Genomic DNA, 70324 nt, shown 5'->3' with positions numbered 1-70324 from the left:
TGTCTCTGCCTCTCTCTCTCTCTGTGTGTGACTATCATAAGTAAATGAAAACAAAACAAAACAAAACAAAGGAACACAAGAGACTTGAGGGGTGCTGAGTATGTCTGTTACCTGGAATGTGGTGATGATGCTGTGGGTGTTTGCCCAAGTCTAAACTCATCAGTAAACACAGTACTTTGTACAGCCGTTGTACCTCAACAAAGCTGTTCTTCCAAAAATCTAACTCACTGGGCGCCTGAAATGGCCCATTTGGTTAAGTGTCTGCCTTCAGCTCAGGTCATGATCCCAGGGTCCTGGGATGGAGCCCCACATCGAGCTCCCTGCTGAGCAAGGAGCCTGCTTCTCCTTCTCCCTTTCTCCTCCCCCTGCTTGTGCTCTTTCTCTCTCTCTCTCTCTGTCAAATAAATAAACAAAATATTTTTTTAAAAAAATAAGAATCCAACTCAGGTTGGCTTAATGACAGCATAGGAGTAGATAGTTGGAAGTGCAGAAACAGGATGGGCTTTCAGATATGTGTGACTCGGTGGCTCTGTGTTATCCTGATGTGGTTTCTCTGTCTTCCCATCCTGCCTTCTGTGCTTCAGGGTCAATCCCGCTTTTTGCTCCTCCTTATGGTGGCAGGGTGACAGAACATCTCCTGGGGCTTTGGGTTTCTTTTTAAGGAAGACATACTGAGGAATGCATATCTATCTAGAGACGTGCTTCCAGGAACTGTCTCAAAAGACTGAAGAAACACACTCATGGAGTCTTAAAGTATCTTCACACAAGACACTTCTCAATTACAGAGGGACAAAAGCAATATTGCCATGGAGACTCCTGGCCAACATCACCTTAGCCGGGCAATTAAAGTTCACATCACCAGGGGCAGGATGAACTGATATGCTGAGCTCCTGTGGTGGAACATACTACCAAGAAGGACGTAATTTATACCAACACCACTCTGATCACTTCTGTGGCTTCCCTGTCCAACATGCATAATCCAGATCTAATCATGAGAAAGTGTCAGACAAACCCAAATTGAGAAGCATTCCACAAAACAGCTCACAAAAATGTCAAGAAAAACGTCAAGGTCATGAAAGATAAGTCAAGACCATCTTCTAGTTGTAAAGAGAACTAAAGAGACATGGAGTGGAGGTGTTTTTCTTTTTCTTCTTTTTTTTTTCTTTTTCCTATAAAAGGCATTATTGGGACAATTAGTGAAATTTTAAGAAGGTCACCTTAGATATTTATACAATGCCAATGTTCATCTTACAACTTTGATAATCTTGCGGTGGTCATGTTAGAGAACATCTTTGCATTTAGGAAGCTGCGTGGAAGAATTTAAGGGTGAGAGGTCATAATGTTGGACAGGAAACTGCAGTGTCCACCCCAAGAAAGGGTCTTCATTTCCACTTTTCCAAATGACTTTTCCAAATGAGAGACACAGGCCCAAGAAAGACAATGGGCCCAGTTACAGAAATGTGAAGAAAGGGACGACTGGGTGGCTCAGTGATTGGGTGTCTGCCTTCTGCTCAGGGCCTGATCAAGAGATCCTGGAATTGAGTCCTGCATCAGGATCCCCACAGGGAGCCTGCTTCTCCCTCCACCTATGTCTCTGCCTCTCTCTGTGTCTCTCATGAATAAATATATTTTAAAAATCTAAAAAAAAATAAAAAAAGAAATGTGAAGGAAGTAGCATTTCTTGCATACCTTAATTTTTGTTTGTTTGTTTTCGTTTGTTGGTTTTGTTTTTGCATGACATTGGGTTCCCTTCATTTATTTTTCCAGAACTGGTTAAATGGGGAAGCAAGATCTTGTGATTCTCTTTCCTCTGACTCTCTATCGGTCTCCAGGTAACCACCTCTGGGCTTCCAGCATTGTCTGTCCTCCATTCCTCTGCCCAGGGAGCACCACCCCTCCTCCTTCATCCTCTTTCCCAGCAAAGCCATTTACACCTTCCTGTCATTTTCTACTCCTCCTCCAGAGGAGAAATGATGATGACTGGAAATGAAGATGAGAGCAAACAAGGGTCTTTGTGGTCCTGTTTCTTGCTCTCACTCTGCCCCCATCCCAGGGCCTTTGTTTTATAATTGAGATGAGATGGCTCCCTTCCGCAGGGGTGGGTTAGAGACGTGCAGATGGAACAAAGGTATGGATGAGCCACAGGCTCTGCAGGGTAGAGATGGGGACACAGTGTCAGATGCAGACACCATGTTGGATGAAGATGCCATGTCCAATGGGGACGCCATGTCCAATGGGGATACAATGTTGGAAGAGGATGCCATGTCCAATGGGGCTCCATGTCAGATAAGGAAGCTGTGTTGGATGGTGACAGCATATAGGCTGAGGATGCTGTGTCCGATAGGGACACTATGTTGGAAGGGGATGCTGTGTCCAATGAGGACGTCTTGTCTGATGAGGACCAGGACTTTTAGGAAGCAAAGGGCAACACCAGATGTACATGCCCTTCCTTGATACCAGAGTTCCTTCCTCTGGAAAATTGTTGATGGAGCTTCCAGAGGAAGGGCCAAGATGGAAAGAAACAAAGACACAGATAAATAAAAAAACAGAAACAGAGAGGGAGATCACCCACACAGAAAGCTTTTCTTCATCCAACTAATAGTGATTCACACTGTCTTAGGTACCACTGCAAAGTTTCTCAGCCTTGGTGCTACTGATGTCTGGGGTTAGGTCATTCTCTGCTGTTGGGCCATCCTGTGTGCTGCAAGATGTGGAGCAGCATCCCTGGCCTCTTCTCCCTGGATGCCAGAAGCACCCCCAAGTTATGATGAGCAAAAATGTCTCCGGGTGGGGCACCTGGGTGGCTCAGCAGTTGAGCGTTGGCCTTAGGCTCAGGGCATGATCCCGGGGTCCTGGATGGTGTCCCACATCGGGCTCTCCACAGGGAGCCTGCTTCTCCCTCTGCTTATGTCTCTGCCTCTCTGTGAGTCTCTCATGAATAAATAAATAAAATCTTTTTTAAAAGGTCTCTGGGCGTGGCCAAATGTCCCCCAAGGAACAAAACCATCATGGTTCTGTGGTTGAGCACCTCTGGGCTCTAGGCATTTTGAGGAGCAAGAAGCATTGCTGCCCCTTGCTGAGCCTCTTTTCCAGGGAGGGGGAGATACTCCACAAACAGGAGCAGATGTATCATGCAGAACAGCAGCAAGGGACACAGTGCAGAAGTGGAGAGACTAGAGAGAACCCAGCGCTGCAGGGACAGAGAGAAAGGGGGTGTGGATAGAAATGGGGTACGCGGGGCCCCAGACACTCGCAGACCCAGGCTGGGGGATCCTTAACTAAACGCAGAGCCTGGAACACATAAAGAGGCACAGAAAGGGAGGAGGAGGGGCGGCGCACATTTCAGATCAGAGCTCCTGTAGGGGGAAATCCAGGTGAAGTAGAGAAACCCTTCCCTGCGGGGAGCGGGAGCGGGGAGCGGGAGCGGGGAGCGTCCTGGTTCTGACCTCACAGGCCAGGTCATGAAAGCCCTCCAGTGAGCCAGCGATTACTCCCACCTCCATCCTCTCTCCCATCTTCCCCCTAATTGCTGACCACGGCCTCTCCCCCTACTCTTTCTGCCTCCTTTATCCTCTGGAGGCATAAAAGCTGCAGTGGAGGAGCTGGACCCCCAGAGAGCTGGAGAGAGCTGCCAACTCCGGAGAGGTGAGAGGATGGATGAGGTGGGAGGGCGAGTGAGGGTTGGGAGGACCAGGAGAAACGGGGCATGCTGGTGGGGACGGCAGAACCGGCACCGGGCACCGGGGCCGGGAGGATGGAGAGGGGTTAATGTCTCTGTGATTCTTGACACTTGCTCACTCAAGGCTGGGGTTTTGAGGGGCCCTATTTTACCTATCTGGTATCCTATCGCTCACCTACTTCCTTTGGGGCTTTCCTCAACCAACTCTCGTCTTACAGAAATAAATATGTTCCAAAATGGAGCTCCCCAAAATCGGCAATAAACTCAGAAGAGTTCACTTTATTGTTTATTGTCTGTCATATATTTGAGGCGGAAAGACACGAAGTTAACCTTTGTTCCATAGTACAGATTGGGGACTTTACAGTTTAAGAGGCAGTGTACGATCTCACGTTTGTGTGGAATGTGGAGGGAAAGAGATCAGGTGGGTGGGGCACCAGAGGCAGGGCACCTGGTAGGAGCACTCAGGTGTAAGGCGAGGAAGTACTGGGGATGCGAGGACGGCACCGAGACTGGGACCACTGGGACCGTAGCTGCCCCTGCCCTGTGGTATCTTTGAGATGCCGAGAGAGAGAGAGAGAGAGAGAGAGAGAGAGAGAGAGAGAGAGAGAAGATCCCAAAAGCTCTCAACACAAAGAGAAAGTAGTTTTTTGTGTAACCATACGAGGTGACAGAGGTTAATGAAGCTTACTGAGGAGATCCTTTTTCCAATATACACGTTAAGTTATGCTGCACACCTTGACTTACATGGTGCTAGATGTCCACTGTATCTCCATAAAACTAGAAGAAAAAATATGTCAGGAGGACTGATCTGATGTTCACAAAACGAAAAATTGCAAGGAAATATTTGAAGGTGATGGATACGCCAACTGTCCTGATGACAGTGGTAGAATCTTGGGTGTATGCATGTGTCCAAATTCATCCAGAGGTGTATGTTCAATGCATGCAAAGAATAACAATTATACTTAATGACCCTATAAATAAATAAATGCACTCGCTGCCCTCTCTTGGCAGTGTCCTCTAGCTCCAAGCGCCCACCCTTCTGGCCACCAGATGGCTCCCGCCGTCCCACTGGTCCTGCTTCTAGCCCTCTTGCTCAGCCTGGCGGAGACTCCTGCCTCAGTACCTGTCCACCAGGTGAGACTTCCCTGCAGCCCTCCCCACCCCTGGCATCCCCAGTCACTGCCCTCCTAGAAGAGCTTTCCTTTCCTTTCCTTTCCTTTCCTTTCCTTTCCTTTCCTTTCCTTTCCTTTCCTTTCCTTTCCTTTCCTTTCCTTTCCTTCCCTTCCCTTCCCTTCCCTTCCCTTCCCTTCCCTTTCTTTTTTTTTTCTTTTAAGATTTTATTTATTTATTTGAGAGAGAGAGACAGCAGACTCCCCCCACTGAGCAGGGAGCTGGACACGGGGCTTGATCCCAGGGCCCTGAGATCATGACTTGAGCCAGAGGCATATGCCCAACCTACTGAATCATGCAGGTGCCCCTAGAAGAGCTTTCTAATTCTCCTGGCTGAGTCAGGAGCCAGGAACCATGGGCTGTGAGTTCCTTGGCCCCGGGAAGGCGCAGGCATGGAGTAGCCACAGGACATGAAAGTCAGGAAGCAAAAACTTGCTAAGGATTAGCATTGCCCAGAGGGTACAACAAGATGCCTTCAATGAGTTCTTGGTCATTCATTCTAAGTTGCTTGGTCACCAAGGGGTGGCCCTGCCCCAAGGGTTTCTGTGGAGGCCAGCTGATGCTCCTGACCCCAGGGTCATATTCAGAGAGTCTCTGATTGGGAGCACGGGCTGTGGAGGCCGCTGAGTTTGGAATCCCGGTTCTGTCCCTTTTTAGCTGCGTGACTCCCGGCAAGTTGCCTAATTAATGTCTCTGGCCCTCCAAGTTCTTTAAAAATTCACAGCACTGTGAGGGTTAACTGAGTTCCTCCATGCCAGGTTAATTAGCTGGCGAATTCCCCAATCCAGAGGACCCAGGCTTGGCACTCTGCCACCCTGGGTTTTGGTGCTAGCTACCTACCATGCCGCCAGGGTCCTCTGCAGGCCAGTTAAGTTTCTCTGAGCCTGCCAGAACCTGGAGCCGGAGCTGGGCTTTGGATGCGCAGCCCTGCACGGACTCTGGGATCGCACACCTAGAAGGCACCTGTGCTGGGTTTTGTGCTCCACTGTTGCCATCTTGAAACCTTTAATCATGTTTGAGCATGGGGCCCCATATTTTCATTTTGCTCTGGGCCCCCTAAATTAGGTTGCCAGTCCTGCTTAGGACACATGCTGGCATGTAGTAAACCCACAGTGAATATTAGCTGCTGCGATCATCAAAGGAACACAGCAGCTTGCCTAAAGTCATCCAGCCATGTACCCGTGCGTGTGTGTGTGTGTGTGTGTGTGTGTGTGAGAGAGAGAGAGAGAGAGAGAGAGAGAGAGATTTGTGATGATATGTAAAAGGCTTGTAGGAGTGGTATTTTAAAGCCTTCTTGGGGTACCTGGGTGGCTCAGTGGTTGAGCATCTGCCTTTGCCTTGGGCTCAGGTCGTGATCCCGGGATCCAGGGATCAAGTCCCACATCAGGCTCCCCGTGCGGAGTGGGGAGCTTGTTTCTCCCTCTGCCTGTGTCTCTGCCTGTCTCTATGTCTCTTATGAATAAATAAATAAAATCTTTAAAAATAGGAAGCCCTGGTGGCTCAGCGGTTTAACACTGCCTTCAGCCCAGGGCGTGATCCTGGAGACCCAGGATTGAGTCCCACGTCAGGCTCCCAGCATGGAGCCTGCTTCTCCCTTTGCCTGTGTCTCTGCCTCGCTCTCTCTCTCATGAATAAATAAATAAAATCTTTTTTTAAAAATCTTTAAAAAAAACAAAATAAAGCCCTCTCTTCATTCCAAGCTGCTATATTTTAGGAAGCCTTCTGTTTCCTCACTGGTGAAATATGGATTAAGTGAACCCACTTACCAGGCTCATGAGAAGGTGGCAGCTGGCACACATGACCCCGGGCCTGTGGGATGACTGCCACCCTTTCTGCCTGTCTGAGTCTGATCTCTTGGTCTCTGTCCAGGGGCGAGGAGGCTGGACCCTCAACAGCGTGGGCTATCTGCTAGGTCCGGGTGAGTGTGCCTGCTCTAGTGTTGTCGCTGGCGGTGGGAGCCTGTAGAGACCCTCAGATTCCTCAAGGTCCATGGGTTTTAATTCCAGAGCCATCTTGAGAGTTAGTCTCTCAGAGTGACAGGCGAGTGAGGTCCTGGGGCCACAGCCTTGTGTTCAGATCCCAGCTCTGCCACCTACTTGGTGTCCACGCCCTATTTCCCTCATCCGTGAAGATGGGTACAGTGATGGCCCTGCCTAATGCAGGGTGAGTTAGAGTAATACCTGGGCATCTTCATGGTACACTTGTGTATGTGGCAAATAAAGCTGTACATGTCTGTGATGCTCAAGGCAGGGACGACTCATCAATTCAGGAAAGCCTGGGCTCCTGGGAATATGTGGCAGCAAGGACTTGAGGTTTGGATCCAGATGTGGGTGATTTCAGGCTCCAGTGCTGCCACTTAGCCATGGGGTAACTTGGGGTGAATGACTTGACTTCTCAGAGCCATAGCCTCCTCACTTGGCTGGAAGGATGCTCGGAAGGCCCACTGTCCCATGGACTTGGTCACAGTGCTCCGTGTAGTGAATAGTGTCACAGGATTGCTGGATTCCCTGTTACTGTTGCCACCTCACAGACCATGGTCCTGTTGTCCCCCCCTCTCCTCAGTGCTCCACCTTCCCCAGAGTGCAGACCACAGCGGGAAGAAGACAGTCCTGGATGTCCTAGACCTGTGGAAGGCCATTGGTGAGTGAGTGGGAGTGAGCAAGTAGGAGTCATCTCCATCACCCTCCTCCTCCATCCACTGCCTGGCAGATGTGGGGTCCATCCCTCACTCTGTCACTTGCTGGTCGGGGGAGGTTGCACAAGACAGTTCCTGGCCCCATAACAGGTCTGAGATCCCCCTTCCTTCCCATCCACATCTCAAGGGAAAGAATCGCAGGGCACGCAGGGTTCAGACTCTGGGGTAGGCACATGGTGAATGCAGCATGTGACCTGAACCGAATCTACCTGCTGCTGTTGCCTCCCAGGCAATCCAGTGTATCTGAGGCTGATGTCTCACCCTTGCACTGTCATCACTTGGTGCCCAGAACTCTGTGTTGTGTGTGCAGGATGTTTAGCTGCATCCCTGGCCCCCACACCCTAAGAGGCTGCACGTTACCAAATATCCCCAGGTGACGGAGGGGAGGTGAGGGGCAAAATGACCCAGGATGAGAACTGCTTTGCACCACGAATGCCAAGGAAATATGGGAACTACAGCCATGCACTGAACCAAATGGCCTGGAGGGTCATTGGTTTTTGGGTTTTGTTCCCAGATGGGCTCCCCTATCCCCAGCCTCAGCAGGCCTCCCAGAGGAGCCCGAGGGAGCCCTTTGCCAAAGCAGAGACTGCAGGTAAGCACGGGAAACATGGAGGAAACAGATCCGAGAGGAGATCGGGACAGGAGAAACAGTGGGGTAGTTAGGGTCACCTGTGAACTCCCATGCCTGCTGTGTGGGCTCACTTCCGCTCCCCTCCTTCACATCACAGCCCAACACAAATTTCCCATCCCATCCCAGATATTTCCTCACAACCCTCCTGCCCCCGATTGAACTACATTTACTATGCTGGCCTTCCACATGATCCAGAGCACTGGATCCAGATCCAGAAAGAACACTTTCTACCTCACCCATTCTCCCCTAAAGAGGTTGGATACGCTAACCTCTGCTATTTGACATCAAGGTTTCTTTGACAAGGTGGCACTGCACTGCAGGGATAACCTCGCTCCCAAACCTTGATCTCCCTTATATCAGCCCACCCCCAGGCTTTAGCTACAACACTGACTTCAAGCCCTCACTTTCAAGTCAGACCCCTGTACTTAAATGCCCCCTGGACCCTGTGCTCACCTCTACTCATGCTCGAGCATCTTCTACTCCCACTGAATTCTGGTTTTCTTAGAACATGGGGTCCCTTTTACTGGAGGGAGGATCTTGGCACCAGTAGATACCTCAGTCTGGAATGTTCTCTTTCTAGAGCTTTGCATGTCGAGATCCTTCATGTCATCCAGAGGTCATTTCATCCAGATCCCCCACCTTGGAGTCTCCCCCTGACCATTTATCTGACATAAATCTACTTTTCCTCTATTCTTGCCATCCTGTCTAATTTTCGTAGTGATATTTGTCAGTATGTGCATCTTCTTTACATGGTGCAATTATTTCCTTGTTCTCTGTCTTCTACCAATAAAATCCAAGCTCCACGTTATAGGGACCTTTCTGTCTTGCTCACTGCCTATGCACAATGGATGACGCATAGTAGGTGCCTGGAAAATATTTGCTAAAGGCATGATTTAAACTCTCCAAGTACCATCTTCCCACCCAACCGTGACCTAAGTCAGCGGTCAAGCCCCAGCTACATCTTTCCTCCAGCTGGGTCTTGACTCGAACTCTTTCAACCCTAACTCCGTTTTTGGAAATGAGCACCATGCTTCATTCCAGCTCTACTAATCCATCTGAAAAACACTGATTGGACATCTATCGGTTGTTGGATGTAACACATCTCCTGAGTTCACTGATCCCCATGCCTACCTTGGCTTCCCTCTGGCTCTTGAAAACGCCCACCACTACCATGTGCCATTGAAATGGGGTAGAAAAGAGAGATGTGTGGGTAAATGCAAGAAAGGAAGGTAGAGCAAGAAGGAAAGAGGGAGAGAGAACAGGGAAGGCAATTGCATATGGGATGAGCCAAAGCCATCTTTGTCACTGGTTTCATTCCCAGCCTGGACTGGTTTGGGTGGTGGCAGTGAGCAGAACCATTCAAAATTCACCTCTTTCCCTCCTACAGATCCTGGCAAGCGCAGCAAGAAAGCCTTCAAGGGGGGAGAAGCCCTGTGGTCCTAGACATCTCCAAACCTCTGCTCCACATCCTTCTCTCCATCTCCTTCTGAACCCATGTCTAGCTTCCTCCACTGAGACTAAGATCCTGAAATTAAGTCCCCAAATTCCATGCAGAAACTTTGTAGTATTGCCATACTGTCTTGGGTTTCACTGATTTATCCTTGGAATAAGTATAAAGTGTTAACAAATTCAAGAATAATTCTGGAGCATTTAGAAGATTCGGGGAAGTAAGGGAATATTTCAGCCTGTGTAAAGTAATTATATTCTTTTGGAATCATCCCAATTATAGCATGAGCTATTGACTAACAGCATATGAATATCCCATTTGCCTCTGAGAGTCTATGATGTTTTGACTCAAATAGATTGTGCAAAGTAGCGGGCTCGCCTTCCCTCATTCCCCCACCTCAGCTGAGCCTCTCCAGCTGGGAAGGGGCAGAGGTTCTCCAGAGCAGAGTGGAGAGAATAAAACATTTCAAATAATCCATGATTTCTCGTGTTATTTGGCATGAGAATTCTTGGTGGCGGCAAGTTCAAAGCTGAGAGTGTCAGGTGTGGGGTTGGGGGAATATATCCTGTTGGAGGCAGTGGATCTCGGATGACCTCATGAGAAGGCCCAGTTACAATTCCAGTTCCACCAGCTGTCCATATCTGGATACCTGACCTACTCTCTGTTCATTAGTTCATTCATTTTAAAACATTTACATATTTTGAAGCTTTTTTTTTTACATTTTATTTATTTATGAGAGACACACAGAGAGAGGCACAGACACAGGCAGAGGGAGAATAAGGTACATCGGAAGGAGCCTGATGGGGGACTTGATCCCAGGACCCTGAGATCAAGACCTGAGCCAAAGGCAGACATTCAACCACTGAGCCACCCAGGTCCTCCCAAAGGCTTTTCTTTGGAAGAATTGAGTGTGCCCCCTCCCTTAGCCGCCCCTTCCCCGGCCTCCTTTCTCACGGAGGTGGTGAGACATCCCCTTGGACCTAGAGAGGAAATTTCATGGCTGAAGACAGCAGAGCCATCCTGCCAGCCCCAGACTGCCTTCTTCTGGACCATTCTGTGAACGCAGAATAAATATGTATCTTGTTTGTGTTACTGCATTTGGGGAGCTCTTTGTTATGGCAGCTTGGCTTGATGAATGTCCCAGATAATAAGGCAAAGCCCTGACTACCATGGAGACACTCAGTCAACTGTCCCAACTGAACCCAGCCTCCTACCCACAGTCATTGAGGTACCAGAAACGTGACCCTCTAGATAGGTCCAAAAGCAAAAGGCATTGACAAGAATAAAGGGAGGCATCATAAAATGATAAAAAAGACTCCTCCAGAAACTTATAAAACTTATAAATTTATATGATGATTAAACATAGCTGGGGCACCCAGGTGGCTCAGCGGTTGAGCATCTGCTTTTGGCTCAGGGTATGATCCCAGGGTCCTGAGATCGAGTCCTACAACGAACTCCCCACAGGGAGCCTGCTACTCCTTCTACCTATGTCTCTGCCTCTTTCTGTGTCTCTCATGAATAAATAAATAAAATCTTTTTTAAAATTTAATTTTAAAAACTTTAAGTTGTGGCAAATACATGTAACATGAAATTTACCATCTTTTTTTTTTTTAAGATTTTTTTATTTATTCATGAGAGACACACAGAGAGAAGCAGAGACACTGGCAGAGGGAGAAGCAGGCTCCATGCAGGGAGCCTGATGTGGGACTCGATCCCTGGACTACAGGATCACGCCCTGAGCCAAAGGCAGATACTCAATGCTGAGCCACCTAGGCATCCCTCTTTTTTTGTTTTTTAAGATTTATTTATTTATTTGAGAGAGAGACAGCACACGAGCAAGGGGAGGGGCAGAGAGAGAGAAGCAGACTCCCCCAGTGAGTGCAGAACCAGATGGGTAGCTCAGTCCCAGGACCCTGAGATCAGGATCTGAGCTAAGAGTCAGACACTTAACCGACTGAGCCACCCAGATGCCCCTGAAATTTACCACCTAAACTGTGTTTAAGTGGCCAGTTCACTGGCATAAAGGACATTGACATTGACGCTTGTACAACCATCACCACCATCTGCAGAGCCCTTTTTGTCTTGCAAAACCGAAACTCTGCCCCCAATAAAGGACCACTCCCGGGAATCCTGGCCTTGCCCCTGGCACCACTGTGCTTTCTATCTTAAATCATACCATCTGTCCTTTTGTGTCTGGATTATCTCACTTAGCATAGTGTCCTCAAGCTTCATCTCTGTTGTGCGGTGTGATAGGATTTTCTTCCTTGTAATGCTGAATAATATTCCATATCTCTTGGGTGCTTAAAAAAAATCCTGTTTAAGCCCCACCCTAAAGTAAATCAGACCAAATGAATCAAGGGTGGGGCAAAGCCACGGGTCATCCTGTTTATCCTGTATGTTCCTGGTGAACTCTGGCGGAGAACCTCAGGTGAAGGAATGCTTCCTTCCACTGCTGGTTTTCATGGGGCAGGGGGTAAATATGAGGCCCCAATCTATCTGGGGTTTTACTTGGTAGGATTATCCTAAAGGGAGCGTTAACTGTGGATTAATCTGTCACTGAGGGCATTGGAGCTGGGGACTGGTTAGTCTCTGGCTTTCTGGACTCTGTCAGGTTTATCAGCTAAAGTCAATAACCCTGTTCCAGGACTTCTCAGCCTTGGTACTTACTGAATTTTGGTTAGGATCATTCTTCTTGTGGGGCCGTCCTGTGCATCATAGGTTGTTGAACAGCGTAGTGGTCTCTACATACAAGACAGTAGTGGCATTTCCAGACATTATTGGATGTTCACCTGGGGCAAAGCCAACCTGAACTGAGAAATTATCCTATCCTAAAGGATACTGATTCATGGGGCCAAATAAGGACACAGCTAAGAATATAAAAGCTGGATTGCTGATACTTTCAGAAATGGGGTATTAGAATTGTCATCCAAGAAATATAAGTAAACATAAGAAACATAAAAAAAAAGTCAGCAACATGAAATAAGAATGAAGATATTTTTTTAGGGGCACCGGGGTGGCTCAATGGTTAAGTGTCTACCTTCTGGCTCAAGTCGTGATCCTGGGGTCTTGGGATTGAGTCCTGCATGGGGATCCCTACTCTGCAGGGGAGTCTGCTTCTCTCTCTGCCCCTCCCCACCTCTTGTGCTCTCTTCTCGCTTGTTCTATCTCAAATAAATTTTTAAAAAATATTTTTAAAAATGCAGTGAATATTAATTAGGAAAAAAATACACAATAGCTGAAAGAACACACCAGGTGGAACATATGGCAGGATGGACACAACACAGAAACAAATTAGAGAAGATGAACAAAACATTGGAGACTCTCCCAGCAGTGAGAAGGTATAAAGAATCCAGGACCAACTGAGGTGAACATGAGGAGGAAATATTTGTAAGAAATGGTAAAGATAAATTTCATATGTTAAAGATGAAAGAACTCTCAGACCGGTAGTGTTCTTAAGGCTGAAGAAGAAAAATCTACACCTGGTCACGAAAGATTGAATTCCAAAAATGCCTGAAAGAAAGAAAAATCCAAACCATTTCCATGGGAAGGCTTAAATGGCTTTCCGGTGGCAGCCCTGGGTGTGGATGACAGTGAGGCAAATGCTTTTCAGGAGATGAAGGAAAACAATGTAAATCTATAATTTTCTATTCAAGCAAATATTCGTCTCAGTGGATGATGTATGAAAAGTAGATTCTCAACTATATGTGGTCATTTATAGCCACTTAAAAAATTAGAAGATCTTTTTCTTTTTTTTAAAGACTTTATTTATTCATGAGAGAGGCAGATACATAGGCAGAGGGAGAAGCAGGCTCCCTGAGGGGAGCCCGATGTGGAACTCGATCCCAGCATCCTGGGATCATGACCTGAGCCGAAGGCAGATGCTCAACCACTGAGCCACCCAGGCATCCCAAGATTAGAAGATCTTAAGAAACAGCACAGAACCATGGTTGTGTCACCTGTGTGTATATGTATGTATATATCTACCTATATTCCTAACTATGTTCTATCCAATCTATTTATCAGTATTTATATCTGGAGCATCTACTGTGCAAACTCTGCTCTGCGTCCCAAGCATGGTCCTAAGCACTGACAGAGTAAATGGAAATAGCACCAATCTTACCGAGCTTGAAGTGAATACTAGAAGGATACCAGCAATAAGGAAATAAGCAAGTAAATGCATAATATGCATAACGGTAGTAAATAATATGTACAAAAATAAACCAGGCCCTGGGCACCTGGGTGGCTCAGTCGGTTAAGTTTACAACTCAACCCTTCATCTCAGCTCAGGTCTTGATCTCAGGGTCATGAATTCAGGCCCCACATTGGGCTCCCTGCTGGGCATGCCTACTTGAAAAAAATAAAAATAAAATAAGCCCGGCTTATGAAGTTTATCAACTAGGGCAATGTGCCCCCCAGGGGACAATTGGGCACTGTGTGAAGACATTTCTGGTTGTCAGAACCAGGGGTTGCTGCTGGCATCTGATGGACAGAGCACAGGGCTACTGCAGCTCAGCATCCTGCAAGGCACAGTTCAAACCCCACAACAGAGGATCATCTGGCCCAAAGAGAGGCTGAGAAGCGCTACTGTGGCATCAAAGCTCTGTGGGTGGTTGATTCAGCACAGGCAGGGCAGGCTTCTCTGAAGAACGGAGAACAGAGGATTGTGTTGAGATGGGAACCGAGTGTGGGGGTCAGCCATGCCTGCCCCAGGCAAAGCATCCAGACAACGGGAGTGTGGAGCGAAACTGTGTGAACGAAGTCCTAGAAGTATACCATGCCAGAAGTATACCTGGCATGCTAGGGCAGCCGCAGGGCAGCTGGGAGGGGGCTTAGAAAGACAGAGCATCTGCAGGTAAGGCGCTGAAAGCCCCTGGGCCCTGGGAAAGGACAAGGCTTCTCCTCCAGGTGCTCTGCAAACTGTGGGACAGTTCTGAAGGGGGAAGTGAAATGGGTGCCTGGGGTCTTGTTGCACAGTCTGGGCCCATGTAGCACACAGCCCTCGAGGGCAGGAGGGCAGACGGGACCACTCCAGAAAGCGGCTGCAACAGCTCCAGCGAGATTAGAAGGGGCAGCAGAAAGCCACCATCCTACTCACAAGGAATCTGAGGTTTGCAGGGTGTAGAGCCTCCCATAGGCCCCCAAGGATTTAAACCAGAATCATCCAAAGCCTTCCAATTCATCTCAAATGTTACACAAAGGAGTTCACTATCTGAATGGATTTGTTGTGATTTGAGGACACCAAGAGCTTCCAAAATTGTAACCCAGTCATGCCCAACCCTTGACTAAAATTCAGTAGATGGGGGACTTGGGTGGCTCAGTGGTTGTGCATCTGCCTTCAGCTCAGGTTGTGATCCGGGGGTCTTGGGATCGAGTCCCAAATCAGGGTCCCTGCAGGAAGCCTGCCTCTCCCTCTGCCTATGTCTCTGCCTCGCTCTGTCTCTCTCATAAATAAATTAATAAAATCTTTACAAAAAATAAAATACAATAAGATGAAGTAAAATAAAATTCACCCGTAACATGCAGACCCACCATTATAGCTTTTTAGAATTTATGAGATCTAATTCAGGAGCACAGAAAGGTCCATGAAGAAGCCCCAAGTATCTCAAAACCACCTTTCTCACCTGGGGAGGAAAGGAATGCAGAGCAGTGTCTATGTGCTTTTGTCTACTTTCCATTGTTTCTTTTTTTTTTTTTTGCCATTGTTTCTATAAAAGGGTAAGTTGACAAATAATCAAGTCAGTGATTTAATCTAGTTTGAGCAAAGCTTTAATCCCAAGATGTTGAAAATAGTAAAAATAAGTTCTAAAAAATTGTGAATATTCCTCATGTATCCATAATTGCTTTTCATTTTTAAATACCTTGGAATTTAATATGTTAGAGTTTTGCTTGAGCCAGATTATTCTTTTCAAAGATTTTGTTTTTATTTTTAAGTAATTTCTATACCTGGTATGGGGCTTGAACTCACCAACCGGAGATCAGGGATCTCAAGCTCCACCAACTGAGCCAGCCAGGAGTCCCTGAGCTAGATTAAATCACTGATTTGATACCAGCCTACCATCTCTCCACGATTTTTTTAAAATATTTTATTTATTAAAAAAAGAGATTTTATTTATTTATTCATGAGAGACACACAAGAGAGAGGCAGAGACATAAGCAGAGGGAGAAGCAGGTTCCATGCAGGGAGCCCGATGAGGGACTCAATCACAGGACTCCAGGATCAGGCCCTGAGCCAAAGACAGACGCCCAGACATCCCTCTCCACAACTTCTTGACTTGATATTTCTGCCTTCGGCATTTAGGAAAAGCATGCCCTGCGAAATTGGTAAGATGTCGTATTTTTCTCTACTTGCATGCAACCCTTGGTTTTCTAAATGCCTATTTCTTATACTTTGCCCGCCAGCTCATTTTAAATAAAATCTTAACCCAAAGTGCTTAAAACTTGCCACTCTACATTCCCCAACTCCTTTAAACACTTTAGGTATATGATAAATAATTCACCAGACCAGGAAAACCAATATTGTTTCCAAGTAGACTTATTTAATAAATGACTCTTTCTCTTAATGGAATTTCAATGGGAAATGTAAGCCGCGTGACCCTCTAAAATGGTTTATTCCATGGCCTTAAACCAATCCTTGGGCTGATGAGGTAACAACAGGAAGTATGGACTTTCTCTAGCTTTATATAAACAGAGACGTTACAGCTCAAGGCAGTTGGAAGAGGCTGGAGGCAGGAAGAGACGAATGAGGTTGGTTACAGGTGGGGAGGTTGGTTACAGGTGGGAACATCTAAGGGTGCTTGAAACCTGGGATAGATGGAGGTTGCTACCAGGAAGATTTGGGTCTATATTCCCTAGGCATTAGCTCTGAGGCCTTGTGAAAGCAAGGGATCTTCTTATACCCCATTATTAACTTTGATCCATTGTGGTGTGATTTCATTCGTGGTATGTGTGGTTTGTACTTTGAACTAGTATTAAACCAGGATTTTTCAACTGCAGATGATATCTTTGGCCAGATAGGGTTTTGTTTTGTTTTGTTTTGTTTTGTTTTGTTTTGTTTTGTGTAGGGGAGGGGGCTTGGAAGGCTGTCCTGTGCATTGTAGGATATTTAGCGGCATCCTCCTCCACCCTCGGGTTATGACAACCAAAAGTGTCTCCAGACATTGCCTAATATCCCGAAGTTTGAGAAGAGTAGGGACAAAAGTCACCCTTGGTTGAGAACCATAGCTCTGAATGTTAGTTCCTCCATCTGGTAAAGATGTGCATGTCCTTGGCACCCTCTTATTTTATCCTCAATGTAAGAGGTAGGTTTTATGGTCCTCCATAAAGAAGGATTATGGTCTCCCAAGAGCTGATTGACTTGCCTAACAGCTGATTAAACCTAAACCATGGGATTAAAACACTGCTGAAGGAGGCTTCCTCAATCATCTGAAATAGTACAACAAAAGTCGACTCTTAGGGATTTTAGGCAAATGTATTAGCTTTACATTTTTTCTGGCATGTGGTTCTCTTGATTTCTAAACTTGCTGTACCGTTGCTTAAAAGCACATAGCTGGTTTTTTGCTATCCGTGAGTATAATCAAACCTTGAATTAAAGACCTCAACCGACTAGCCCAGCCAGAATAAGAGCCCCTTTCTCTAGGGGCTCTCACTGGTGTGCTAAGGCACCCCAGTCTTCCATCCCTTCCTCAGGTTGACCCCTGACCTCTCACTAGAAGGAAAATGTGGGTTGCATTCTTTCTGTAACTGTTCTTGGGATAAAATGGGTATCTAGAGTATCAGGGTGGTTCTTGCCTTTGGACTGGACGGTAGGTTGAAAACCTCCTAAAAGCTCTTCTTAAAATCTTGTTTCTTTGAAAATTTTGAAAAGCATTGGATTTTAAATCAGTTTTCTGGGATGAGATTAAGTATGTAACCCCTAGAGACTGAGACAAGATTAATGGATTACCAGGGGCTGAGGGTGGGGTGGGCGGGGAAGGGGCAGTGCCTGCTCATGGGGACAAGGTTTCTTTTGGGATGGGATGAGTAAGTTCTGGAGCTGGACAGTGGGAAATGGTTGCACAGCATTGCAAATGTAGTAGTGCCACAAAGTTGTGCACTTTAAAAGAGTTAAGTGGTGAATTTTATGTGTATTTTACCACTGTAACAAATTATCTCTTAATCCTGTTAGGATCCTTTAAAGTCCTCCTTTTCCTGGAACAAAGCTGTATCCTGGGCTCAACAAGGAAATGTGTTGGGGAACAATCTTAGATTAATATTTCCAATGTTGCTACACCACATGAAATTCTCCGGTTGTAAATATTTTTCTGTTAATTCTGCAGAGTTTTTAACTAAGGCAGTTTTGCCTTGTATCTTGTCCTGATGGGAAGTTTTATAAAGACCAAGATCATTAAATTCGAATTTAGGAGCTTCACACTTAGTTTATAGTAAAGAATTATGTTGTCCCAACTTACAGATGAGAAAACTGAGCCCACTTCTGTGCATTTAGTGCTCAGAATCAAGGGGACCATTCAGACATTTAAACCACCTTTTAGGGATGCCTGGATGGCTTAGCAGTTGGGTGTGATCCTGGAGACCTGGAATCGGGTCCCACATTGGGCTCCCTGCATGGAGCCTGCTTCTCCCTCTGCCTCTCTCTGTGTCTCTCATGAAGAAATAAAATTTAAAAATAAAAAAATAAACCACCTTTTAATATAAAGGTGAACATTGGAAAAATAATAGGGTTACTTTCCACAATATTAAATACAGGACAGGTTGGGGATGGTGTCTAGTATTTGGGTGAGGAGTTTGGAAGGGAGAGGGTGGTAAGAAGTTAAACTAAGCTGGTTCATTCTTTTTCCCCCCCCCCCCCAGATTTCTGAAAAAACAGGGTCTGTTGCTAAGGAAAACCAGAGTAAATCCGTTTAGGTAGGTCTTAGTTAGGCACCAGCTTCTGGAGAGTTTGCAGAGTCAAACTGGAAAATTCTGCAGTAAATATGTCTACAGACCAGGCATTTTCAGAGGGTCAGGGTCATGAGAAATCCCCAGGCAGCCCTAGGTCAGAGCAAGACTGCAACTCTGAGATGTGGCATGTGAGCTTCAGAGCGTTCACCAGCTCGGAGAAGTCAGACCCCGTGGAGGAACTGAGGAGGCTCTGTGAGCTCTGCTACCTGTGGCTGAGGCCAGATATCCACACCAAGGAGCAGATTCTGGACACACTAGTGATGGAGCAGTTTATGATCTCCATGCCACAGGAGCTTCAGGCCCTAGTCAAGGAAAGTGGTGTGCGGAGCTGCAAAGACCTGCAGGACCTGCTGAGAAGCAATCAGACCCCCAAGAAATGGGTGAGCAGGCCCTTCCTGATGGGAACAGAGCTGGTATGGGGGCTGCACAGTGCCCTTGGACGGGAAAGTTCATGAGGGGGTTGTTCTGGGTCAGTGGTTTTCATGTGGGAGATGGTTTGCCCTGCAGGAGACGCTTGGCAATGTCTAGAGACATTTCTGGCTGTCACAACGGGGAGGAGAGGGGAGGTTCTTGACATCTGGGAGGTTTCACGAGTCTAGGCACTTTACCATCATTCATCTTGCCCTACCTTTTGTGGGGACAGTTGTGTAAGGGACAGTCCAGAGATTCCAGGAGAAAGGAGCCTAAAACCACTCCATAACATTACATTTATAATTCTTGATATCACCAGAGACCCTCTTAAAAGTCCTATTTGAGTAAAGTAGCTACAGGTTACAGAGAGGTATGATGAACATGTTGCCATGGTAATGAGAGTCCTGGGATGATGCTGAGGAAAGGAATAGGATTGTAGGCTTTCAACTCAATCCGGGTCTCAAATCAACTGGTGATACTGGAATGGACCATCCCTTGCTTGGACGCCTTCCTGGGCATCATAATGTTTAGTAACATCCTCGATGTCAATGGTAACCTTCCTGAGTTGTGAAAGTCAATAACAAAACAAAAGGAAATCTCTGGTTGCCAAATGTCCCTCCAATAGGGTCCAAATAGCTTGCAGGTAAGAATAACCAAGTAAGACCTTACGTGGGGGCATTTTCTTCCATCATGGCAGCTGGAGTGTGGCTGTGTGCTTTGTAGAAAAAGCAAAGGTCTGAAGGATCTAGGAAGGGATGGGACCTGGTTAGCACTGGTCATGGAGATTTAGGAGATGGGTAAGATAAAGAAGTAATTTTGTAAGGGGACAGGAGGGAACTAGTTCCAAAGTCAATCCTCCTTTCCCTGAGCACTCTTGGTAGGTGATGAAATTCTCTGGGGTTAAGTGGAGAATGGGAGTTATAAGCTTCAACAACACTGCGGAAAAATAGCTACAGGAACTATAAAATGTTATTCTGGAATGATAAAGGAATTCTTAAGATCAGCTGAGTGAGATGTAAGTCAAACATCTGAATTCTCACATGAGCAGGGTTTTGGATTTTTCACCACACCATACCTCACATGCCTAGGTCAGGGGTGGTTAGGATGACAGTTTGAGGGCTGAGTATTAGTTGGGGTGGTGGGAAAAATGGGGAGGTATTGAGGCTGATTAGATAATGTGGGTAGGCCAATAGATGTCCAACACAAAGGGGTGGGGAAAGTACGTCTTCACCGCCTAGGGTGCATTTGACAATGTTTGGAGACATTATTGGTTGTCACAACTTGGGAGGTTGCCATTTTACACAAGTAATTCCAACAAAATGTAAGTGTTTAGTAGGTTCATACAGGGAATGTCAGAGCTTCATTCTGGTTTCAGTGAGGCTGATCTTGTTTAATTTTTTAAGATCTTGGGATCCCTGGGTGGCGCAGCGGTTTGGTGCCTGCCTTTGGCCCAGGGCGCGATCCTGGAGACCCGGGATTGAATCCCACGTCGGGCTCCCGGTGCATGGAGCCTGCTTCTCCCTCTGCCTGTGTCTCTGCCTCTCTCTCTCTCACTGTGTGCCTATCATAAATAAATAAAAATTAAAAAAAAATTTTTTTAAGATCTTGTTTATTTTAGAGAAGAGAGGGAGCATGTGCAAGTGAGTGAGTGGGGGAGGGGCAGAGGAGAGAATCTCAAGCAGACTCCTCACTAAGCAAGAGCCCAGTGGATGCCTAAATCCCACAAACCTGAGATCATGACCTGAGCCAAAGTTAAGAGTTGGTCGCTTAACTGATTAAGCCACCCAAGCACCCCTTATCTTGTTTGGTTCTTGCCCTCACAGACCATAGTCACCTTACAAGGACAGGAATTTCTTGTGCAAAATTCAGATGCTCAGATGGCTGAAGCTGAGGCCAGTGACAGTGACACAGACCTTGTGACAGATTTGTCCAAGAAGCCCCAATCCTCTGTAAGTGAGATACATCCAGAGGACAGCCAGAAAGTCAGAGAGCTGCAGACTCTGCCTGGAATCAGTGAACTTTCAAGACAGCAGGTGAGTGATTTTTGATTGTCAGAAAGGAGGTATGGTTGGAGGATGGAATTGACATCTAGTGGGTAGAAACCAGGGAAGCTGATAATCATCCCACAATACACAGGACAGCCCCACAACAAGGAATCCATCATCCAACCAAAATATCAGTAGTAATGGGTAGGGACACCTGGACCTTGAGCCACCTTGCTTGCAGAGTTGGGCAGGGGAAGCTGGATAACTTGAGGAGGTACACTTAGATAATTAAGTATAAACACTGCCATGTGTGGATGTTATTTAAAGGTGAGGTGGGTACTGACTGACAGGGAGTCACGAGTGGCCCAAGGGAAGTCTGGGCACATATGCAGCACAGCATTATTGAGAAAATTAATGTCCTAGATTTAGGAGATGGGTAAGATAAAGAAGAGACAAGAGCTTTCCACATCCCAAATTAGACACGTTGGTAACTACACTTGGCTGTCTGTCCATTATCAGGGACAGAACGTTCTCCTGCCCGAGACCATTCCTGGAAAAGGTGTACTGGAGGGTCTGAGACCCAAGGAGAACTTGGAGAAGAATCTGGAAGATCTGGAAGAGACAATACTGAAATCCCAAGAGCCTCAGCTTCTGAAGGGTCATGGTGAGCATGGGAACTGGGGATTCAGAGGAGCTAGTGACTCTTTGTATGCTGGGTCAGGGGAGGGGGTTGGGAATCAAGCATTGACATCTCTTAGGGGGAGGGGGCTCTGAAAGACCAAGCCTTCTCCATCACTGACTTTCCACAGTGTCCTATATACGATCCTATCCCAGGTTTGTTGGATGATGGGAAGTTCTCAGCCCACAGCAGTGTTTGGTTCAGTGGTATCATTGAAAATACTCTTAAAAAAACAAAAAAAAAGAAAAGAAAAGAAAATACTCTTCATTAAGTGTTGTGTGTTAACCCTTCCTTCAACAGATTCCATGAGGGCAGAGGATGAGAAGAATCTCCAGGAAGGAATCTGTGTTACAAATATGGATGCTGACATACCTTCCACCCACATTTCAGAGAGAGTAATTTCTACTCAGAGTAGGAAAAGAAGAGATTCTCAGAAAAGTCCAAGAAATCCCAAAAGAAGAAAACAGAAGAAAACCTCCGTTCCCCAAAATGTGTCTCAAGAAGGGACCACATATTTGGACAAAGGAGAATCCTCGGGACAACCAGCATCAAACTCAGTTCATCCTGTGGTGGAAAAAGCCACAGAATCAACGCCAACTGCATGCAGCATATGTAAGAAAAGATTTCGTTATAAATCTCAGTTTTACATTCACTGGAGGACACACACAGGAGAGAGGCCTTTTAAATGTGATATCTGTTCTGGGGGTTTCATGCAGCCTTCAGACCTCCGAGTCCACCAGCGAATCCACACAGGTGAGAAGCCATACTCTTGTGACCTCTGCCTCAAGACGTTCACTCATGACTCCACCCTGCGGAGTCACAGGAGAGTCCACACTAAGGAGAGGCCTTACCCATGTGAAGACTGTGGGAAAGCTTTTAGCCACAAAGGAAACCTCAACGTTCACCGACGTACCCACTCCGGAATAAAACCCTATATGTGCCAGGAGTGCAACTGTGCCTTTCGTCAGCTGGGAACTTTTAAACGCCACCAAAAAACACATGCAAAAGTGAATTCCTGATTGATGATTCCGCTATCAGGTCCAAGTCCCTTCTGCCCCAAGAAGGAAGTTAATAATGGTGATTCATCAGACTTTGTAAAAATGACATGTGGACATCTTGAGCACTTATAGGGTTTCTGGAACACAATAAATGATCCCATAAATGTTACTGAGGATCTTGGAATGATAACATCTTCCCTAGTGACTTTCATTTTCGGTTTAATTATGTTCCATTGTGTCCTTAGGCTTTTTGGTTTATGTTGCTATTCTTCTAATGAAGACAAGCCTTATTTTTCAATATCTCCTTATAAAACTGTGGCTGCTGATTGTCTTCCTATAATCCATTATTTCCTTGTAAAATAGGATCCAGGGGCACCTAGGTGGCTCAGTCTGTTAGGCATCTGCCTTCAGGCCAGTCATAATCTTGGGGTCCTGGAACTGAGTCCTGCATCAGGCTCCCTGATTAGTGGGGAATCTGCTTCTCCCTCTCCCTCTGCCCCTCCCCCTGCTTGTACTCGCTCTCTTTCAAATAAATTATTTTTTTAAAAGTTCCCAAGTGATACGCATGCTTCCGCTCTTGGGAAATTTTGAAAAACAAGTTTAGCTCACCATTGGTTCCAGGAACCTTCAAAGCTCTAAGTCTGTCACTCCCCACAGGGGACAGTCTATTTACAAAAGTCCTGTTTTTTGTTTGTTCCATTTTTGGTTTTGGTTTTAAAGATTTGTGATGGTGGTTTCCTCAAGGTGAAGAGGCTGAGAGATGTGTTCTCAGGAGAGCATCTACATAGATGTGTGTTATTGTCAATATTCTATTTCTTGGAGATGATAGGGGTTCCTGAATACTTTTTTTTTTTTTACAAAAGTAAAATAAGTATATAATTAAAGAGAAACCGGGGCACCTGGGTGGCTCATCCCAGTAAACACTATTATAACAGCATTATATCCCAGATTATTAATCTGGAGAACCCATTCCTACTGGGGATGGGTCTGTTGAGCTGTCCCTAGTGTGAAAGTCAAAACTGCTGGGTGAGGACCAATGAGACATTTAGAATCTAAGCAGAGGTATGGCCAGATTTGCTGAAAATAATGTCTGACAAGGATGCCTGGGTGGCTCAGCAATTAAACGTCTGCCTTCAGCTCAGGGCCTGATCCCAGGGTTGGGGACTGAGTCCTGCATCGGGCTCCCTGTGAGGAGCCTGCTTCTCTACCTCTCTGTGTGTCTCTCAGGAATAAATAGATAAAATCTTCCAAAAAAAGTGTCTGATGGTCATTTAGTTTCCCATTCTATTGTACATATATGATGTAACATCCATATCTTAAAAAAATTAAGGGGACGCCTGGGTGGCTCAGTGGTTGAGCAACTGCCTTTGGCTCAGGGCATGATCCCCAGGGTCCTGGGATCGAGTTCCACATTGGGCTCCCTGCGAGGAACCTGCTTCTCCCTCTGCCTGTGTCTCTGCCTTTCTGTGTGTCTCTTATGAATAAATAATAAAATCTTTTTTTTAAAATTAAGGCTTCATATCTAAGATTAATTCAGTTACTTGAAGGATGTGTCAGAATCAATCGGATATAAATTATCAGTCACCAATCCTTCGCCCTGCTTCCAAGTAAGAAAAAATTAAATGTTCACAAAGATACCAGGTACTACTTAAAAAAATCCTTTACTCTTAAGACCATAATCATCAAACCTCATGTCAACAAGAAAGGTAGCGATATGTTTTAAAAAGCAATTTTTAAAATTTTAATTCCAGGGGCACGTGGGTAGCTCAGTGGTTGAGCATCTGTCTGCCTTTGACTCAGGTCGTGATTCTGGAGTCCTGGGATTGAGTCCCACATCGGGCTCCCCTCAGGGATCCTGCTTCTCCCTCTGCCTATGTCTCTGCTTCTTTCTGTGTCTCTCATGAATAAATAAAGTATTTGGGAAAAAAATGTCCGAAGAACATAGCTCCCTCAGAAAAGTTGCAATATCTCGGGTAGGAATGGCAGCATGGTGCTTTCATGTCCATAGGATCATAGAAGAACTCATGAGAGAATCCTGGGCACCAAATTAGTCCCAGAACTAACAGGAATATTCCAGAAAGATTTCTCAGTGGCAATCTATGTCCACCAGTGGACGCAATAAGGTTGCCTCCACCCAATGGTGCATTGGCAAGACACAAACTGGGTAGAGGTTTATGACACTGAGTAAGGCAAAATTTTTAAATGTTGGAAGGTTAGCAAAGTGAGATGGTGTGATGAGAGATTATCTCCTGTCACTGACATTAAAGAAAACAAGATTTCTTCCTCGAGGGGGTCCCAGGTCTGAGAAGAGGATCCCGATTTTTATTCACTCCTTTTTTTTTTTTAAGTTTTTATTTTATTTTTATTTATTTATGATAGTCACACAGAGAGAGAGAGAGGCAGAGACACACACAGGCAGAGGGAGAAGCAGGCCCCATGCACCGGGAGCCGACGTGGGATTTGATCCCAGGTCTCCAGGACCGCGCCCTGGGCCAACGGCAGGCGCTAAACCGCTGCGCCACCCAGGGATCCTTTGTTCACTCCTTATAACAGGCAGCAGCACCAACAGCCACCAAGAGGATGGCTCCGTTGTGACATATTTGTATGGCATGAGCAGAACATAAGGCAGCATCCCTTTGCTGGTCCCGGTTTTCCATAGAGCAAAGTGACTTAAGTCCAAGCTGGTAGCACCTTTACCAAACACGTCTTGGTTATTGTTATTTTGAACGTTTTAAATCGATTTTAGGGTCAATTTGTATATTAATTATGGCAATGCCCAGGAGATGGCAGCAAAGACCGTCTAACAGGTGCTCATTCATTTCTCTACAATATTTAAAATAACCAGGGCTTCAACAAAGAAATGTTTTTCTGATTACCAACAAATGAATATCTCTTTAAAAAAAATTTTTTTCAAAAAAAAATAATTTTTTCTGCTGTTAGTGTGGAGCTAAATATGACCCCTCATCTGGTAGTTCACATAATCCTGAGCTTTTTTCCCTTACTAGAATTGTATACTAGATTTCATCCTGATGATGGAGGGAGGGAGATGGGCTAAATGGGGGATGGGCATTGAGGATGGGCACTTGTGATGAGCCCTGGGTATTAAACATAAGTGATAAATCACTAAATTCTACTTCTAAAACCAATATTACACTATGAGCTATCTAGAATTTTTTTTTTTTTTTTTTTTTTTTTTGCTATCTAGAATTTAAATAAAAATTTTGGGGGAAAATTTCATCATGAAATATTTTGTTATACAAGTTGTTTTTATTAACCCCAACGTATTACAGTGATAAAATTGTGATTACTAATAATGATCTTCTAATTAGATTATAACTTGTTTTACTTATTTATGCGATTTTATGAGACTGAAATTATCGTTATTCTCCATATTTTTAATTGCAACACATTCTAGGATAAACTGCTAAGCTATTTTCTCATCTCTCCTAATGTCAGAAAAAAAAAATTGTAAGACTTTATTTATTTCACAGAATGAGAGAGAGAGCAAACGCAGAGGGAAAGGTAGGCAGAGGGAGAGAGGGAAGCCAGCATTCCGCTGAGCAGGGAGTCCAATGTGGGGCTCCATCCCAGGACCCCAGGATCATGAACCCAGCGGAAGGCAGATGCTCAACAGAGTGAGCCACCAGGCACCACTCAGAAAGAATTTCTTAAAGGTTCAGAGACAACAGATGATAAAGAGGAAAAATGAAAAAAAAAATATTTATCTTGATCATATTCAAGTGTTCAATAAAATAGGTGGAAAAAAAAATGGGTGGAATGCTATAGAGGAAAAGATTCTGAGCTTACTAATTTTGGCCAAAGATAGCAGGGATACAACACTGAGAGGCAGGAATGTTCCCAGACCATCTTCTACCTCCATGTTAATTATTCCACACACACACACACACAAACAAAACCAAACAAAAAAACTAACAGAAAAATGAAATTTTGGTTCAAACGAATGTATATTTTTTTCAAAAAATTTTATTGTAGTAAAACACAACATAAAATTGACCATCTTAACCACGTTTCAGGGTCCAGTTCAGTAGCATTCTAAGTACACTCACATTGTTATGCAACCATCCTCCAGAATTATTCTCATCTTGCAAACCAGAAATTCTGTATCCGTTAGACAACAGCTTTACAGTTTGGCTCACATCACTGAGCAGAACATCCTCAGCGTTCATCTGTGTTGGGCCATGAGGCTGAAAAATATTACATTGTATAGATAACCCACATTTTTTTTTTAATTCCTTTGTCCACAGATGGTCACGTGGGTTGTTTCTACTTTCCCGCCGCTAGGAATAACACTTGTTATAAATATGGTGGTACTGACAGCCCAGCTTAGAGGTTTAGGGCGGCCTTCAGCCCAGGGCATGATCCTGGAGTCCCGGGATCGAGTCCCACGTCCGGCTCCCTGCATGGAGCCTGCTTCTCCCTCTGCCTGTGTCTCTGCCTCTCATTCTCTCTGTGTGTCTCTATGAATAAATAAATAAAATCTTTAAATAAATAAATAAATAAATAAATAAATAAATAAATAAATAAAATCTTAAAGATAAAATACAAATGAAAAATCCATTATAAAAAAATAAAATAAAAATAAATATGGGGCCCTTTCACGAAGATGGCGCCGAAGGCGAAGAAGGAAGCCCCTGCTCCTCCCAAAGCCGAAGCCAAAGCAAATGGGCTTTGAAAGCTAAGAAAGCGGTGCTGAAAGGCGTGCACAGTCACAAAAAAAAAAAAGAAGATCGCACGTCACCTACATTCCGACGACCCAAGACCCTGCTTCTCCGAAGGCAGCCCAAATATCCTTGAAAGAGCGCCCCCAGGAGAAACAAGCTTGATCACTATGCCATCATCAAGTTCCCCTTAACTACTGAGTCAGCCGTGAAGAAAATAGAAGACAACAACACACTTGTGTTCATTGTGGATGTCAAGGTCAATAAGCACCAGATCAAACAGGCTGTGAAGCTCTATGACATTGATGTGGCCAAGGTCAACACCTTGATCAGGCCTGATGGAGAGAAGAAAGCATATGTTCGACTGGCTCCTGACTATGATGCTTTGGATGTTGCCAACAAAATTGGGATCATCTAAACTGAGTCCAGCCGGCTATAAATCTAAGTATAAATTTTTTCACCATAAAAATAAATAAATAAATAAATAGGTACAAATATCTGTTTGAGTCCCTGCTTTCAATTCTTTTTTTTTTTTAAAGATTTTATTTATTTATTCATGAGAGACAGAGAGAGAGAGAGAGGCAGAGACAGGGGCAGAGGGAGAAACAGGCTCCATGCTGGGAGCCTGACATGGGACTCAATCTGGTGTCTCCAGGATCATGCCCTGGGCTAAAGGCAGCACTAAACCACTGAGCCACCCGGGCTGCCCCCGGCTTTCAATTCTTTAAGGTACATACCTGAAGCAAAATTACTGGATTGTATGTAATCTTTTCCATATCGTTCAATGTTATGTTCCTTGCGCACTGACAGGGCACCAGGGTTCTAAATTTAACCTTTTGGTCAATACCTGTTATTTTCTGTTTTGTTTGGGTTCTTAAAATTTTTTTCTAGTGATGGTGTGAGGTGGTATCTTGTTGTGGTGATGGATTACACTTCCCTAATGATTCGTGACACTGAACATCTTTTCATGTGCTTACTAGCTATTTTTATCTTCTTTGGAGAAAAGTCTGTTGAGGTCCTTTGTCCAGGGTATTCTTTTTTTTTAAGATTTAAAAAAAATTATTTATTCATGAGAATAAATACAGAGACATAGGCAGAGGAAGAAGGAGAAGCAGAGGGAACAGATGCGGGACTGGATCCCAGGACACCAAGATCACGACCCAAGCCAAAGGCAGACTCTCAGCCACTGAGCCACCCAGGTGCCCTTCCTTGCCCAGTTTGTAATTTGGTTATCAGGTCTTTTGTCATTTAGTGTTGAAATTTTTATATATTCTGGATATCAAGCCCCTTATCAAATATATGATTTGCAAATATTTTGTCCCATCCCATAGCTTGCCTTTTCATGCTGTTAATGGTGTCTTTTTGATACAAAAAAAAAAAAAAAAGGTGACTTTTAAAAAATATATTTGGGGGGCCAGGTGCCTGGGTGGCTCCATTGGTTAAGCATCTGACTCTTGATTTCAGCTCAGGTCATGACCTCAGGGTTGTGGGATCCAGCCCCACATAAGGCTCCTTGCTCAGCGAGAAGTATGCTTGTCCCTCTCCCCCTACCCCTCCTCTGCTTGTGCTCTCATTCTCTCTCAAATAAATAACCAAAATCTATTTATTTATTTATTTATTTATTTATTTATTTATTTATTTATTTATTGCAGGGGACTGGGTGGCTAAGTTGGTGAAGCATCGAACTCTTGATTTGGGCTAGGTAATGATCTTGAGGTTGTGAGATCAGCTGCACGCAGAGCATGCATAAGATTCTCTCTCCCTCTTCCTCCCCCCAACCTCTAATATCTACATGTGTGTGTATGTGTGTGTATGTGTGTGTGTATTTACAATTTTATTTAGGTATAATTGAGTTATGAAAACAGGGCTACGGTGGGGAGGGAATAGCAGGGGTAATGGGCAGGGAGATTTGAGCTTCTTCTGCGTTTTTAAAGCTGCTGCCTTTGGAAACAGCAAAGATATTTTTCTTTTGTTTAAAAGCTTTAAAAAAAAAAAAAAAGCTTTTGATGACTAACTAGTGAAAAAAATACACAAACATGTATGTAAATGTGAGTGTGATCAAGATCACCTCAGGAAACTGGGGTGGGAAACAGGGAAGGGAAGCTGACCAGAGGGAGAGATCACTGTGACCTCTGGCCTCAGAGAATCAGAAACTCCAGCCAGCAGCCCCGTCAGCAGCAAACACAAACGGAGCAAAACAAAAACAGCCTCAGCATTCACAGGTGCGAACTGCCTAACTGCAGCCCGAGGTAATTCTCTTTGCTATTTCAAAGTTTTAATCCCGGGATGAGTTCAAATTTATTTATTCCCAACGCTCTCTTGCCTGTGGCCCAAGAGGTTTTCCCTTTGGCATCTCAACACTGCTCTCCTATCCCTAAAAAGATTTTAAAAAAAGAAGAAGAAGCTGTTTTCCTGCCAGCCTCTGGATGCGTTGAATGAGCCATCGTAATTACACAGCTGCCCCAAAGGTGAAGAACTCAGCTTCCTCTACTTTCAGGGTCCCCATGAGGGTTGTTAAGGCGATTTTAATGAGTCCCAGGGCGTGAGGCTCACTTTCTGCCAGTTGTGGTGCTAAATTGGCATCAGAAAGTACATTCTGAAGGTCTGGAAAACATTGTCAATTGCTAGCCTCCAGGGTGGCCTGTTTTCTTTCAAATGCTTATTTAAAAAACAATGATCATTGTTAGCTTCTGATTATGAAAATAATAAATATATGTTTATTGAAATATTTGAAAAAAGGAGTAATGAAGAATAAGCCACCCATAATCCCACCATGTAGAAGCAAACTTTTTTTTTTTTTTTTTTAATTTTATTTATTTATGATAGAGAGAGAGAGGCAGAGACATAGGCAGGCTCCATGCACCGGGAGCCCGATGTGGGATTCGATCCCGGGTCTCCAGGATCGCGCCCTGGGCCAAAGGCAGGCGCCAAACCGCTGCGCCACCCAGGGATCCCTTTTTTTTTTTTTTAAGATTTTATTTATTTATTCATGATAGAGAGAGAGAAACAGAGACAAAGGCAGAGGGAGAAGCAGGCTCCATGCTGGGAGCCCGACACGGGACTCGATCCCAGGACTCCAGGATTGTGCCCTGGGCCAAAGGCAGGCACTAAACCGCTGAGCCACCCAGGGATCCCTTAGACAAGCGGTTTTAATATTTAGAGTGTCCTCCCGATATTTTTTTCCTATGTGTTTGTGTGTATGTATAACGGGCGTGTTTATAGATACATACATACATCATACATAAATATATGTGTGCACATGTCTGCATGGAGATATATAGATATAAATGCACGATGCAAATATGAGCAGGTGTCCCGATGGCTCATCTGTAGCAGATGGTAGAGGAAAGCAAACTGGCTGCTTTGGGGTTCCTCCCAAAGGAGACACAAGATGAGCAATGGGTATGGGGGGAAGTTAAGTGCTCATTGTTAGGGGTCAGTAGGTCTGCAGGGCGTCCAGGGAGAGGCTTGGGGTCTGAAGGATACCTATGTGTAGGGCATGCACACCAGACTCGGCCCTCATCTCTGGAGGCATTAATGGGCCCAAATAACCAAGAATGTGGTGGGATCGCCTGATACTGGGGTCAGGGACCAGAGCAGAATAAAGGGAGGAGAAGCGGGGACCAGGGAAACTGAGGTGGTGGCCCAAGTCATGACAGATGACCTGCATGGAGACCGCGGCAGAGTTCTGAGGGATATTGAGACCTGACAACTCCTGGAAGCAAGTGACTCCCTGGGGGCATTGGAGATGAACCCAAGGGCTGATCTCCATGTTCCCAGAAGTTGTGAGGAGGACAGGGAACACTTGTTTCTGGGACATGGGCTGCAGTCCCTTCTGTACCGACAGCTCACTGCTATGCACAAACTAGACGCCCACTGTCCTCACCTGATGGGCAAGCGGGCTGCCTTTGCCTTCTGCCCCTGTCCCTCCCTTACTGACAGCCTGATCTTCCTGGACACAGGCCCCGGAGACCCTGCAAGCCTCTGGCAGGCTTCCAGAGCTTTGCCCCCATCTGCCCCTTGGTGCCTTCCCTAGGGTGTGACAGGTTCCCCGTTGGGCCACCTAACTAGCCTTCAACACATACAAGCACCTGCCTACCATGTTCTAGACCCGTGTGGACACTGGGGAGACTGGTAGAAATCAGAGAGTGCCTACCTGTGAAGACCTCACCGTTGGTTGAATGGAAGTGACAGACAGACCAACACATGTGCTTTGGTTTTCAAAGACGGTCATGGCACTCTCTCCCACCTCGTGTGTTCTAAACTAGCCAGTTCCTGGTGGAGAAGTGGATCTGATTTCCCTCTTCTTGTGTCTGGCAGGGAGGTGATTTGCTTGCATCCAACACAACGTGGCAGCTAGGATAATACATCCTCTTCCTAACTTGAACTGAAGGGCTGAGCTGACCTCAGGACAACAGAACAAATGTGAGGAGGTCCCAACCAGCCCATTCCACATGGACATGCCCTAAGACGGCATGGAGAGAGAGGTGGTGGCCAGCCCCAGCTGTTCCAGCCACTGTGTGAAAGACCATGAGCCAGAACCATGAGGGGGGTCCTCCCCATACTCCTGATCCTCAGAAACCACAACAGATATTCAACTATTGTTGTTTTGAGTCACTGAGTTTTGGGGGTGACATGTTACTTGGTAATAGGTAACTGGAGCAACATCAGATCTCCCCACCCCGTACTTTTTTAAAGATTTTATTTATTTATTTATTTATTTATTTATTTATTTATTTATTTATTTATTTATTCATGAGCGACACAAAGAGAGAGGCAGAGACACAAGCAGAAGTGGGCTCCCTGCAGGGAGCCCAATGCGGGACTCAATCCCAGGACTCTGGGATCACAACCTGAGCCAAAGGCAGATGCTCAACCACTGAGCCACCCATGTGCCCCTCCACCCTGCACTTCTGTCTCTGCCCTCTCCCTCCTGCTTCGTTCTCAGATAGTTCCCCTGGGGTCTTCATCCTCACAGTTCAGCTAACATTCTCTTTCAGATCTGGTGTCTGGTTATCACAGGCCTCTCCTCCATCCATCTTCAGATTTACCCTCTGCACTTCCTGTCTGTGAGAAGAACGTGTGAAATTCATGAGGACATATACATTCAAACTTTTAGTGCCTGAAAATTCACATGTTCGGGGCCTAAGAACATTTTTATAAGGATTTTCTTTTTTGGGATTTGGGTGTGTCAAGCAGTTGCTCTGAAACTAGAGTGCAGGTTCGAATCCTATCTCTTCCACCGACTGGTTTGGTGACTTTGGGTCACAAAATATCATAAATAAATATGAATATTAATAAATATTTAAAATGATATCTTAGGGCTTTTTAACATATTTAAGAATCCTGTGTCCTCCTACCTACTGTGGAGGTGCACATGTGTGTTGGTTGTTCAAGGAGAACATTCTGTGAACCACATTCAGTGAAGGTACTCCATTTGATTGAGATCATTGTTCATCTGGAAGAAAGTTTTGTTTTTTTTTTAAGATTTTATTTATTTATTCACAAGAGACACACAGAGAGAGGAAGAGACACATGCAGAGGGAGAAGCAGGCTCCCTATGGGGAGTCTGATGCAGGACTCAATCCCAGGACCCCGGGATCATGACCTGATCTAAAGGCAGATGCTCAATCACTGAGCCACCCAGGTGCCCCTGGAAGAAAGTTTTTAAATTAAGGCCTCAAAAACTCATGGACTGTTTTAAAATTCAGTCATTTCTGTCAGCAGTGAAGCAAACAAATAAGTAAACAAAAATAAATCTTTAGAACATTTTCTACTAGCCTTTGGCTCTTGATTTAGTTCATTTTTGGTTTGCAGAAGCAAGCAATACCATAAGGAATTTTGCCCCTTCTAATTTGCCGAGGGCAATTTTTTCTAAAATGCATCATTTGGACATAGCGTCCTGCAGAAGAGACACCAGAGGCTAATGAAAAAGTGTGGGTTTCCAGGTCTTGCCTGTGCTTTAAATTCTTTCCACTCTTTTCTGCCTCTGAGGCTTTGCACAAGCTGTATCCAAGAGAGTCCTGCCCCAGATCATCACCCATTCAGACCTAAACCCGAGGCACCACATTGGTGAGGTCTTCTAGGACAATCCCAGGCTAAAGCATTATCCCAACACCCTCACTCTCTGCCACATGACCCTATTTTATTTACCTTCTTGCAACAATGACAGCAGCTGAAGTCTTCCTACATTAGAATATAAACTCTTCAGAGCTAAACATGGTGCATTCTCAACACTGGACTACTTGGTGCAAACAGGATACCTTACTTACATGGTTCTGTCTTCAGGTTCACAACAACTCACAGGACAGATAGTCTGACAAGACTGAGAGGCAGCTTAGGGTCATGGTTTAGAGCAGGGCCATCCAAAATGGTAGTCACTAACATATGAAGTTATTTAAATTAAACGAGTTAAAATGAAAGCAAAGTAAAAGCACATTTTTCTTCTTCCATTGGCCGTCATTTCAGGTGTTAGAGTGTGCAATACATATTCAAATGCTCTGTTTCAAAACCCAGTCCTGCCAATTACCAGTATGTGATTTTGTGTTGAACTTTCACTTTCTGGGTCTTAGTTTACTCATCTTAAAACGGGGCTCATATGGTTTCTATTTTGTAGGGTTGTAGGAGTTACTAGATGCCAAGGCATTTAGAAGGGCATTGTGTTTATAGCCAGTGCTCTCTAAAGTATTAGCTATTCTTGTCATGTCTCCATTTCTACTTCTCCAAAAATCAAGGACCAAAAAGGAGAAATAATTTTTCCAACTTCACAGAGCCAGGAGGTGGAGGAGATGACGTTTGATTCCATAGTCTGGCTCATTCCCATTTCATGTTGTAAGTCCCTTCTGGGCAAATCTCTTAAACTCATTGTCCTCTCACATGTTCAGTGGGGTAAAAGAGACTCCACTAGACCCTCCATCCGGGTCAGCTGTGCAAAAACTGAGCAGAGAACCAGCCAGAGCCCAGGAAGTGGACTGTCATTCCAGGGCCTAATCTTTGGCTTGCGATTCTTTGGAGGTTGGGAGAAGGAAGCCAGACCGCCCTGGTGAGATAACCGTGAATGTGGCCAAGCAGGTCACACCAGCTCAGGCTGCGACCACCTGTGTGGGTGCTGCTCCGTGGGAGTGATGGCCTCTGTGCTGGGGACACGATGTTCATCTCTCCCACTGTGATCAAGCCCTGGGATGGCTCCAGGAACTACATGGAAGGATTGGACTGGTTTTTCATTAATTTCTCTGCAGAGAGCTGGGAGGGGCGGGTGGTCCCGGGGCTGGTTTAATTTTTAAATTGGGTTAGTTTTAATATGAGCTGTTACTGTGCTTGTACTTCTTCTTATAATACAGGAGTATATTTGATTGTTATTTTGAGAAGCCTTTAATGTATTTTTCCATGTTTAAAATGTTTTTTAGTTGGGATAAAATTTACCTAACAAAAAGTCAATTATTCTTTTTAAGATATAATTTATTTATTAGAGAGAGAGAGAACATGAGTGGAGGGAGAGGCAGAAGGAGAAGCAGACTCCCCACTGAGCAAGGAGCCTGACATGGGACTCTATCCCAGGACCCTGAGATCTTGAGCCAAACTGTAAAGTCAATTATTTTAAGTATACAATACAGTGACATTTAGCACATTCACAATGTGCTAAAATTTCATCATCCCAAAGGAGATCCCATTATCATTAAGAACTTATGCCCCACCCCTGGTGATGACCACCATATTTTCTGTCCCTGGATTTACCCATTCCAGATGTTTATATGAATGGAGTCATAGAATGTGTGGTCTCCTATGCTGGCTGCTTTCACTGAGCATGATGTTTTCAAGGTGTATTCATGTTGTATATGTGTTGGTACTCCATTACCTTCATAGTTAAATAACATCCCAGGATTTGGACAGACCATATTTGCTTATCCATTCATCCATTAGTGGACATTTGGGTTGGTTCTACTTTTTGGTGATGGCAAACAATCCTGCTCTGAATATTTGTATGTGCTATGGACCAAGTGTACCCTCCCCAAATTCATGCGTTGAAATCCTAATCCTCAGTGGAATGGCATTAGGAGGTTAGGACTTTGGGAGATGATTAGGTCATGAGGGCAGAGCCCTCATGTATGGAATCAGTGCATTCATAAGAAGAGACAGGAAGGCTCTGCTCCCTGCCAGGTGAGGACATAATAAGGCAGCCATCTGCAAGCAAAAAAGGGGCCCTCCCCAAATTGCTGTCACCTCCATCTCTGACACATAGTTTCTTCTATTATTATTTTTTTAAGATTTTATTTATTTATTCATGAGAGACACACAGAGAGAGGTAGAGACACAGGCAGAGAGAGCCCAAAATGCAGGACTAGATCCTAGGAACCCAGGATCATGACCTGAGCCAAAGGCAGATGCTCAACCACTGAGCCATCCAGGCTTCCCAAGTTTCCCCTATTATTAATATCTTACATTAATTTGGCACATTTGTTACAATTGATGATTGAATAGCAATACTTTACGATTAACTAAACTCTATGGTTACATTAAGGTTCAGTCCTTGTACAGTTCCATGGATTTTGACAAATGTGTCATGTATCCACCACTACAGTATATTACTGAATAGTTTCACTGCCTTAAAACCCCCTCTGTCCCATCTATTTATAATATGCTTTATTTTTATGATGAAAAAAATTTAAAGCTTTGCTTATAACACCTTATGGTTAATGAATATTTGAAGTCTTGGAGAAATGTTCAGTATACATTGTGCATAAAGAATAAAGCACTTTAAATTCTGTACCCATGAAATGATCACTTAAGATATGCATGTATCGGGCAAATGGGTGGCTCAGTTGGGTGTCAGACTCTTGGTTTCAGCCCAAGTTATGATCTTGGGGTCGTGAGATCCAGCCCCCATTGGGCTCTGTGTCCAGCACAGGATCTGCTTGGGATTCTCTCTCTCTTTGCCTCTCCTTCTGCCCCTCCCCTGGTTCACATGCTCTCTCTAAAATAAATAAATTCTTTTAAAAAATGCATGCATGAGATATCACATATCATGTATTAAGTGTATGTATAATCATATGTACATATATTTATTCTTGATATACATATATATAGAGTATCTGCACTGTTCCATGTGCTTTATAGATATATATACCCAACTGATCTTTTCAACAACTGATGAGGTTGAAAATACCATTATCCCCATTTTACAGATGAAGAAGCTGAGGCACGAGGTGGTTGAGTAACTTTTTCAGGGCACAGAACCAGTCAGTGTTAGGGACACATAAATGCACAAGAAAGTGAAAATATTTATCTCCAAGCAGAAATATGACAGGTGTTTTTATTTGCTTTGTTGTTTTCAGAACTTACAATTTGCCCAGGATGCAGTAGACAAACTGGTAGAATCCAATTGTGAATATTTTAGGTTTTGTGGGTCAGATGATCGCTATCACAGCTACTCAGCTCTGCTGTTGGAGCAGAAAGCTCCTGCAGCACTACAAAAACCAATGGGCTGCGTTCCAATAAAATGTTCTTTGTAGACGCTAGAATTCCACTTGCCATGAAATATTCTTTTGTCTTCCCTCCACCAACTGTTTAAAACTATAAGAAAACACTCTTAGCTCATGGGCCCTACAATAACAGGAGATGGGCAGGATTTGGCCTACTGGTCATAGGATAGCAAGTATCATGCTCAGCATTTTATCTATGATGTTTCTTTAAGATAAATAAGCAATGTCGGTGGCAGGAAGAGTGGCTCCTGCATCAGCAGCTCAGCGGCAGGGGCACAGGGCTGGGTGCCTGCCAACCTCCAGGCCAACTAGAGGGCATGCGTGGGCAGTTAGGTTGGCTCTGGGAGTCTGGGAGGACAGCGGGTGACCAGAGTCCTGTTTCTCTTGGAGGGAGAACGTCCATCTCAGATCCTGCCCCGCTATGCGCAGATGCGAGCTGTTTCTGAGGATGCCTCTGCTAATTCTGCTTTTCCTGGGACTGGCGGAAGCCTGTATTCCCCGTGAAGGTGATGTCGGCCCCCACTCTCCATCCCCCCTTCCTTTCTGCTTACAACAGGCAGGACCCCATGGCTGGCTCCAGATAGCCTCCCAAAGCCCAAAGCCCGAGCATACTCCTCCTGCTTGTGTCAGGTGTAGACATGCTCGGCTCTCTCTTCCCAGGTGGAGATGGGGAATGGGTGAGTCCTGTAGCCCTACAGCTTTATCACAGCCCCTGCCTTGAAGACTGACTTCAGTCTGAGCCCTGGCTTTGTCACGGGCTCTTTGTGACTTTGGCAGGGAGACACTGTTTTTTTTTTTTTTGTTTTTTTTTTTTTGAGACACTGTTTGAATAAGCCTGACTGTCCTCATTGGACCAATGGGCATCATAAGAATCTTCAGTCCCTCGGATTTCTATGTATCACCGATGTGGCTATGTTTGCTTAGTGCCTGGGAATTTACTTTATTATGGTCACAGACTTCTTTTTTTAAATATTTTATTTATTTATTCATGATAGACACACAGAGAGAGGCAGAGGCACAGGCAGAGGGAGAAGCAGGCTCCATGCAAGGGGCCCGATGTGGGACTTGATCCTGGGTCTCCAACATCATACCTGGGCCAAAGGCAGATGTTCAACCGCTGAGCCACCCAGGAATCCCCTGGTCACAGACTTCTAGCACTACCCCAGATCTTTATGATGTAAGGACACAACATATTGGAAAGAATCCTTGAGTTTCATCACATAGCTGAATTCCTCTTGCCTCATTTGCTCCACAAATATTCATTGAGTTCCTGGTCTGTTTCCTATGCTCGATGCTGGAAATGCAGTGGATGAAAAAGATAAACATATTCTCATCTTCACAGAATTCTCATGTTACACAAATAAGCACATTCCAGTGTGGCCATTGAGAGAAGGCCTCTCTGGATAAGTGACATTTGAAGGGAGATGGGTAGGAGCTAGCCAGCCAGAGTTAGGGAGATGGTTCAGGTGGGGGGAATGATACATGCAAAGGCCCTGGGGCAGAAAGACACTGGGTCCTTTCATAGATCTGAGAGAAGCCTGTGTGTCTGGAGCATGGTAAGTGGGGACTGTTACAAGTACAGAAACCAACACACAGGAGCTCTTGGGGGTCAGATTAGGATGTGGATATTCAAAGTACCAAAGGAAACTGTCAGAAAGGGAATGTCATATTTAGGTGTGTGTGTGTGCGTGTGTGTGGTTAAATGATCAATCTTGCTCCTAATGAAGACTAGACTGGGCGGGAACCAGGGTTAGGGCTAAAGAGAGAAGTGAAGAAAGACTCCTATAGTTTTATTTTATTTTTTCATTTCATTTCATTTAATATTTTTGTAGCTGGATGATTGAGGCTGCCCTTAACCAAGATGGGAGATTTCTGTAGAGCAACTAATTGATTTTTTAAACTTTATTTTGAAATAATTTTAGACGTAAAGAAAAGTCACAGGGACGCCTGGGTGGCTCAGTGGTTGAGCATCTGCCTTCGACTCGGCGTGATCCCAGAGTCCTGGGATCGAGTCCCACGTCAGGCTCCCTGCATGGAGTCTGCTTCTCCCTCTGCCTGTGTCTCTGCCTGTCTCTCTGTCTCTCATGAATAAATAAAATCTTAAAAAAAAAAAAAACAAAGAAAAGAAAAGTCACAAACTAGAGTTCCCAAATACCCTTCTGCCAACTTCCCTTAATGTTACCATCTTACCCAACCATAGCACAGAGATCAAAGCCAGGACCTTAACACCATTACAAAACTACTACCTAAATTACAGGCCCTATTCCTTTTTTTCCCCCAATATTTTATTTATTCATTCATGAGTGACACAAAGAGAGAGACAGAGACATAGACAGAGGGAGAAGCAGGCTCCCTGTGGGGAGCCTGATGTGGGACTTGATCCCAGGACCCCAGGATCATGACCACTGAGCTACTCAGGTACCCCCAGGCCCTATTCCAATTTCACTGGTTTCCCCACAAATGTCCCTTTTCTATTTGAGGATCCAATCCAGGATCCCACATTGTCCTAAGTCATCACATCTCCGCACTCTTGCCATTAGTCCTTAGAACTCATGGCTGAGTTAGTCAATCTTTCATGACATTGACCCTTTTGAAGAAGAGCCCTGATCAGATATTCTGAAGGATATCTCTTGATCAAAGCTTGTCTGAAGATGTCTCACGATTATGCTGAGGTTAAGTATTTTGGGTAGGAACTCCACAGAAGTGGTGCTATGCCCTTCTCTGCACATGTTGTCAGGGATATTGATGTGTTTCATTATTCAAGATGTTAACTTTGATCATTTGGTTAAGGTGGTGTCTGCCAGGATTCTCCACAGTCCAGTAACTATTTCCTCTTTGTAATTAATGAATGTCCTGGGGGAGATAGTTGGAGATTATGCAAATGTCCTATTTCTCCTCAAACATTTGCCCTCCAATTACAGCATCCACCACCAGTGGATCTTGCCTGCAAATATGATCACTGTCATATTTCCTCCATGGTGGTTTTCTATTTCCCTTATTCCTTTTACACATATTAATTGGAATTCTACAAGGAAGAGCTGACCTGTGTGCTCTACTTATTTATTCAAGTACTTATTTATGTCAATATGAAGGCATGGATATTTATTTTATTAACAAGAAATAACAGATTACTTTTTGATGGTGGATGGGTGATGACCACGAATTCTCTTTGGGACATGCTATGTTTGAAGAGCCTGTAAGAAGTTCAGGACATCCACAGGTTGCACATTCCATGCTAGCAGGGCTTGAGATGTCTTGTTAGCTCTGTACCAGCATCTGTCTTCCCAACCAGTCTTGCAAATGCCTACAGAGCAGAGGCTCTGATTCATCTGCATCCCCAGCACCAACCATAAGACAGTGGCCAGAGTCTGTGCCAAATGAATGTTGGTTGGGTGAATGAAGGATGGACAATGGGTGGACCTGAGTAGATGTACTGACACACACAGTGGGTGGGTTATCTGTCTCCTTGATCATCACAGTGATCTAACGCTGAATTCTCTCCTTACTTCCTGCTCCTGTTGGAACTTGGATGGCTAACACTTTTGCTTCCAGTCGCCATTGAAGAAAAAAGTAAGAACTGTGTAAACCCCCAAGTTTGTATTCCCATAGATAGCTGGTCTCAGATTCCTTCTGATGTCAATACCCCTCAGGGAATGCTGGGAAAAAGTGGGACTGGGGTCTGGCACACAGGTTTTGTCTTGGGGGAAGGGAATAACTGTAAGTAGTGAAGACATAAATGCTCCAAGAAGGAATAAAAAGAAATGAACTGAGATGGAAAATGTTAGCATTAATCCTACTCTCTCCCTTGCTTTTATTTTCCATGTTCATTCACTGATTCCTGGTTCTGTTGCCCTGCCAGTCAAATGTAAGTAAGTCCTATCTCCTTCCCCCTACCTATCCCTACCTAACTAGGGAGCCCTTCAACCCAGAGAAGGGATGTGAGGAAGAGGCAAGAATGCTGACTACCATGTTCAACAAGGGTACATTCTAAGAGATGGTCTCAGTGCCAACTCAGGCTTCAAACCCAGAATCTGCAGATCCCAGGGGGCAAATAGATGGACTTTAGGGAGGTCAACAAGCTTTTGCAATCTTGTGGAAAACTAAGTGTGCAAGAGCGAGAAAAAGGACTGAGAACTGGTGTGGTTTTCTGGGAATATGGACTTTATAACTGGTGATCAGATTTTCAGTAGAACCCCTGAACTTCTGCTCTACAAAGTATAATTGAATTGGATTGGATTGAATGTCTTCATTTGGTGGATTTTAGATGAGAAAAATACAGTGCAGAGTGGATAGGCTTCCCTCTTTTCCAAGTATCAACCTTCCTGGTCTCCAGTTGAGGAGTGGAGATGACAGTTGGTTGTTATGGAGACAGACCCTCCTTCTGGAAACCTCCAAAAACCCAGGTGGAAGGGGAGAACTGGTATCCCTGGGTTTTTTTGACTTTGGAATAAATGTATCTTCAAAGGGGTCCAGGGCTCTTAGAATGGGTAAAAGCTTCTCATTCTCATTCCCTATCCTATCTCGGGACCTATGGGATACAATGAGGTATGAAGGATGACTTGATTGATTTCATATTATTTCTGAACCCTTATTGGGAAAATGATCCCCACTGGCCGCCATTGGTCCTCTCCTTCCTGGGACTTGCACGTCAACAGTGCTGAAAGGTAAGACTTTTGTTCCACTTATCTCCCTTTGGTTTGATTATCCAGGTCCAACAAGGATAATTTCTGCTGACCTTCATTTTTTTTTTTTTTTTTTAACCCTAACCCTAACCCTGCCCGTACTCTGCTGACCTTCAATGGGTCTTTCTTCTCCTGGCTGTCTACAGCCCATCTTCTAATCTAGAAACATACAAAATTGAGTACTAGATTATCCTGAAGAAAACAAAGCACTGCACTCCTTCCTCCCTTCCCCCAGCCAATCAATCAAACAATCAATCAATAAAACCCAGTTGCCCAGAAATTAAGCACCTTTTCATGGTTTCCATATGACTAAAGGAAAGCCATCAGGCCATGGAGCTAAATTTGAGTCCACCTGACATCTAATATTTGGACAGATTGATTTCCATCTCTACTTTCTGAGTAAGATAGAAAAAGCTACATCATCACTATGTACCGATAATCCCCACAGACAATGCCTAAGGCAGTCCAGGTAACTATAACAGAATACCAGAGACTGGGTGGTTTATTTATCTTTTTAAGATTTTATTTATTATTCGTGAGACACAGAGAGAGAGGCAGAGACATAGGCAGAGGAAGAAGCTGGCTCCCTTTGGAGAGCCTGATGCGGGACTCGATCCCAGGACCCCAGGATCATGACCTGAGCCAAAGGCAGTTGCTCAACCACTGAGCCACCCAGGTGCCCTGGGACTGTAGTTTAAACAACAGTTATGTCTCCCAGTTGGAGGCTGGAAGTCCAAAATCAAGGTGCCAGTGATTCAGTTCCTGGTGAGAGCCTGCTCTTTGGCATGCAGACAGCTGCCTCCCACTGGGTCCTCACAGGGTAGAGAGGGGAGCCATCGTGGGATTCCAACCCTCCAGGCCTCATCTAAACCCAATTACCTCCCAAACGACCCCCCTCTAGATACCATCACATTAGTGGTTAGGGCTTCAATGTATGAATTTGGATGGAACACACGCATTCATTTGATAATAGATGGTGATCTAGAACCAGCTCAGGGAAATGAGACCATAGATTTACGACTGAGTCTGCCAGCTGGGAGGCAGGAGGCTAAGTCAGGAAGTGAGGTGATGACCAGCAGAAAGAGCACCGGCTCAGCACCAGGCACCTCTGTGTTCAGAGCCTGAGTCTGCCCCTTCCTCTTCGCTGGACCTGGAGAAGTCACTTCACCTCTCTGTGCCCATTTCATGTGGCTAAATGCAGTCACAGATGTTAAGCACTTTTTAATGCAACCTGAGAGAACCAGTTCAATAGTTCTTTCTGCTTCTATCCACCCATACACACGCACACACACACATACGCTAGCATAATTATCTCTAAGTAAGAATGCAATTATTATTACTACTACTACTTATATAATATTACTATTTATTTGTTTTTTTAAAAAGATTTTATTTATATATTTGAGAAAGAGAGAGCATAAGTGGGAGGACGACAGAGGGAGAGGCTGAGCAGGGAGCCTGACGCGGGATTCAATCCCAGGATCCCAAGATCACGACCTGACCAAAGGCAGACACTTAACTGACTGAGCCACTCAGGTGCCCCCAGATTACTATTTCTAACATTTATAGAATGTTTACCTTGGGCCAGGAATTAGGCTAAGTCCCCGTCCCCAAACTCATTCTCTTCCTTCATTATTGCCACAGTTCCAAATGGGATATAATATCTGCATTTTTCAGAGGCATTGTGAGTTCACTGACCAGCTCACGATCACCCAGTTAGTAAAATATAGCCAGGATATCACATGTAACCTGATATTCCTGACAAGTTATCACCTGATTAAGTGATATGGAGGATGGTTTTGTGAGCTTCTCAAAATCAGGATTCTCCACTAGCAAACATAGTAGAAGTCCTCGGTATGGAGGAAACCTTACCACAACCCCACGACCAGTATCAATATTCCCATTTTGTGGGTGAGGACATGGAAGGTTTACGGAGGACATTGGAGAGATCTGAGCTTGAGTTCCTGCACCCACTCATCAGCTACATGAGGTCTCGAAAATTACATGCTTTCTCTTGTGTGATCTTCACAGACAACACAGGGACACTTTTCTGATCTGAGAGGGCTAGTGTGAAGTCACTAGGGCTAAAGACTCGACACCTCTTTTTAGAGTCAGGAACGGGTAGTCTCCCCCTCTCTTCCTAGCATGGCCGAGGAATGGCTCGTGACCCTTCCCCGGCTCACTTAAGCTCCGTCCAAAATCAAATGCAGAGACTCCAGCATGTCACAGAGTTCTGGATCTCAGTCCCTAACTGCCCACCACCACCCACAGTGGACTCTACTGCCCAGCCTGTTCCTGACCCCCAGCATCTCATTTTGTGTTTGGTTTTCTACCTGTGGCTCCATCTCCACGATCCCACCATTCTGTACCACGTCTGTAACCTTGGCCGCCACCACGCTGACTCTTCTTCTGGACGAGCTGCTGTCAGGAATCCTAGGTAAATATCTTGCCACACTCTGATGGCTTTGGACTAGGAACTTTGGTGCGGAAACTTTGAGCATGAATTTCTGAGCATCTCCAAAGATGGATCAGATATGCTCACCCCTCAGGAACTCAGGCACTGACAGAGAAGAGAGACAAATAGAAATTATATTAGAGATAAGGGATGCCTCATAGTGATGATGGGGGAAGGGGACAGTGGGGATATTGAGAGAAACCCTAAATCATGCCTGCAGCACCACAGCCATACTTCCCAAAGAAGACAGGTTGTTAAATGTGTTGAGCTGGGGAAATCCATTAATTAGGACTATGTCTTTGTGTCGTATTTGCATATCATGTGGTATATCTTCTTTCTCAGGTATGATGACCAGGTTGTCAACGGATGGTAAGTGAGAGGATTCTGGTGTTTCTCTTCTCTTACCTACATGGTCATGCAGATTTAGAGAGTCATTTACATTGTTACTTATCTCCTTAAAATAAAATAAGTATTTTATTTACTCATTTATTTAGTGTCCTATTGATTTAGGAAAAGCCATTCAGACAGCATCCAGTTCCATTGTGTTTCTCTGAGTTTTTTTTTTTTAATTTTTTATTTATTTATGATAGTCACACAGAGAGAGAGAGGCGCAGAGACACAGGCAGAGGGAGAAGCAGGCTCCATGCACCCGGAGCCTGATGTGGGATTCGATCCCGGGTCTCCAGGATCGCGCCCTGGGCCAAAGACAGGCGCCAAACCGCTGCGCCACCCAGGGATCCCTTCTCTGAGTTTTAAGGTGATAGAAAGCTTTTATTACCGCATGGCAGAGCTGGAACTCTACCCAGTAGTTATTATGCTGTAGATTAGATTTTTTAAAAGATTTTATTTATTCATTCATGAGAGACACAAAGAGAGAGAGAGAGGCAGAGACACAGGCAGAGGGAGAAGCAGGCTTCATTCAGGGAGCCCGACATGAGACTCGATCCCCAGTCTCCAGGATCACACCCGGGGCTACAGGCGGCGCCAACCACTGCGCCACCGGGGCTGCCCTTATGCTGTAGATTTTTGAAGACATAAAAATAGTAGGTGCACATTGGAAAAGTTAAGAGGACATACCATTAACGTCAGCATCTCCTCCTCATCCCATCCCAGGTATGTCTAGTCTCTGGTGCATTCGTACCAGAACTCTTCACACATACATATGGTTACCCTCAACGTTTTGAGTTAAAAACGTTACGCATTTCAGAATTTGCCTCTTCTTTCAAACACCTGAACAATATTTCACTCACTCTCGTGTAATTGAATGAGTCTCCTCTTCACAGAACTTTTGCTTTCCTCTTATTTTCATTTTGCATCTGCTTCAGTTTGTGTCTATGCTGCTGCGAGCAATGCCACAACATTCCTGCACTCTTTCCTTTTTCTTGTTTTTCTCGTTGTTTGCATTGACTTACGTTTGAGAGAAACTCCTAACAGGGAAATGGCTGGGTCAAAGGGCATAGGCAATCAAAATTTGGACAGAGGTTTAATACATTGACACTCCCACTAACAGCCAACAAGAATGCTTATTCCCCCACATGTTTGGCAACATGGGGAATTATGGAACTTCTTGATCGTCAGTGATGGGATGGCTGAAAAAACCGGGTCCCCATTTTGTACACCAGAATGAGATCCTGCCATATCCATGTACTACCCACACTACTGCTTATATTTTTCTTTAAATGGACTCAGTTTTTTTTTTTTACCTGCAAATAAACTCAAAAAGGAAACAAGACACCACATGAGTCAGTAGAAAGCCAGTATCTTTTGTTATAAGCAGACACTGTAAAAATAAATATAGTGAAAATAAAATGTTAGTAAATTATAATGCGATACTGGTTTCTACCGAGACTCTCCCTCTGAAGCCTGTTCTCCCCACTTTGGTAGAAAGAGTGTTGGAGAGGGAGTAACAGACAAGCCAACATCATTTTTGAGACTTCTTGTGGGCTCACAGGGGAATTGTAAAGGGAACCACCCCCCACTCTCCCTCTGTGTGGGAGTTAAAAGCTGTATTGGGCTCCCCTGAGATCTCCTTGGCCATCACCGAGGGCTCATGAACCACTTCCCAGGGGATGCATTTGGCCCCAGACGCCCAGGCAGAGTGGGTGTGAGCTGGCCTTCCAGAAGCATATCTGCCTGGAGCTCCAACCTTTACCAGCCGAGTAACCAGGGACAAGTCTATCTTCTTCCCACAAACCAGGGCTAGTGCTTATGATGTTAAGGCAAAATATATGAAAAACTCAGGTGCTAGGGAGCCAGCTAGAGCTGGCCCAACTCTGCCCACCCCATACTCTGTGGGTTCTGAAGTCCAGATCTCTCTTCACCAGTTTTGCCCCTTGAAGAAAACAGCTCTCATTAGTCAACAAGAATGCTTATTCCGCCACATGTTTGGCAACATGGGGGATTATGGAACTTCTTGATCATCAATGACAGGATGGCTGAAAAAAAAAAAAAAAACGGGTTCCCATTTTGTACACCAGTAAGAGATCCTGCCATATCCATGCAGAACTCTCCTCCATTGGTTCCCACGAGAAATCTGAGAAATTGCTTGTATCTGCAAGTGATGAGATCTGAAGAGGATTAGAGAAGCAATAGAGGTCAGGACCCTGAGTAGATGGCATTCTCCCATTTCAAGGGTTCTATTCTGCTCCTTCTTCTTTCCTTCCTCCCTAACTCCTACTCTAAGGCAATCCACCTCATCCATAAACATCAGCCCCCTGTGGACCAGACCCACCCTCCTTGGAAGGCAGCTGCACTCTAAAAAAAAACTAAAATGTGCTACTTATTCTATACACCAAGTACCTGCTGGAAAGCCAAAGATCAATGTAATAAAGCTATTATTGGGCATGATAACTTAATACCTTCAACCTGAGCCATAGGCTCATGGAGGTGAAGATCATGTGACCACATATACAGATGGGAAAACTGAGGTCCAGAAGGAAGCAGAGCATCAGGGGCAAAGTGGCAACTAACAAAAGTTTCATTAAGCACCTTTAAAAAGCCAATGTGTGTTCAGGGCTCTGCTTGCATTGTTTCTTTAATTCCCTAACAGAGGTAGATGCCATCATAACCCAAAGTGACCCTATTTGCCCAGGACATTCCCAGTTTTAGCATTAAAACTCTCTCTCCTGGGAATCCCTTAGGTCCTGGACAAGCCTCAATGGCTGTTCATCCTGTTATAATTCCATTTTTATGACGAGGACACTGAAGCACAGAGCAGTGGGGTAAGTTGCTGATGGTCCAAAAGCTAGTATGTGTAGAGCCGAGATCTGGACAAGGATCCAAATCTTTCAATGCTGTGTCACTGTTCTTGGGATGAAGTCTGAGGGCTTTGCATCATCTAGCTCCAGATACTCTTGGGTCACGGTCATCTGATACCATTGTGTCCCCATGGAGGGGGTGAGCTCTTAATCCTTCCAAAGCCCCAGGCTCCTTCCCACTCAGGACCATGCCTACCCTGTTCCCTCTGCCTGGGATGCTTTTTTCTTTCCGCTTCCCAACATCCTCACACAATTAACCCTACTCATGTTTCAGGTTTCAGACACAGCGACAAAGCCTCCAAGATGCCCTCCCTGGCATCCCCAAAAGGTCAGCAACCATCAGCACCTTACAGGCTCCCACTGTAGTCTGCAGGTTTATCCAAACACACTCCCCTTGCTCATGCTCAGTAGATGACCTTCATCACTGCTTCTCTGACTAGACTCCCTGAGCAGAAGGACCTTGCCTATTTTGCTATCCAGGTGTCCTCACCCCTTGTACATGTAGATACTCCATTAGGTTTCATGGGAGAAGAAGACTGCATGATGGAGTATGAGTCTTCTCCTGCCTCATATCCAGTAGTCCTTTTTTTTTTTTTTTAACTTAAAGATTTTATTTATTTATTCATGAGAAACACAGAGAGAGAAAGAGGCAGAGACACAGAGGGAGAAGCAGGCTCCATGCAGGGAACTCGATGTGGGACTTGATCCCGGGACTCCAGGATCACACCCTGTGCTGAAGGCAGACGCTAAACCACTGAGCCACTCAGGTGTCCCTATCCAGTAGTCCTTCTATCTCTGCTCTCTGCTAACTGGTCAGGGACACTTACTTGCTGGTATCTGGACTCCTAGTCTTAATGCCAATTTCTTTCTCTACTCTGCACCTCCATCGGAACCTGGCTGCCTGCACTCTCCCCTCCAGACAGATCAGAAGAAGAAAGTGAGTACTGTGTCCTTGAGATTATATTACTGTGACCCCCTCTGGGCCTTGGAATTTCTTAAAGATTCTGGGAAAGGGTTGGCCCAGACACTCACATTTAGACATTGGCCTGGGGTCAGGAGCACAGTAGATACAGATAGACTCCACCAAAGGATCTAAGCTGTGGTGTGCTGGCAGATGTTTAACAACTGTCTCTGTGAGGGATGGGGTGGGAAAGAGAGCTTCTCTACTTCTCCTCCAAGGCAAAGATTTGTCCGTCTTTTAAACCCACAGCCTAGAAAAAGGTCTGGGAACACAGCTGGACTATACAAATCTATCTATCTATCTATCTTTTTCTTTCTTTCTTTCTTTCTTTCTTTCTTTCTTTCTTTCTCTCTCTCTTTTTCTTTGTTTCAAGATTTTATTTATTTATTCATGAGAGACACAGAAAGAGAGGCAGAGACATAGGCAGAAGGAGAAGTTGGCTCCCCACCACAAGCCTGATGTAGGACTCAATCCCAGGACCCTGGAATCAAGACCAGAGCCAAAGGCAGATGGTCAACCACTGAGCCATCCAGGTGTCCCTACACAAATGTTTCTTAAAGGAAATGAATGTTCTCTACTACTAGGAGAACATAGTAATGTACTGCTAATGCATGGTATTTTTGTTAATTGGAAGGAGTCGAAGAGAAATAATATTGGAACATCTACCTCTGTTATATTAGTGAATTTTTACAACACTATGAGCCAGATGGAGCCCAAGTTAGAAGTCATGGTTCCCTAACTGGCTGATCATCAAGAAAATGAAAAACAAAACAAAACAAAACAAAACATGATTTTCTGTGTTCTACCCACAATTTTTGCATGAGAATACCAAGGGGTGGGATCTAGGAATCTGTTCTTCAAAAGGATTTGATTCAGATGGTTTGAGAACCACTGAGCTAGAGCGTGAGTTGGCAAACTACAGCTTGGCCCACTTCCTTTTTTTTTTTTTTTTTTAAGTAAGGTTTTATTACACCTAATCACACACATTCATTTATGCATCCTCTATGGCTGGTTTCTTGCTGCCAGGGCAATTGAGTAGTCACGACTATGACTGCTGACCTGCAAAGCCTAAAATAGCTACTATCTGGCCCTTTATAGAGATATTTGTTGGGACACCTAGGTGGCTCAGTCGGTTTAGTGTCCGACTCTTGATCTCAGCTCAGGTCTTGATCTCAAGGTTGTGAGTTTAAGCCTTGCGCTGGGCTCCACAGTGGGTGTGAAGCCTACTTTTAAAAAAAGATAGAAGGTGATGTTTGTTGACCTCTGAACCAGAGCAATGCCTCTCAGGATCTTTGTTTAGAATTAAGATCCCAGCTTTGCACAGTGACAGTATTGTAGCCAATGAGGTTTATCCAAGGCAATAATTAAAATTAAGATCCATCTCAAATCTACCTAAAGAGTCAAAGCATCTGGGGTGGAGCATCACATAACCAGATTGTTTAAGTGGGGTCCATCATAATTTATGGGGGTGAAGTGAACTAATAAAGAAGTGGTGCTTTCCCCTCCATCTTCATTCTTTTTTTTTTTTTCCATCTTCATTCTTAAGTCCCACTTCTACTCTCCCCTTGAGAAGGAGAGGCAGTGATTCACTGGTACCCATCTGCTTTGCGTCATTGTGTGGCTCTTCTAAACACCCTCAGTGACTGTATGAATCTTCTTTCACTTATAAAGCAAGGTAATGATGTCCATGCTATTTTAGGGTAGCTTCCCTATGACTATGAGGTAGATAAATATTTATCTAAAATTTAAAATAATTTTTTTTTAAAAAGTGCACAAGAAAACTGGTGAAAACCAAGTACATTCTATTGTCTGGGTACTGGTATGGTGCCAATGTCCATTTACTGGTTTTGATAATATACTATGGTTTTTTAAGATGTTGCCATTGGGAAAAGCTAAATGACAGTTACATGTGACCCCTTTGTACTATTTTTGCAATATTTTACGAGTTTATAATTAATACACAATAAAAAATTGAAGTTTTAAAATTATTTAATGAAGGAATAATGGAGTGTCCTTGGAGCAGTGTTAATGTTATTTTACTCTCTTGCCTACTCTTTTCCATACTGAATCCCTGACCTCTGGTTCCACTGTACCCTCCAGTGAAAAGTAAGTTATTTCTCCTTTTCTAGGGGTAACTGGGATGTGTTTGGGTGTTATGAAGTATATAGGAAGCAAGAAGGGGAAGGGCGTCTTTGAATTGTCCAATTCAGGGCCCAGGTTGAGAGAGACCCTCTGAGATCTCATTATACTGCCCACTGACCCCACCTCTGAAGGAGGCTCAGGATGAGCTGTAGGAGTCCACATGCCCCTTGAGGCTGTGGGGAAAATTGAGAGAGGGTGTCTGAGACTCAGGTGGGTCCGAGGCTGCAGGTATGACTGGGTATGTGAGCACATACACATCCAAGGTTCCCAGATTTTATCAGATTCTGAAAAGCCAAAGACCACTGCCCCAGAATTCAAGGATGTATTTTTTTTGGGTAAGGTGCAGCCTACTCTTTCCTGACCCTCAGGAGAGAAATGAGATAAAAATGAGTCAAGGGGATCCTTTGTTGATAATCTTTCTAATCTCTGGGGGACAAATCCCTAAGGAAAATGGGTACCTAGAGATTCTGACAGCCTGGATAAATGTCTCCAAAGGGGACAAGTATAGTAGAAGTAACCCGCCCTGGCCTCCAGCACCTCATGAAATCTGGTGGATACCCTCCTTTCCCTCCTATGGGAGGGTCTCTTTTGAGAACCATCAGGTTGGAGTGAGCTAAGAAGGGGCCATTAACACTTTGCTGGTCCTCTCCTCTCTGTTTTTGTTGATGCCCAACGACCTGCCTGTACTGGATGTTCTCCTCCTTGCTGCTCACATCTCAACAGTATTGAAAAGTAAGATTCTTATTTCATGTTGCCCCCCACCCCTACCCCTGCTTTGTTCCCTTTCTTATCTCTGCTAAGGGGTCCACTCCCAGCCATGGATCATCTCTCAGAGAACTTTTTTTAAAACCCAGGGACTTGGGGGGTGGGGGTGAATGGATGACAGGCACTGAGGGGGGCACTTGACGGGATGAGCACTGGGTGTTATTCTGTATGTTGGCAAAGTGAACACCAATAAAAAATAAATTTATTATTAAAAAAATAATAAAAAAATAAAACGCAGGGACTTGAAAAAATAGCTGTACTACTTTGACTTTTAAAAAGGTGGGGTGGTCCTATGGGAAATAAGCCCCCTCCTCAAATCAGGAATATAGGCAATGATATGGCAATGATGGTGATTACAGCTAGCATCCCTTAAGAATTTCTTAAGTGCCAGGCACTGGAAGCAGCACCTCTAAGGTGTCATGCCCGTATTCTCCCACAAGTTCTTCACAAAGTAGACATTATTTGTCCAAAGTCTGTAGGGGTGCTGACAACACTGGGACACTCTACACAAGGAGAAGGATGGATGGCTGCTTCCCAGCCTAACCTTGCTCCCATACAAGTTCCTCAAGCCATTCAATTTCCCCTCCAACCCAGACAACAAGGATTTTTTTATTTTTTAAGATTTGATTTATTCATTCATGAGAGACACAGAGAGAAAGAGGCAGAGACACAGGCAGAGGGAGAAGCAGGCTCCATGCAGGGAGCCCGACATGGGACTCAATCCCGGGACTCCAAGATCACGCCCTAGGCTGCAGGTGGCTCTAAACCGCTGAGCCACCCGGGCTGCCCACAACAAGGATTTTGATGGTCTCCCCAGTTCACTGTCAAGTCCTACCACACCGCACCTGGGCTCTGCTCTCATGTGCTCCCAGTCTCCCCACCTTCTAATCTGATTTGTTTCCTCCTTATGGTCTCATCTTTCATGACCCTTTGGACTCAACACTCTGGACTTTGTCTGCGCCCATCATCTTGCTTCCTCAACCACCCTTTTTTCTGGATGGGCAACATCAGAAATCCTAGGTAAGAATCTCACTCTGGGCATGCCCTGGGATTTTAGTGGGAAGCTTGTCTGGCAAGAATATTTTTCAATAATCAGTATGGGCAGGGACCATGCAGGGTAGTAGAAACCCCAAAGATGAATCTGCCATGCTTCTGCATGTACTATGTAAACTTATAGTCTGGTGCAGGAGATGGATGGTTATAATGCAATATAGATCACGGTCCTGAGGGAGGTGCCAATGAAAAAAGGTGCCTGGAATCTAGCAGGGTTTCTCAGAGGAGAGGTAACTTATGGTGAGCTTGTCAAACTCATGGACCCAAGAGCAATTTCCATGCTGCCTTTTGTAATTCAGTTTGTGCATTGTCTTCTTTAGGTTTGCTGAGCCTCCAGGTGTTGAGTGGTGAGTAGTGATCGTGCTGTATGGGCCTTTTATTTGTTTTTACTTCTGTGCACAGAAACACAGAGTTGCTTCCTTTCTCGATGTTGGAAGAGTCTTTAGAAATCACTGAACCTCACACTCTCTCTCATCATCATCACAAACAGCATAAGTGGCTGATCAATACTAACTAGCTCCTCTGTGCTAAGTCCAGTTCTAGGTGTCAGGGAAGAGTAGGGAACCAGGCAGAAAGAAATTGGTGCCTGTGTGAACTTGCATTCAAGTGAGAGGAGAAAAAAGACAAAATAAGTAAAGAAGTAGGTTAAGTGTCTGTTGGGTGTGGATGGGTCCTGTGAACACAGTGGAGAAAGAGAGATGGAAAGACAGTGTGGGAGCAGTTGACAGGTTTTTAGTGGGCGGTGAGGGAAAGTAACATTTTAGCAAAGACCTGAATGAGGTGAGGGAGCCAGTTGATTGCACAGCTGGGCCAAGGGTGCCAATGCCACCAAGCAGGAGAGTGCCTGGGGACCAAGGGGCAGCAAGGCCACCGCATCCCCTCCACTTCACATCAGAGGCCCCCAGAGGCCCTGCCTCCACCCCTTCCCTGCTTCCTTAGTGATTTCCTCTCCTCCTCCTTCTCCATGTTCATCTTTAGAAGAAACAAGTGGTTGCAGGGAAGAAGGTAAGTCATGGATCTGCACGTTTTCCTGCCTAAAGGACAGCGAACTCCTTCAGCCCGGTTTATGAAAAAGCTGCCAGAAGAGGAGAAGCCTCCAGGTAATCATGGGCAGAGCTTTAATACCCGGGAAGGTGTCCTTGTGAAGGGCATCCAGAGTCCTCAAGCTACCCTGTTCCTTCGTGCTGCCCATTGGTGCCAAGGAAACCCAATACACTGAGGTAAATGAGGGACACATTCCTGTTACCCCTGGAAATTACACATCAATCCCAAGAGTCAGAGCCAAAAGCCAAGAGAGGAAACCAGGCAATAAAAGTGAGCCTCCAGGTGGCACAGATAGTGGCCATAAGCACTTTAAAAAGCTTATGTTTATTAAGTTCACAAAAATAGATGGAGAATTTCACTGGAGAATTATAATTTGTTAGAAAAAATAGTCAAATGGCAAGTCCAGATTTGAAAATATGTAACTGAAATGAAGAATTTGATGGTTGGGCTTAACAGCAGAAAACAAGATTAGTGAGCTAGAAAACAGGTCAAGAGGAATTACTCAAAGTGAAGTGCAGTGGATAAAAGAATAGAAAAAGCACAGAAAGCATACTGGTAAAAATAACCATCAAGCAACAGATTTTTAAATTTCTGAGGAGCGCCTGCCTGGCTCAGTCAGTCAGAAGAACATGCAACTCTTGATCTCGGGATCATGAGTTCAAGTCCCATGTAGAGGTTAGAGATTACTTAAAAAAATAAAATCTTTTAAAAAAATGTATTTATTTATTCATCACACACACACACACACACACACACACACAGGCAGAGGCAGAGATAAAGGCAGAGGGAGAAGCAGGCTCCTCGCAGGAGCCTAATGTGGGACTCAATCCCAGATCCCAGGATCAAGACCTGAGCCAAAGGCAGCTGCCCAACCGCTGAGCCACCCAGGTGTCCCAAAAAAATTTTTTTTAATTTTATTTATTTATTCATGAGAGACACACACAGAGAGGTAGAGATATAGGCAGGGGGAGAAGCAGGCTCCCCGTGGGGAGCCCGATGCAGGACTCCATCCCAGGACTCTAGGATCATGACCTGAGCCAAAGGCAGATATGCATCCACTGAGCCACCCAGATATCTTCAAAAAATAAAATATATTTTTTAAAAAGTTCTGAGAACCCCAAGGGAGTGAGTATAAAGAAAACCACTTCTAGGGATCCCTGGGTGGCGAAGTGGTTCGGCGCCTGCCTTTGGCCCAGGGCGCGATCCTGGATACCCGGGATCGAATCCCACGTCGGGCTCCCGGTGCATGGAGCCTGCTTCTCCCTCTGCCTGTGTCTCTGCCCCTCTCTCTCTCTCTCTCTGTGACTATCATAAATAAATAAATAAATAAATAAATAAATAAATAAATAAATAAATAAATAAAAATTTAAAAAAAAACCACTTCTAGGAACATCATCACAGAACAGTTTAAAACCACAGACAAAGAGAATATTTTTGAACCACCCTCCTATAAGAGATCTGTAAGAGAGAGACAGAAAATTTGAAAGAAAAATAGGGAGAATTCTATCATAATAAGTATATCCCTGAGCTGCTAACCTAAAGGAAGCCAGCATAACTATTCTGACACCAGACACTGCAGGTTCTGAGTCAAGAAGTATTTCTAGAGATGAAGAGGAGCATTGAAATCGATAAAAGGATTAATCCACCAGGAAAATATGTCAGTTCTCAACCTATTTTCACCCAGTGGCTGGTTTTTACATAAAACAAAAACAGGCCAAACTACAAGAAGAAATAGATGTATCCATGATCATAATGGAGAACTTTAACACCTCGCTCAATAGATGGTGGAATAGGTAGATAAAACAATATCAAAGGTCTAAAGAAAAAAAAGGTCTAAAGAGCAACAAACAAATGTGACATAATTGATGCAGAAAGAACTCTGAACCTGACACTGAGGGAATGCACAGCCTTTTAATTATTTTTATTTATTATTATTATTTTTTTATGCACAGCCTTTTAAAGTGAACATGGGATTGTTTTTTTTTTTTTCTTACCAAAACTGGCTGCATTTTGGTTCATAAAACAAGCCTTGGTCAACTTCGGATTGAAGTCATTTAGAGTATGCTCTGTAAGTGCAGTGGAGTTAGGCTGTAAATCAATGAAGTATTAGGAAATCTAAACTTATAAATTAATAAGTAAATAACCCATTGGCCAAAGGAGAAATCACAAAATAATCAGAATTTTGAATTTAATGACAGTAAGGATATTGCTATCAACACTTGGAGGGTACAGCCAAAGCTTTTTATTTTTTTGAAGATTCATTTATTTGTTTTAGGGGGAGGGAAGGGGCAGAGGGAGATGGAGAAAGAAAATATCAAGCAGACTCCCAGCTGAGCGTGGAGCTGGACACAGCCCCAAGACCCTGAGATCATAGCCTGAGCCCAAATCGAGGTGTCCCAAAGCTTTTATTTTAAAGATTTTATTTATTTGTAGGAGAGGGAAAGAGAAAGCGCGTGGATGAGTGAGAGGAGGGGCAAAGAGAGAAACAGAGGGACAAGTAGACTACCCGCTGAGCACAGAGCCCAGCTCCACATGGGGCTGGACGCAGGCTGGATATTGGGCTCAATCCCCGGACCCTGAGATCATGACCTGAGCTGAAGGCAGATGCTTAACCAACTGAGCTGCCCAGGTGCTCTGCCAAAGCTTTTTAGAGAGAAATTTATCATCTTAAATGTGGACATTAAGAGAAAGGAGGGAAGAAAGGTGAAAATGCAGGAAACCAATGGTTTGACTACCTAGCTAAAGGATTTTGAAAACGAGAAACAGATTAAACCCAAGGAGGAGGAAGGAAATGATAAAAAGCCTGTGAAAAAAAAATATGATAGAAATCAACAGTGCTAATAGCTAGTCTTTTGGAAAAAAACTAATACAAATGTATTTCTCTAGCACTGCTGATAAGAAACCAAAAAAACACAGGAGAAACAAATCACCAAAATCAGGAGGGAGGGGATGCTGCAGGTATTAAAAGAACGATAAAGAGGATAGTTTGAAACACCTTATGCCGATAAAATGGCAAGTGTAGACAAAATGGACAAAATCCTAAGAAAACTCAAATGACCAAAAGTAAAACAAAAGAAGGTGAAATATCTGAATAATCCTTTATCAAAGACATTTAATCTTTAATCAAGGAAATTTATTTTTTTAATAAATTTTTTAGACTTTATTTGACAGAGGGAGCATGACTTCACACACAAGCAGGGGGAGCAGTAGGCAGAGGGAGAAGCAGACTCCTCACTGAGCAGAGAGCCCAACGTAGGGCTTGATCCTAGGACCCTGAGATCGTGATCTGAGCCAAAGGCAGATGATTAATCGACTGAACCACCCAGACACCCCTAATCTAAGAAATTTAACCAAACAGACTTCCCACAAAAACACACAGGGACACCTGGGTAGCTCAGTGGTTAAGCATCTGCCTTTAGCTCATGTCGAGATCCCAGGGTCCTGGGATCGAATTCTGCATCAGGCTCCCCGCAGGGAGCCTGCTTCTCCCTCTGCCTCTGTCTCTGCCTCTCTCTCTGTGTCTCTCATGAATAAATAAATAAAATCTTTAAAAACAAGCAAACAAACAAACATACTCCCAGGGTGGATGCCTTTAATGGTAAACTCATCCAAACACTTAAAGAGGAAATCACTGATCTTCTATAAAATCTTCCATAAAATTAAAAACAGGCATCTTCCAACTTAGTTTGAGGCCAGGATAACCTTGAAAGATTTGACAGACACCCTTTAAGAAAGGAGAATTTCAGGTTAATCTTCCCCACAAACATAGATGGCAAAATCCTAGATTCAATATTAGCAAATTCAATTTGGCAAGGTTCTTTAACAAACAAGCAAAAACCATGACCAAATTGAGTTGATGCCAACAATGCAAAGGTGATATATGGAATCCTACCCTATTAACATAAAGAGGGGAAAAATCATTATCATCTCAACAGATACAGAAAAAATATAATAAAATCCCACGTCATTCATAGTTACAAAATAAAATCTCAGCACACCAGGAATGGAGGGAGCATCTTCATAGGACAAGGAGGAGCTCCCAAAAATGTAACGGGAATAGCCAGTTTAATGTTAAAATATTGGAAGCAGGCACCTGGGTGGCTCAGTTGGTGAAGTGTCTGTCTTTGGCTCAAGTCGTGATCCCAGACTCCTGGGATCTAGTCCCACATCTGGCTCCCTGCTCAGCAGGAGTCTGCTTCTCCCTCTCCCCTTGCTCATGCTCTCTCTCTTTCTCTCAAATAAATAAATAAACAAAATCTTTAAAAAATAAAAAAGAAATATTGGAAGCTTTTCCCACCTGGAGCTTGCAAATGGTTCTTGCAGTTAGCATTTCCATTGTACATTACACTGGATGGTCCATCCTGTGCAAGTCCTTCCCAGATGAGAGATATGAACTAAAAGTCACAAAGACTGCAAAGAAAGAAAGCAAACTCATCTTACACAGACATGACTGCACACACATGCAATCGTAACATGATTATCATAAGAATTTGAGGTTTTCTGCATATTTTGCTAAAATATTTAGAATGAAAAAAGCAGGAAAGAATGTTGGGGGAGGTGAGAAGGACATTTGCACACCACGTTAGGTCAGAAGCAGGGAGGTGACAGGGTCCAATTTGGGTGTGAGGAAGATCCTCCTGGCACAGCCTCCTGGCTGATGGCTTCAGGGACAGAAGTGTGGAGCAGGAGGCCAACTGGCAAGGCTGGTGCCTGGGGGTGGAGAGGAGGGAGGGGGAACCTACAGCTGTAGGCCAAAAATTGCAGGGGCAAGCGGAAATGGGGTGTGAAGTTCAAGAAGGGCATGGGTTTCCAGGCAGGAAGGGCATGCCTTCAGCATGCATTCTTTCCACCGGGTTCTCCCAGAGAAGCTTTCCCCAGCCACCACCCCCAAGAAACCACCAAGCAAGTGGACCAGATGGAACATGTTGAAATGCACCTACATGATGGTCACCTTCTTATTCGTGTCCTACAACAAAGGAGACTGGGTAAGAAGGAGCTTCTCATCTAAGGGGGGATGGGGAGGGAGGGGGATGGGCAGAGAGAGAAGAAGGTACAGAGAAGGAAGGGAGTGAGGGGTAGGAGAGAAGACCTCTCTCAGTAAATTGAACGCCCCTCCCTCCTTCCCTCACTCCCTCCCTGTCTCCACCGCCCCCCTCCTCCCTGCCTCCATCCTCAGGCTTGGCTACAAGCCACTCCCTTCTATACTAACACAGCCCCAGAGAGTACTATGAAATACTATCATTCATTGATTCATTCATTCATTCATTCTCTTTGTCTCTGACTCTGCCTCTCTCTCTCTCTCCACATAAGGTAGGTTCTTAAGGACCAAGTAATTTGCTAAACAGTAAAAAGAGGTATAGGGGTAGCCGTAAGGGGCCAGAGGCATGGAATAATGACTACTGGGAAGAAATGGCCAGTAGTCATTCATTTCATCCATACATTCAAATATTTATATATGCAGCAGGTCCCTCACTGGATGCTGGGGAGCATAAGACCCACAAGGTCCCTGGACCCACAGAGCTCACATGATAGGAGGACAGGCATGAAATGAGTGATGAGCTCCAGAAAAGGAAGCAAATCAGGGGACCTCTCACAGCATGTAGGGGAGTAGGCTGCTTTACCTGAGAAAGCAGGATGAGGTTGTAGATGCAGCCTGCCTTGAGGATTTTAGGGATAGCTGTTGTGAGTGAAGGGAACATACAATGCAAAGACCCTGAGGCCAAAATGCATGGTTGTGCCTTTGAGGAACCAAAGGAAAATCTGCACGAGTTGAGAGGGGCAGAGGGATCTGTGTCCAGATCACAAAGCGGCCTCCTAGATCATGGCAAGAAGGAAGGTGGAGAGCCATTTGCAAGCTCTGATTTGAAGTCAAAAAGGTCACTCTGGATGTTGTGTGTGGACAGTAACATGGCATCAGGGCAAGAGTGAGAGCAGAGAAACAGAGAAGGCCTGGGTGATCCCAGCAGGATACATGGTTATGGTAGTGGGCGTGATGAGGACCTTTTGTAGAGGTCCTTGTAGAGCAGTTTTACAAGGAAAAATGCTAGTGGGTTGGGTGTGATGGGTGAGGAAGATGGGACCAACAAGATGAGCTTTGGGCTTGGACTTGGGTCCTTGGTTAGACCAGTGGTTCTCCAATGGGAGGGTGACCTTGCCACCAGAGGATGCAGCAGCATCTGGTGATACTGTTGGTTGTCACGCCTGGGGATCCAGGAGATGCTACTGGCCTTTAGTGGGTGGAGGGCCAGGGATGCTAAACATCCTACATGGCATAGGACAGCCCCCACAACAAACAGTGATCTGGGTCAAAATGTCAGTAGGGATGAGCTTGAGGAACCCCACTTCTGGGGATGGGGAGAATCTAGGTGGAAGATGGGACAGAACATGGGTCACAACAAGAGCAAAGGAGAAGAGAGAGCAGGGAAGAGGACAGAAGGGAGGGAAGGAACGTGACCTGCCTCACCCCTACTGTGTCTTTCTCTGTTTCCGGTTCACTTCTTGGTCAACCCCCCAAGTGTTACTGCCACCACTGTAACACAGAAATGGACATCAGGTATGTCATGGCCGGGAAGGGCATTGTGTCCACTGCTGGGCTGGGAGGGCTTGCTCCTGGTTGCCTCAAGTTTGAGAAGGGAACCCCTGGTGGGTTAGAAAACTCCAATTGTAGAATTCCAGAGTTTTATGAAAAGTCCTGAGTTCATTGATTGTCCTGAACCTCAAGCCGATGCTTGACGTGGCCAGTAAAGAGCACACAGGTAGCGGGCCTTGGAGAGCTGGGGGAACTCAGTTATGAATCTGCTCAATGAATTTTATGTTGGATTTGTTTACCTTGTGGCAAAACAGACCTAACATAAAATCTACCAAGAGTTAACATTTAGTTAATTCACAATGTTGCACAACCTTCACCACTGTGGAGCTACAAAACATTTTCATCAACCACTAGTGAGCTCTCCGTGTCTCTGTGGATTTGCCTCCTCTGGACACGTGCTGGAAATGGAATCACACACCACGTGGCCTTTGTGTCAGGCTTCACTCACCTGAGCACCGGGATTTCAAGGTCTTCCAGGCAGTAGCAGGGGTCAGTGCTTTGTTCTTTCTTATGGCTGAGTAGCATTTCCAGGGATGAACAGAGCACATTTTGTTTATCCACCCAACAGCTGAAGGACATTTGAGTTGTTTTCACCTTTTGACTATTGTGACTGGTGCTTCTACCAACATCTGTGTACACTTTTTTGTTGCAACACTTGTTTTCAGTTTTTTCGGGAATATACCAAGTGGCAGAAATGCTGGGTCACGGGGTAATTCTGTTTAACTTATGAAGGAACTACTGCTGGATGGATCCTTGATCAGTTAAAACGGTTAAATAGTGAATTTTATGTGATGCAGATTTTACATGATTTTAAAAACTACAAAAAGTGGGGGAGGCTAGAGTTACCCTTAGGCTGTAGCTTGCGGCCCCCTGCTCTATATTGTGAGACCCTCTGGAGCAAGTAGTCGAACTGATCCATCCCAGGAACTCCAGGACACAGGGCAGACCTTATGTATCTACTCCTTGCTCCAACCCTGCATGGCTCCAGTGTGCCAGGCTGGGGGTACAGTGGAGCACAGGGTGCAGCGGGGCTGGGGGTGGGAGAGGCAGGGGAGGTCCCGGTGGTCACTGAGTGTGCTCTCTAGCAGGAGGGTAACTGGCAAGCAGCGGAGGAGCCTGGAAGGCCTGGTGATGGGAGGACATATGTAACTAGAGGGGCAGCCCTCTCCCAACTGGTGGCTGCAAGAACCCCTGGGAGGGGAAAGTACCTACTAGGGGTGACAGGGAGGGACCCCCCATCTCCTTGGGCCGGGGGATGTGCATTCTACGTGATGGAACAGCCCAGTGAGTAGGACGCGTAGGACCCAAAGCCAGGCGCACCCGCATTTCTCTGCTCTTTCATCCCTTCCTTAGGACGGACCCCTGCTGCTCCTTCTAGCAGACCCTGCTCATCTCAGCTCAGCAGTCGCCAGTCCCTCATCTGCCAGGTAGTCTGGCCTCCTCCGGGTCCCAAGAAGCTGGTCTGATCCAGATGACCAGTGTGGAGGGTAACAACATGGGTCCTCTGAGGATGACACTGCGGGAACGTGTCCCTGGGTCTGAGGGTCCGGACAGACCCAGGGGTGTGAGCATCTGCAGGGGTCTCCCCACAACTGCTCTCCATGGCCTTTCTCAACCTCCCCCCATTGTTTCTCTAATTAAACCTACACTAGTTGAAGCAGCTGAGGGCTCAGTTCTTCCATTCATGGGGGGGCAAGGGTGCCAAGAATCATAAATGCCACTTAATTCTAGCGACAACCCTGTAAGGAGCTTCTGTTATGCTGCCCACTTTGTAGGTGAAGAAACTACAGCCTAGAGAGATTGACAGTTTGCCCAAGGTCACACAAATGACAGTGCTGAGGTTTGACTCATTCCAAAGTCTGTTTTGTGTGTGTACAAAGATTTAGGTCTCCTGGGACACCTGGGTAGCTCAGTGGTTCAGCATCTGCCTTTGGCTCAGGTCCTGATCCTGGGGTCCTGGGATCGCATCAGACTCCCTGCAGGGAGCCCGCTTCTCTCTCTGCTTATGTCTGCCTCTTTCTGTGTGTCTCTCATGAATAAATAAATGAAATCTTAAAAATTAAGTCAGCTCCTACTCATAACCCAAGCAAAGTCATGAGCAAGCATGGAAGGACATTTTACAGAACACCTGGCTAGTACCCTTCAAAACTATCGAGATCATGGAAACAAGGAAAGTCTGAGAAATCAGTTAGCTGGGGAGACAGGGCAACTCCTTGCAACATGGCTCCTGCTGGACTCCCGGAATAGAAAAGGACTCCGGATGAGTGGGACAACGTGAATGGCCTGGAGTCCAGTTAATAGCATTGTTCCAACTTGAAGGATTTGTCACAGATGTGCTGAGGTCATAAGAGGTTAACAGTAGGGGAAGCTGGAAGAGGCAGGTGGCCACTCTCCACCTGCAACTTTTCTCCAAACATAAAATTATCGCCTATTTAAAAAGTTCAGAATTAAAACATCCAATTTTTCTGTGGCACTTCCTTGGATGAGCACCTGCCATAACCTCATCCACATCCCCCTCGCTCCTCCCACAAGCCAACCTCACACCTTCCACCCCCTGCTCCGGCGCCTGCTGCCTTCTCGTCCGGCTCGGAGAGTGACGTCACCACGCAAGAGGCGAATCGCGAGCCCGAGGTGTTACCATAGTGACCGCGGACCCGCTCAGCGACGCCCACAGTGAGGACCGAGCCCTGCCACAACTGACCGCCAGGTCGGCGAACAGGTCGACCCCTGTGGCAGGACTTGGCGAGTGAGGGGCCAGGGGAAGGAATCAGGAACGCCTGAGTCGGAGACTTTTCTCATTCCCAGGGGCCCTCTCGTTTCTCTGCCCCTCAGAGACTACAACACCCAGAAATCCCTGGACCTCTTAGGCCGTCCGGCTGGCGGTTGCCCTGGAGACAGAGAGACGCCGGAAGACCGACGCATGAGGCGGGACCAGGCTGGAAGGAGGGTTCCGATTGGCAGAGCCGCCGCACCGGCGGCTTTAAACGACCCGTAGGGCGGTGCGCATTGAGTTGGCCCTGCTCCCAACCTCGGTCCGTGGTGCCCGGGGGTCCGTAGGCCTCGGTCATTCGGAGGGGCGCCGGGTCTGCTCAGGCGGGGCGCTCCCGGCCTGGCTCCTGAGGCCGGAAGTCCGGGCTCGGAAGAAGAGCCTCGGGAGGTGAGTGCGAGCCGCGTTTCCCACACCCCGATTTCCCTTGGGATTCCAAAGCTTCTGGTCACGATCCGCGTGTGATGTCATGGTTCCCCACGGCGAGGAGAGGACAAAGTTGAAGAGGTCGTGGATTCTGACCCGCGCGCCCTCCCATTTAGCCGTTCCCCCCACCCCCCACGCGGGAAGTTTGGCCCCAAACTGTTTCATCCTCTGTGGGCCTCAGTTTCCCCTGTTGTGACATGACCTTTGGAGCCTCTCTACCCCTTACTAGCTCCAACCCCGGACGAGGTGCGCACTCTGTGCCTCAGTTTCCCCATCTGAATTAGGGATGATGATAGAATTTGAGTTTCTAATGAACCTTTAGACGGTGCCCCGCTCACAGTGACCCCTTAATGTTAGTGTCTGATTGTCATCATCATCATCATCATCTTTTGTTCAGGAATTTGGACAAGTTCTATTCCTCACCCAGGAGACTCAGTATGTTGACCTGAGAAGTGAATGCGGTGGGTTATGAGCGCTAATCTTGCCTCTCAGCACACAACCCATGAGTGTGCTCCCTGAGGGATGCTCTAGGGTTTGGTGGTGAGACGCTGGAATTCCAGAGACCTGCCCTTGTCACGTCCACTGCTCATTGGCCCTGGTCAGTTCTTGTCCTCGATGAGCTCTGAGTTTCCTCCAGTGGAACCTGCCGGGATGGACCTGCAGTTCTAGCTTCTTGTCCAGGCACTACTCTACCTTTGCTGGACCAGCTGTCTGGCAAGACTGCATCATCTGTAGGATAACCAGGGCACCGGTGCTTGGTTGACTTGGAGGTCACTTTCTTTTTTTTTTTTTTTTTTTAATTTATTTATGATTGTCACACAGAGAGAGAGAGAGAGGCAGAGACACAGGCAGAGGGAGAAGCAGGCTCCATGCACCGGGAGCCCGACGTGGGATTCGATCCCGGGTCTCCAGGATCGCGCCCTGGGCCAAAGGCAGGCGCCAAACCGCTGCGCCACCCAGGGATCCCTGGAGGTCACTTTCATTGCAGTCAGAAGATGTGGTGCTCCTGCCTTCACCCCACCGTACCCTCCCTGTAGTATCAAGCATCTTTTTCTTCTTAGTCTCAGATATGCCTTCATTGCTTATTAGTATTAGGTTTTTTAAAGGTATCTAGCGAAATTGGGCCAACCCATGTTTCCCTCACCTTGTCTCTGAAATCAGGGTGTAACCTCATGATCCCTGGAGGGGTAAAGCCTGGCAACTCTGAATCCTGTGGTCAGGAAGTTGGTGGGTTTTTTTGTTTGTTTTCGTTTTCAGGCTTTCGTTTTTCAGTGAAGGAGTAAGTTTATCTGTAGCGGTTCTCATGCTTACCAATCCCTTTATTTCAGGTGGTATCTTTTTTTTTTCACAGTAGTCACTGTTAGGACTATCTTTAAGGCAAGTGATATGGAATTTCCATCTGGGACAGTGCAATGAAGTTTCATTTTATTTATTTTTAAATTTTTTTTTATTTTTAAAAGATTTTTAAAATTTATTTATTCATGAAACACAGAGAGAGAGGCAGAGACATAAGCAGAGGGAGAAACAAGCTCCCTGTGGGGATCCTGATTTGGTACTGGATCCTAGGACCCCAGGATCATGCCCTGAGCCAAAGGTAGATGCTCAACCACTGAGCCACCCAGGTGTTTCATTTGAAAAATAAGCTTTGTACAGGGTCACCTGGCTAGCTCAGTGGGTGGAGCATGCCACTGTTGATCTCAGGGTTGTGAGTTCGAGCCTCACATTGGGTGTACAGATTACTTAAGAAAAAAATAAAATCCTTAAAAGAGCCGCAAACTTTATAGATTCATTGGTCCTCAATCTTGTTTGTGTATCACAATCACTTGGGAGCTGTCAAAAAATACTACTGCCCACAGCTTCACCTCTGGAGATCAACTCAAATTGTTGTGGTCATAACGCATTATATTCTGAAACTCCTCAGAAGATTCTAATGTGTAGTAGGATCGAGAAACATTGACTAGACCATCTATAAAATCTGCTGTGCTCTAACATTCATGAATGTTTCCATTCCTAAGTCCTAAAGAAGTCTTTGGCCCACTTTGGCATGTGAACTATTTGGGGCTGAATGCTATTGAGACCCTGCAGGCTCAAGAGAAATTTTTGGCCCTCCCCTAACTCTCTAGAAGATTCTACACTGGGGGGTCTTTTCCAGAATTAGAGCTATTACCAGAGAGATAAGTTTTATCTGAGTGCCTGTCAGACTTCTGAAACCTGTGTTCTCCTTGCCCTGCTCCCCTCTGAAGCCCCAGCCCCCATCACTGCTTAGCTCAGGCTGGCACAGGTGCCTTGTCTTACCTTTCTGTCTAGGACCCTTTCGTGTCTGTGGGGATCCTGTATGTACAAAATTTGATTTTCTCCTGTGAATCTGTCTTGTTGTCAGTTTGATTTGTAGACCAGCCAGAAAACCCTCTGAAGGGTAGAGGAGAATTTTTTCCTCCCAGTTGATAAGTCACCCCTTGTCCCAAACTAAGCTCCTGGGGAAGACTCTCTTTCTCTGCTTCTTCCGGGCTTGTAGAAGCTGTTGTGTCCATTATCACTCCCACCCATTCATATGTTGAATCCCTAGTTGTTAATATCTGGGTGCTCACCGGTGGGGCCTTTGAGAGGCTATTGGGTTTGGCTGAAGTGATGGAGCCCCTGTGATGGATTGGTGTCCTTATAAGGGGATGAAGGGGGCAGCCCAGGTGGCTCAGTGGTTTAGCACTGCTTTGGCCCAGGGCGTGATCTTGGAGACCCGGGATCGAGTTCCACGTCAGGCTCCCTGCATGGAGCCTGCTTCTCTCTCTGCCTGTGTCTCTGCCTCTGTGTGTGTGTGTGTGTGTTTCTTATGAATGAATAAAACAAAATCTTAAAAAAAAAGGGGGGGGGGATGAAGGGACCAGACTTTTCTCTCTCTCTGATCCATTGCTTAATCTGAATCACATGGCCACCTGGAGGCAGGAATTCCAGTCCATTTTATAGATGAGAGCTAAGCTACCAGGTCTTAGAGTTGTTGGAGGTGGAGCTGGGATAAACTGGTTTGGAGGTAGGCCCCAGAATGGGGACCCTTCCTGCACATCACTCTGCTAAGCTAAGCTGTGGAGGGGGTAGGAACACTTATCTAAGAACTGAACTTCATTTTCCTTTTTGGATACCCCCTGGATGACATGTGCATGTTCAGACTCTTTCAGCTGTATTGACTGATGGGAGGCAGCAGAACAAGGATGTCTGGGGAGGGAACTCCTGCAGATAAGATGGAGGCTGAGGATGGAGGCCACTCAGCCGCTGAGCCCGGAGGCCTGGAGGAAGGAGCTGCTGGGGGGATGGGGGAGGAAGCAACCATCGTGGAGGATGAAGGCCACCAGTGTTATGAGTTTGGTAGGGACACTGGCCCCACTATGTACCAGCCTAGGAAAGATCCCTCTGAAGAGAGGTGTCAGGTTTAATCAGATCGGTAGTGAAATGGAATAGAGAGGCCAGGCAAAAGTTGGTTGAAACAGGCTTTTAATGGGACGCGCTCTCGGGCAAGGTTCTGCAGCCCGCAGGGGAGGGAGAGAGCCAGCGGGGGAAGTCTCAGGCTGGGGTAGTCGCACCCTGGCAAACCGCAGGGGGGTCTATAGAGGTTTCCTATAGAGGTTTCCGGTGGGGAAGATGGGGGCAGGGCGGCATTCCGATTAGGGCAAGGGTTACAGGTCTTTGTGTGCTAAGTTAGGGTAGGGCGGTAAGGCGCCCTTATTGGGAGGTTGCTGGCCTGGGGTCGGCCATTTTGAGGTCCCCAGTCTTACCAGCCCAACAAGAGGCATCAGTATGTAGTCTGCAGAAAGAACTTGAGCGGCATTCAGACCTGCTTAACTACCAAAGGATCTACTCAGGGAAGAGGCCATTCCAGTACAGCAAGTGTGGGAAAGCTTTCAGCTATCTGTTGTCACTCTTGGCCCTGACCATGCACCAGAGCACACACCCTGCGGTAAGGCCTTCAGCCGCAGCTCCCTGTTGCACCTGCCTGGATGCACACACTCCCGGGCAAGGCCGTTCCCGTGCAAGTGGTATGGCAAGGCCTTCGGTCGCAGCTTGGCGCTGCACCTGCCGGGGCACACACACATACTGGGATGAGGTCTTTGGTGTGCACAGTGCGCCAAGGCCTTGGGCAAGAGCTCTCACCTGGCATGGTGTTGTGCCCAAGATATGGGGCTTTCAAAGGCGTTAAGCTGCTTTTTTCCTGTAACTGAAGTAAGGTAAAGTTCAGCTCTTATTCACGGGGGCCTGGGATGGCTGTACTTGTGCTAATGCTGAACTTAAAGTGGAATGGCCTTAATTTTTCTCAGCCTCCACACCCTCTCAAGCACCAGAATAGTGTGTGAGATACACACAGACACACACACAGACACACACACATGACTTTGGACAGATAGAAGGCTATTTACCCATATACATGTAAAGGCCGAATGCCCCCAGGCCCCTCTAGAAGAACATTCTGAAGCACCCTGACCTCCCTGACACTCCTGCCCTCATGGAGAGGAGCAACCAAAGGCCTGGTGACCTCTCACCCCTATACTCTCAAGTTCAGCTCCAAAGTAAGAGGTTTAGGACCCCAAAGTTAACAAAATAAGGCTTCCCAATATCTTTCCAAATAGAGGATATAATGAAGCTTCTAAAGGTGGCTCTGCTGTCGACTGACTCCCTGCCTTAAATCTCACTCTTCGTTTCTGCGAGATACTGAAACTGGTGGGCCCTGTTCCAGGATGTGGGACAGTGAGTGAGCAGTCACCTGGTGCCATTGTGGAGGCCCAGAAAATTAAGGCCATTCCACCTTAAGTTCAGCATTAGCACAAGTACAGCCATTTCAGGCCCTCCTGAATAAGAGCTGAACTTTACCTTACTTCAGTTACAGGAAAAAAGCAGCTTAACGCCTTTGAAAGCCCCGTATCAGAATGCAAACAGAACTCGAGAAATTCCTCCACCCCTTCTGGAGGTCCCCTAGACCAGCCCATAAAAACCCAGCTGGAACCCACCTCGGGGTCCAAGTCCCTGCTCCACTGTGTTGGGTATACTTGGACCCAAGCTTGAGCTTGTTAATAAATCCTCATGTACTTGCATCGGTGTTGGCTCCTTGGTGGTTTCTTGGATTTGCAATTTTGGGCACAACAAGGGGATGCACTGAATCCTTGCACCACTCCTGTAGTGATGCTACAGTCACCTCCGTGACTGTAGACCAGGCGCTAGGATGACCAGGCGCTAGGATGACCCAGGCTGGTGGCCCTGCCAGATGGGCCCAAGAAGTTCTTAACCACTTGGCAACTAGAAATCAGGATGAGACCCCTTCAGCCCTTGTCAAATACCCATGCACATCCTGTCATTTCATTTTCCTGGCAGCCTCCTGGAGCTTGGTCTCCCTATCCAACAGATGGATTGGGGTTTATTTATTTATTTAAGATTTTTTTTTTTTTAAGATTTTATTTATTCATGAGAGAGAGAGAGAGAGAGGGAGGGAGGGAGAGAGGTGACACACAGACAGAGAAGAAGCAGGCTCCATGCAGGAAGCCTGATGTGGGACTTGATCCCGGGACTCCAGGATCATGCCCTGGGCCGAAGGCAGGCACTGAACCGCTGAGCCACCCAGGGATCCCCGGACTGGGGTTTAAAGAGCTCAGCCAAGGCTGCTGGCCCTGCAGGGCTCTTCCCTATGTGCTGTCTCCCAGGGGCCCAGAGCCACTGGCAAATTGAAGTCAACCTTAGCAGTTCTCCAAGATTGTGTTTGGGGAATGGATGGTGTTGGCCCATGCCTCCTCTGGGATGTCCAGTCTGCCCAGCCCTATGGAGGCTTCTAAGTGATGGTGGCTACTGTTCCAGTTTACTTTCCTGAGAATGGTTATTCTTTGCCTTTTAAAACCTCTCCATTGGTCATCATAGTAACTAGTTTTTGGTCTTGCAGATTGCAGGATGAAAATAATTTGGTAGGCTTTTGTTCCCAGGCTCCTGGGATGGAACCCTGGAACCTTTGGAATCATTTAGTGGTAAGAGTGGCTTTGTTATTCCAGGGTGGGTCCCTCAGGCCACACCTGAGTTTATGCTAAGAAGGTCCTAGATGGGGCTGGTCATGTGGGAAAGACCCACCCAACAGTGTGATTAGAGGTTTGGGGCTTTAGGCTACCAGATAAACTCAATCTCCAGATAGAGGGGAGAAGCTGGACATTGAATGGATTACTTATGCCTACTTAATGAAACCCCAGTAAGATCCCTGGGGCCCCAAGGCTTGGGTGAGCTTGCAGGTTGGTGATACGTATTAATATGCTGGGAGGGCAACTCATTCTGAGGACACAGAAGCTTTGCATTTGGGACTCTCCCAGACATCCAAGTGGCTGGTCCTGATTTGTATATGAAGGGGTTCAGGGCCAAGGCAGAATTCTTGAGAGGTCTTTGGTGCAAAAAGGTGGTTTTATTAAAGCATAGGGAAGGACCCTGGGTCAGAAAGTTGACCTGGCGTCTTGAGGAGTGGCCCATTATATACTTTCAAGTTGGGAGGGCGTTAGAGATAGTGTAATAGGGCAGCCGGGGGTGGCTCAGCGGTTTAACGTGGCCTTCAGCCGAGGGCGTGATCCTGGAGTCCCAGGATCGAGTCCAAGTCCCACATGGGGCTTCCTGCATGGAGCCTGTTTCTCCCTCTGCCTGTCTCCGCCTCTCTGTCTCTCATGAATAAATAAGTAAAATCTTTTAAAAAAAGTCTTTCCAAAATGTGCCACTTTGGCTTGTGGTCTATTTGGAGCTAAAGGCAATCCAGAGACCCTGCAGGCTCAAGAGAAATTTGAGAAACTTAACTCCGGAGAAGACTCTACATTGGGGGTCTTTTCCAGAATTAGAGTTTACCAGAGAGAAATTTTATCTGAGCGCCCTGTCTGTACAGCGTGTGAAGGCCGAGAAATTGGGGCCATTGGGTTTAACATTATATTTTGTCAGCCATCTCAGACCAAGAACTGAACCCCACCCCGGTTACAGGAAGAAACCACTTCCCCACTCTAAACAAGCCACCGGCTCATAAAGGAATGTGGAACCCCCAACCGCCGAAGAATGTAAACCTAGCCCTTTGCCCGCCAAACCCCTGCTCCAGTGCTGACCAGAATAACAGGCTAGTTCAAACGGACCCTGTAGGATGAATTGTAATTCAATTGGCCACCTGCTTGTGGACCGACATGACCCTGTAACTTTCTGTATGTGTTACAATCCCCATTGGCCACTGGCCCCTATAAAACTGCTATGCCTCTTAACCTCGGGGTCCAAGCCCCTAGTCTGTTGTGTCCAGTATACTTGGACCCAAGCTCGAGCTTGTAAATAAACCTTCATGCTTTTGCATTGGTGTTGGCTCCTTGGTGGTTTGTCAGATACTCAATCTTGGGCAAACATCGACTTACCAAACCTG

The 70324-nt window shown here is 45.6% G+C and overlaps 3 protein-coding genes and 1 long non-coding RNA gene across 7 annotated transcripts; 3 read left to right on the top strand and 1 right to left on the bottom strand.

Moving 5' to 3' along the window:
* The first annotated feature begins 3446 nt into the window (after positions 1–3446).
* On the top strand, positions 3447–10006 carry GALP (galanin like peptide). The gene is made up of 6 exons (XM_077913738.1): positions 3447–3645; positions 4691–4813; positions 6719–6767; positions 7412–7489; positions 8059–8136; positions 9563–10006. The coding sequence occupies exons 2-6, from the start codon at positions 4730–4732 to the stop codon at positions 9616–9618; spliced, it is 345 nt and encodes a 114-aa protein (XP_077769864.1). The 5' UTR covers positions 3447–3645; positions 4691–4729; the 3' UTR covers positions 9619–10006.
* An 8510-nt stretch (positions 10007–18516) lies between these two features.
* On the top strand, positions 18517–22842 carry LOC144298147 (zinc finger and SCAN domain-containing protein 5B-like). Its single transcript, XM_077873058.1, has 4 exons — positions 18517–18939; positions 20794–21003; positions 21475–21619; positions 21935–22842. Exons 1-4 carry the CDS (start codon positions 18592–18594, stop codon positions 22651–22653), a joined length of 1422 nt encoding a protein of 473 aa, XP_077729184.1. The 5' UTR covers positions 18517–18591; the 3' UTR covers positions 22654–22842.
* Positions 22843–41579: 18737 nt separating this feature from the next.
* EDDM13 (epididymal protein 13) lies at positions 41580–61398 on the top strand. 4 transcript variants are annotated; one of them, XM_077913689.1, is made up of 9 exons: positions 41580–43909; positions 44270–44296; positions 47068–47148; positions 47459–47512; positions 48104–48121; positions 53146–53205; positions 58013–58134; positions 59665–59702; positions 61092–61398. In XM_077913689.1, the coding sequence occupies exons 1-8, from the start codon at positions 43629–43631 to the stop codon at positions 59682–59684; spliced, it is 663 nt and encodes a 220-aa protein (XP_077769815.1). In that variant the 5' UTR covers positions 41580–43628; the 3' UTR covers positions 59685–59702; positions 61092–61398. The 4 variants fall into 4 exon arrangements, with proteins under 4 accessions (XP_077769815.1, XP_077769817.1, XP_077769826.1 ...); XM_077913691.1 differs by lacking the exon at positions 47459–47512 and having other exon boundaries at positions 41584–43909; XM_077913700.1 differs by lacking the exon at positions 47068–47148 and having other exon boundaries at positions 42886–43909.
* Positions 55675–63019, bottom strand: LOC144323384 (uncharacterized). The gene is made up of 3 exons (XR_013388811.1): positions 62767–63019; positions 57447–57559; positions 55675–56873 (listed from the first exon to the last, which is right to left on the bottom strand). It is a non-coding gene; the product is annotated as an uncharacterized LOC144323384 (long non-coding RNA).
* Positions 63020–70324: the final 7305 nt, after the last annotated feature.

Source organism: Canis aureus, chromosome 1 (genome assembly GCF_053574225.1).
Source record: "Canis aureus isolate CA01 chromosome 1, VMU_Caureus_v.1.0, whole genome shotgun sequence".
NCBI classification, from domain to species: Eukaryota; Metazoa; Chordata; class Mammalia; order Carnivora; family Canidae; genus Canis; species Canis aureus.
Note: the sequence above shows the minus strand (reverse complement) of the source record. Positions and strands in the feature narration are given on the sequence as shown.

Excerpts from the sequence above, each read along its gene's own strand:
- GALP (XM_077913738.1), top strand. The coding sequence starts at position 4,730 with ATGGCTCCCGCCGTCCCACTGGTCCTGCTTCTAGCCCTCTTGCTCAGC. Across the intron at positions 4,814-6,718 it reads CCTCAGTACCTGTCCACCAG|GGGCGAGGAGGCTGGACCCT; the intron begins GTGAGACTTCCC and ends GTCTCTGTCCAG. Across the intron at positions 7,490-8,058 it reads AGACCTGTGGAAGGCCATTG|ATGGGCTCCCCTATCCCCAG; the intron begins GTGAGTGAGTGG and ends TTTTGTTCCCAG.
- LOC144298147 (XM_077873058.1), top strand. The coding sequence starts at position 18,592 with ATGTCTACAGACCAGGCATTTTCAGAGGGTCAGGGTCATGAGAAATCC. Across the intron at positions 21,004-21,474 it reads GTGAACTTTCAAGACAGCAG|GGACAGAACGTTCTCCTGCC; the intron begins GTGAGTGATTTT and ends GTCCATTATCAG. Across the intron at positions 21,620-21,934 it reads TCAGCTTCTGAAGGGTCATG|ATTCCATGAGGGCAGAGGAT; the intron begins GTGAGCATGGGA and ends TTCCTTCAACAG.
- EDDM13 (XM_077913689.1), top strand. The coding sequence starts at position 43,629 with ATGGCTCGTGACCCTTCCCCGGCTCACTTAAGCTCCGTCCAAAATCAA. Across the intron at positions 43,910-44,269 it reads GCTGCTGTCAGGAATCCTAG|GTATGATGACCAGGTTGTCA; the intron begins GTAAATATCTTG and ends CTTCTTTCTCAG. Across the intron at positions 47,149-47,458 it reads CTGAAGCACAGAGCAGTGGG|GTTTCAGACACAGCGACAAA; the intron begins GTAAGTTGCTGA and ends CTCATGTTTCAG.